At 39.2% G+C, this 72,089-nt stretch overlaps 3 protein-coding genes and 1 pseudogene across 4 annotated transcripts; 2 read left to right on the top strand and 2 right to left on the bottom strand.

Annotated features, from left to right (window-relative positions):
- Positions 1-16,058: 16,058 nt before the first annotated feature.
- Positions 16,059-17,231, bottom strand: LOC307110164 (upstream-binding factor 1-like protein 1; the record flags this gene model as incomplete). The annotated part of the gene is made up of 1 exon (XM_079789181.1): positions 16,059-17,231. The coding sequence occupies one exon, from the start codon at positions 17,229-17,231 to the stop codon at positions 16,059-16,061; it is 1,173 nt and encodes a 390-aa protein (XP_079645307.1).
- Positions 17,232-29,269: 12,038 nt separating this feature from the next.
- LOC307110163 (tripartite motif-containing protein 43-like) lies at positions 29,270-35,071 on the top strand (the record flags this gene model as incomplete). The annotated part of the gene is made up of 6 exons (XM_079789180.1): positions 29,270-29,596; positions 30,229-30,324; positions 31,208-31,438; positions 32,378-32,400; positions 32,912-33,009; positions 34,545-35,071. 6 exons carry the CDS (start codon positions 29,270-29,272, stop codon positions 35,069-35,071), a joined length of 1,302 nt encoding a protein of 433 aa, XP_079645306.1.
- Positions 35,072-38,496: 3,425 nt separating this feature from the next.
- On the top strand, positions 38,497-44,177 carry LOC307110162 (TSC22 domain family protein 3-like; annotated as a pseudogene). The gene is made up of 3 exons: positions 38,497-38,542; positions 39,440-39,664; positions 44,072-44,177. The product of its transcript is annotated as a TSC22 domain family protein 3-like (transcript).
- A 2,123-nt stretch (positions 44,178-46,300) lies between these two features.
- LOC307109643 (upstream-binding factor 1-like protein 1) lies at positions 46,301-47,515 on the bottom strand (the record flags this gene model as incomplete). The annotated part of the gene is made up of 1 exon (XM_079788465.1): positions 46,301-47,515. The coding sequence occupies one exon, from the start codon at positions 47,513-47,515 to the stop codon at positions 46,301-46,303; it is 1,215 nt and encodes a 404-aa protein (XP_079644591.1).
- Positions 47,516-72,089: the final 24,574 nt, after the last annotated feature.

Below are 72,089 nucleotides of genomic sequence, written 5' to 3'. Positions count from 1 at the left end.
TTATAAAATTGCTCATTGTTCTATTGGGTAATCTATTACTTTTATTATCTATATAAGTGTAGATTCTTCATTGCATTCTAAAAACAAATTACTTCTTTTCTAATGTGACAGATGATATTACACACATAGTAAATCCCATTCATGTTCTACAAAGTGGCACAAATACTTTACTAGCAAGTACTGAAGCATTATTTCCTGTGGAAATGCAGAGTTAGTCTCCTTCCAGCCTCTGGTCATAGCATGCTCATCCATCAGTTAGTACATAACCTCAGTTTATCTGTGTTTCTATTTAAAGACATCTTAGTTATTATATATTGTGTATATATTAATATTGAATTCATGGCCAACAGCACTAGAGCTCATTCTTTAAGGATGCTTATCTAACAGATACATTATCTTCATAAAGCATAGCCAGTGCGTTGGCACTAAGGCTGGGTGCTGTTTTAAATAGCGATGTCACCAACAAACAGCACCAAAATGCCCAAACCTGGCATAATATAATAAGAAAAAGACACTTACTGTATGAGCTTCTCCTGATTCAAACTCTGCTTGGAACATTCAATTGACATGACTCAAATTTCTCCTACTAAGTGAAAGTCCAAGAATGGCTAGGAAAACACCAGGAGTATTAGTTATAGGATTACAAATAAGTTTTAGTGAATAAGCAAATTTGCAACTACAAAACATGCAAATAAAGAGGAAGGACTGTCAGTATTTTTCTTGGTATGCTATATCTATGTGTTTTTATATGAAAATGAAATAAAGGAAGGAAATTTGGGGAGGGGCTATCTAATATTTTCTTTTTTAAAATATGTTTTTTATTGATTTTCAAAAAGAGAGGAAGGCAGAGAGGGAGAGAGAGAAACATCTATTGGCTGGCTCCTGCACACCCCCTACCTGATATTGAGCCAGAAATCCTGGCACATCTGTGAATCAAATCAGAAACCTTTTGGTGCATGAAAGATGTCCAACCATCTGAGCCACACTGGGCAGGGCCTAATATTTCCCAGAATAAGAATTCTTTGCCAATGGACCACAAGATTTATGGTCAAGACTGTCATAGCAGTGAAGAAGGATCTATCAGTGCTGTCAATCAAGGCTCAACCACAGAAGCAGAACCAGTAATATGGATCCATGTACAGATTTATTCCAAAGAAATGGCTTACAGGACCATAGGGGCTAGTTAAGCAAGTGTGAGATCTGTGGTAGAGTAAGTCAGGAAGAGAAATCACCAGCAGGCTGGAACCCAATGGTCATGGGACAAAGCATTTGTCACTGTCAGTGAGGCATTTCTGGAGCAATACAGGCCCATTTGATGTTTGGAGTGTTGTTCAGGATTGTCTATGCCTTTCCTTCGAGGACTTTCGCTGATGAAGTCAGGACTGAGAATTTCTTTAGCTCACAGTCAAAATAAGGGACTTCAGTTACACCTGCTATCTCCTCACAGCACCAAGTAGTTTAGCCTTTGATTGAATAACTAGGCAAGAGGTATGTGTGTAAAAAAAAAAAAAAGAAAAGGTTGCTGCTCTCATTTTTGTCCTTGTAGTTCTGCCTAACCATGTTGGCACATCAAAAAACTATCATAAGTTGATATGACCTTAAATTTAAGAAATATAAGAACAGGTCTCCTTGTTCCATTCTAGGTTTACCATGTCAGACCATCCACAGAGTAAATGCCCTGGATGTATGTATCTTTTCTAAAACAATGCATTCATAATGTTAATAAATATTTCTAATTATATTAGCAATAAATTGAAATTTTAGCCTCTAAGGTCACTCACTGTGATCTTGATTGATCACAGTGAGAGGTTTTTGTTTTTTGTGGGGTTTTTTTACTTTCATATCATTCAGTACTGTGAATTTTCTATGCATATGGAAGCAAACATTTGCTTTAGATGATTAATAAAACCCTTTAGTTAAAATCATACAAGATAACAGACTAAACAAATAACTATAGAATATTGTCAGTTGAATAAGACTAATAACATGTAGTATATGTCATTAAATGGCAACCCATATTTCAGAATATTCATTTCCTATTTATTTATTTATTAAGCTACTGAAAATACTACAAAATGCATCCTTAGTGCATATTCTTGATTGTGGGAAATTCTATTGGAATGATTGCTAAAGATGATATAGCTGGGTTAAGGTTTATGTGGGAAGACCACTGGACTATCCTGAATTTAACTTTAAGTCAGAAAACTCTGTTTCTTAAGAAGCATTTATTTCACTTCAAAGTGAAATATTGAAACACGTAACAATTTTTTCAAATCATTTAATGCTTATCTCGCTAAACATTATAGAATAGCATCTCTCTTGTGTACACAAGCATTCATCATGTTTCGAGTAGGTTGTAATGTGTACTACATATAGAATCAAATACTCCTAAATATTTTTAGAATCTACAACCATGTACAAAACTACAAGATATCTGGCCACTTTTCTGAGTCCTAGGAACTACTAAGGATTAATAAAATAAGAGAAGTAAAATTAGTCATCATATTAATTTCAAAACACCAAACAAATCATTAATGGAATAATTTTTACTAAGTTAGCAAACAATGTGATTTTTGTAGAAACAACCTCAATTTGCTGATAAATTAAACTCACCAATGCTTGCTCAAGAAGTGTTAATACAAAGAAGTCAGCTCAGGGGTCAAGCCTTCCAAACATGGTGGCAGTAGCTCTCAGAAGACTCCTGACCAGGTAAACCTCCAAGCACACTCCCTGTGTGCTGGAAAGAGTGAGTTTGGCTCCTTATATGGAGTCCCGGAAGACCACATTCATTTTTTCCAGGTGATGGGATTTGAGAGCTCTCCACAGAGCTGTTCTCTTGTAAATGGAAGATTAACAACACCTTTGCTAATCTCCCTAAATATACCACTACTAACATAATCTCATCAAGTCACCAATTTGCCAGCAAACCAACCCTTGCACACTGTCTTTATATCTACATTTATGGACATCAAGAACTTTTAATTTTAATTTACAAACAGAATGGATTATTTTACTAATTCGTGACTTAAGCAAATGTCCAAAAACTTGGAAATATTTTACTGTGTTTACTTCGAAACATTTTAACTATGTTCCGTTATGTAGATAGTGCTTTATTTGTTGGTATAATTTTATTATTATTAATTTAATTCTATCAATTGTTATTTTATTATTATTTTATTATTATTTCAATAGATTTTTAGAGAGAGTGGTAAGCAGGGTGGAGGGGGAGAGAGACCAAGAAAGATGGGAGAAAGAGAGAGAGAGAGAGAGAGAGAGAGAGAGAGAGAGAGAGAGAGAGAGAGAGAGAGAAACATCAACCTTAGGGAGAAACATAGATTGCTAGCCTCCCTTACAAATGGGACCAGGGCCAGGGATAAATCCTGCAAGCCAGATGTGTGACCTTGATTGGGAATGGAACCATGGGCTGATGCTCTAAATTCTGAGCCAAACCAGCTAGGGATGTTTTTATATTTTAATGTAGGAGTTTACTATAAGAACACCTTGGATACTACTCTTTTATTTTAATCCAAGAATATGTTTATTGATTTTAGAGAGAGAAGAAGGTAGAGAAAAGAGAGAGAGAAAAAAAAAAAAAAACTTCATTGTGAGAGAGCAACATTGATGGGTTGCCTCCCCGAGGCAGAATAGGACTTCCTATTCCTTTTGATCAGAAGTTAGTATTTTCCCTTCTGTGGCTGAGGGATGTGTGTATTTTCACGCTTAATACAGATCTTTCTGGAAGACCGGTCATTTATGGTTTAATATTTCACAATCAATAAGAACTGAAATGGCAAAGACTAGATTTTCCCAGAATTGGGTAATAGAAACAAGTATATCTGAGAAATGGGACTGGTAGCAGGCAAAGAAGAAAAGTAAGAGAGATTCCCTAAGAATGGCACAATTCTATGCCATGATTGTGAACAAAAAGATTTTGATGAAGAATGTTCAGTTGAATGATGATGCCACCAGCAGGATTAATTGCCTCTTCCTCCTGACAGGAGTGTGCAGGTGCAGCTGCACATGCCTCAGCCTCTGCAGCCACAACTCCCTGCACGTCCCATCACTGGACTGATGGGCAGGCTCAACCGCTTCCGAGGTGAGTGTCCTTCAGTTAGAATATGTTGTGGGTGACCTTTTCCTCTTTCTTAAGCTTTATCTTGCAGAGGAGAAAAGCCTGCCAACTGGCATGTACGATCCTACTTAGTCATGGAGTCACTAAAATATAGGAAAATGATAGATGTGATTCAGGTCTTATCATATACTTATATATTTGATAAGTGACTTATATAATAAGGAAAAACATGTGTGCAAAAGCGGCTTCCTGAGTCCTAGAAATATTACCTAAAATTTCAGTTGTTCACTGAGTCATAGAAAACTGGATATCAGTTCAAGATTTTCTGATTTCTAATAACTACAGTGAATTGATTTTTAAAATATTTGCTTTAAAATTTTTAGTAATTAGATTAATAATATGTCTTTCATTGGATGTAATCAGAAATAATCATAAATGTGAAAAAAAGCTAAATGCAGAAACAAAGAATTTATGAATAATAACAATAAAGTAATTTGGTGGTGGATGAGGCCATACATAAAGCTCCATGGTAACCCTAAACCTGGAGGGTTAGCCTATCCAGTTGATGCTTCTCCTCAAGGAACCTGTTACCTGATCCATGTTGGCCCTCAGCACTCAAAAGTGATTCTCTGTTTCTCTACCCAGATGGTCCAGATTCAGGAAGGGGTGGAGACAGAAAGAAAGAGGCTGCCCTTCCCATCTGTGCTGAGGTTCCTTTCTGAGAAGGGATCCTTTCAGAGATTAACATCCACACTGACTTCACCTAGACAGTGGTTGGTAAACTCATTAGTCAACAGAGCCAAATATCAACAGTACAACGATTGAAATTTCTTTTGAGAGCCAAATTTTTTAAACTTAAACTTCTTCTAACGCCACTTCTTCAAAATAGACTTGCCAAGGCCGTGGTATTTTGTGGAAGAGCCACACTCAAGGGGCCAAAGAGCCACATGTGGCTCACGAGCCGCAGTTTGCCGACCATGGGCCTAGCAGGTGCATCGGAATCACCTCCAGGTCTTGTTAGAACACAGGTGGCTGAGCCTCAACCACAGAGATTCATTTTTTTTCCTCTCTCTCTCTCTCTCCTTATTGATTAAGGTATTGCATATGTGTCCTTATCCCCCCATTGCCCCCCACCCCCCCATTCCTGCCCTCACCCCCCTGCTGTTTGTGTCCATTGGTTAGGCTTATATGCATGCATACATGTCCTTTGGTTGATCTCTCTCCCTTACCCCCACACTCCCCTACCTTCCCTCTGAGGTTTGAAGGTCTGATCGATGCTTCTCTGTCTCTGGATCTGTTTTTGTTAATCAATTTATGTAGTTCATTATATTCCACAAATGAGTGAGATCATGTGATATTTATCTTTCTTTGATTGGCTTATTTTGCTTAGTATAATGTTCTCCAGTTCCATCCATGCTGTTGGAAATGGTAAGAATTAAAAAAGCATTTATCTCTAGAAATGTTTCTCATTCTGCGTGTTTTCCAAATAGGTTAGTGCAACTGATTTTACTCCCTGGGAATTCTCTCTCTCTCTCTCTCTCTCTCTCTCTCTTATTAAGGTATTACATATGTGTCCTTATCCCCCCACAGTCCCCCATCCTTCCACTCATGCCCTCACCCCCCTGTTGCCTGTGTCCATTGGTTATGCTTATATGCATGCATAAAAGTCCTTTGGTTGATCTCTCCCCTTTACCCCCACCTTCCCCTACCTTCCCTCTGAGTTTTGAGCAACTGATGATGTTTCTCTGTCTCTGGATCTGTTTTTGTTCATCAGTTTATGTTGTTCATTATAATCCACAAATGAGTGAGATAATGTGATATTTATCTTTCTCCGACTGACTTATTTTGCTTAGCATAATGCTCCATCCATGCTGCTGCAAATGGTAGGAGATCCTTCCTTTTTACAGAAGCATAGTATTCCATTGTGTAGATGTACCACAGTTTTGTTCTTTTTAAAAATATATCTTACTGATTTTTTACAGAGAAGAAGGGAGAGGGATAGAAAGTTAGAAACATCCATGAGAGAGAAACATCGATCAGTTGCCTCCTGCACACCCTTCACTTGGGATGTGTCCGCAATCAAGGTACATGCCCTTGACCAGAATCGAACCTGGGACCCTTCAGTCCCCAGACAGATGCTCTATCTACTGAGCCAAACCGGTTAGGGCTGTACCACAGTTTTTTATCCACTCATCTGCTGATGGGTACTTAGGCTATTTCCAAATCTTAGCTATGGTAAATAGTGTTGCTGTCTTGCTCTCTTTTCCTCAATCTTTCTCTCAGTATGTATATGTATCCTTATTAGTCAATGTCATGTTTTTTCTCTTGTTTATACTTACCTGAGGATATTTTCCCATTGATTTTTAGAGAGTGAAAGACAGAAATATCAACGTGACAGAAACACATTGATTGGTTGCCTTCTGTATGCACCCTGACCAGGGCCCGGGTTGGGGAGGAGCCTGCAACCGAGGTATGTGCCCTTGACCAGAATGGAACCTGGGACCCTTCAGTCCACAGGCCCACACTCAATCCCCTGAGCAAAACCGGCTAGGGTAACCCCATGTTTTGTTTTTGCTAACTTTCTTTTAATATATATTTTATTGTTGTCAGAGAGGAAGGGAGAGAGAGAAAGAGAGAAACATTGACGAGAGAGAATCATTGATTGGCTGCCTCCTGTACACCCCCTACTGGGGATGGAGCCCACAATCCAGGCATATGCCTCCGACTGAAAACAAACCGAGGACCCTCAGTCTGCAGGCTGACGCTCTATCTACTGAGTCAAACTGGCCAGGACTTTGCTAACTTTCTTAATAACATTTCCCGCAGTGCAACATACAATTTTTTAAAAATTAAGAAATAGTAACAAACTTATTAACAAAACTCTGTATTATAGGTTAAAATCATTTCATAAAATTCGTTATTTTTTTGTTTTAAAAATTTTGCAAGTAGCAAAACTGTGTGTGTATGGCTGTGTTCGGAGAGTGGAGGTAGACTGCTGTTGCCGTGGTACCCACAGACCTTTGAATGAACACTAATGAAGCCTCTTTAATTAGCAGAAGTAAAGCCCAGAACCTGCCAGGCTGCTCCAGATACAGAGGGCTGTTCTTACTCCAGCTCTACTTTTTTGAAGCCTTTGTAAATAACCACTGTTACCATCGAGGTAACCTCAGGTAAGGCTGGTCCACATTAATATGCTTGTTGAACTCTGGTCCTGTTTCTTTTCAAACACGAGTCAAAAGATGAGGCTGGAACTCTGATTACAGGCTTTATTAAAGGCATCAGGAAAACTACAGGGAGAGAAAAGCAACACTAACCAGAAGCAAGGTAATCTTGTTTTATTTTTTTTTAATTTTTTAAAAATTTCTTTATTGGTTAAGGTATTACATATTTGTCCTCATTCCCCCATTCCCATCCCAAACCCCTCCCCACGCATCCCCCACACCCCTGTTGTCTGTGACCACTGGTTGGGCTTATATGCATGCATACAAGTCCTTTGGTTGATCTCTTCCCCTTTCCCCCACCCTCCCCTACCTTCCCTCTGAGCTTTGACAGTCTGATCGATGCTTCCCTGTCTCCGGGTCTGTTTTTGTTCATTAGTTTATGTTGTTCATTATTTCCCCTAGATGAGTGAGATCATGTGATACTAGAAATAAACAAATAAGAACAGAAAATGAGACAAGCAATAGTGGTTATGCTGAAAGGCAAATGAATCAGTCTGTAGTGAGTTTGTTTTTGGGCCAACAGTTCTTTTGAGTCCCAATTTCAATGTCAAACAGTTCCTTATGTGTACATGTCAGCAATGATATTTCAGTTCTGAATGGTGGACAAATGGTGGTAATGCAGGTCCAACCCTGTCTGGTTTGGTCCTGGGCAACCTGCAGCGACTCACAGCTGCTGACTGCTCGTATGGCAAGGCGTCGTCAGCATCTTCCATCTCTGGACTGTTTCTCCTCCATCTTCATGCCTAGAGCAGTCCTGTCAATTCCTCTCTGTTGCAGGAATCCACATGATCTTGGAGTTGTTTTCTGAAAATATACAAACATATTCTCGACCAAAAGTTAATAAAGGAATATTTTCTATAAACTTGACTTGGGATCCTTTTTCATTTTTTGCCCAAATGATTTTCCTTTGGCTTGTTTTGACACCGTGTGTGTCTTGCTGTTAGCATTACCAATGAAAGTTAATTTTCTAAAGTAAAAATTTTCTAGATGTAATTTACTTACAGGATATTTTTCCTTACATGATATTCTTCTACTATCCCCCCTTTTTTTATTTTCCCTGAACTTTCAGTTGATGCTTCTCCTCAAGGAACTTCAGTTACCTAATCTCGTTGGTCCTCAGCACCCAAAAGTGATTCTCTGTTTCTCTACCCAGATGGTCCAGATTCAGGAAGGGGTGGAGACGGAGAAAGAAAGAGGCTACCCTTCCCATCTGTGCTGAGTTTCCCTTCTGAGAAGGGATCCTTTCAGAGATTAACATCCACACTGCCTTCGCCTAGCAGGTGCATCAGAACCACCTGCAGGTCTTGTTAGAACACAGGTGGCTGCACCTCAACCATAGAAATTCTTGACTCAGTGCATCTGGGGCTGGAGAGCTGGCATAGCTAGCAAATTATAAGCTGCTGCTGCTGCTGGTCCCAGGACCATACTTTGAAAATCTCAAATTTAACTCAATGTTCATTAAAGATGATACTTTAGGTTGTACGGGAATGGACAGTTGAAAAAACAACATTCAACAGCACAAGGATGGAAGTCCAGGCCATGGACTTGCTGCTGTAGCTTCCTGCAGTCTGTATGGGGAGGAGGGAGTATAGCTTTGCAGCCCTTTGGCCCACCCAGCTATGTCCTGGGAGGGCAGCAGGATGGCCGCTATGCAGCGCCCTTGGATTTCAGAGCTCAGGACATCAAGCAACAGGGTACAGGCCTGGTGTCTGGGGTCCAGGCAGCCCCTCCTTTGGACCCTTCCCTTCCCTGTGCCGTCCCCACAGCCAGTTGATGATCAGAAAATGTATCTTCACTGCAAGGGTTCTCAAAGTGTGGTTCTGAGAACCCTGTGGGTCTGTGAAGTCAAAATTATTTTTACATTATTTGCCCTTTGTATTTCTAGGTGGTTTTATAAATGTTATTTTAAATTATTTAAAATATTTTTTCAGTTTAACTTCTAATGTGGCATAGGCTGACATAACCCCATAAACAAAAAGCTTTGGGGAACCAATAATGATTTTGCCATGTTTTGAGGTAAAATTTGCATACTATAAATTCACCCATTTAATATGTACAGTTTGATGACTTTAATAAATTTTTATTAAATTTGTTTTGTGCAACCATCATCACAGCCACTTTTAGAATACTTGCAGCCTTCAAAAAAGATCCATCATGTTCTTTTAAAGTCAATCCCTAATGCATTCCCCACCTCTAGGCAACTGATGATCAACTTTCTGTATCTACAATTTTGCCTTTTTAGAAATACCATTTCATTTAATCATACAATTCATAACCCTCATTGCAGTTTTAATTTGCATATGTATTCCAAAGGACATTGAGCATCTTTTCCTGTATGGTATAGACTGAATAATTGGGTCCCCACAAAATTCATGTTGAAATCTAATCATTAATGTAATGTCATTTGGATGTAGGGCCTTTGGGAGGTGATGAGCATATGAGGGTGGAACTCTCATGAGTAGGATTAGTGCCCTTATGAAAGAGACTCCCGAAAGCTCTCTCATCTCTTCTAATAGATGAAGACAGAGGGAGAAGACAGCTGTATATAAAACAGGAAATAGACCTTCCCCGAAAACTGAATCAGCCAACATATTGGCCTTGGACTTTTCAGCCCCCAGAACTGTGAGAAATACATTGATGTTGTTTTTATAAACCACCCAGTCTACAGTCTTTTTGTTATATAAGTACAAATAGGCTAAGACAATGTCCTTAGTAGCCATCCATATATCTTCTTGAGTGAAGTGCCTACTCAAGTCTTCTAAGTTGTACAATGATCACTGGATTTTTATCTTATTTTGAATTATAAGACTTCTTTGGATGCAAATCCTTTATCATATATATATATATATATATATATATATATATATATATATAATATTTTCTCCCTGTCTATGGGTTATCTTTTTGTTTTATTAAAACATTTAGGTGGCCCAGAAAGAAACTGACTACAGACTGATTCATTTGCCTGTCAGCATAACCATTATTGCTTGTCTCATTTTCGGTTCTTATAAGTGTATTTCTAATAGCACATGATCTCACTCATCTAGGGGAAATAATGAACAACATAGACTGATGGACAAGAACAGACCCAGAAACAAGGAGGCATGGATCAGACTGTCGGGCCTCAGAGGGAGGGTAGGGGAGGGTGGGGGTAAAGGGGAGAGATCAACCAAAGGACGTGTGTGCAAGCATATGAGCCTAACCAGCGGTTAAGGACAACAGGGGGGTGGGGGCATGTGTGGGGAGGGGTGTGGGCTGGGAATGGGGGGATGAGGACAAATATGTGATACCTTAATCAATAAAGAAATTTTAAAAAAAGACAAAGCTTTATTAAGAGATTTAGGCCTTGACTACAGCAGTCAACTGGTGACATGAAGTACAAGCATGAAGATGAATATCTACAAGCTAAGGATGGGAGAGGGGGGAAGAAAGATGAAATGAATCAGATCTCTAAAGGCACCACTGACTGACACACCACACCAGCTCAGACCACCAACTGCTAGGCTTCCTGTTGTATGAAACAAATAAATTCCTTGAAATTTAAGCCACAAAAAAAAAAACAAACAAAAAACATTTAGGAAAAAACAAACAAACAAACACCCTAGGTAGTGTGGGAGAGAGGGGGAGAGAAGGGATTCTAGCTCGTCTATCCCAGTATGTCCCCTTCCACACACACAACTATGTGCATGTACACACAGCAGCTCTGCTGTGGCTGAGATTCCATAGTCCTTTCCTGGTTGCTGCGGAATGGAGGAGCCAGGGGGTAAGCAACCGGCCAGGGCCATGACCTGATTTGTGGTCCAGAATTACAGCATTGTCTTCTGCCACTCATCTCATCTAAAGTTTAGGGTTCACCCAACCCAACCTGAGGACAGACCACCTGGAGATTACTGAGAAGAGGTTAGGGTGCTGGAACTATCTGTGGCTGGACAGTTATGGTTGTTATTTGCAAGTAGTATGTAAATAATATTCAGTTTAAAAATGCTGATCTGTATCATTCTATTATTTAGTTCTTGTGGAATAAAGTTAACTTCTTTTCTAGATATCTAAGAAGACTGATAATACTTCAAGTTGTTTTTTTTTTTCTTTTTACATAAAAACTACACTTCTCAAAAATTGATTAGAATTTATCGGTGAGAAAGATTGTTATTTAGCCCCTTAACAAGAATTGATTTCTGCATTCTTTTTATTTCATATTTTAATATGAATTTCCCTGTCACTATTTTTTGTTACCTTCGTAAAATGTAAATCATATTGTTTAATTTAGCTTTGTTTCTTTTTATTGGAAAAATCTTTGATTATATGTACAAGTCACTCTATTGGAAAATATCCAGTATATAAAGATGGAGTTAGACCTGGGTCCCTGCATCTCTGAAACCTGGCTCAAAGGAATGAGCCTGTGGTCCAAGGCAGGTGGCGGCCAAGTTCAAGAGGTTACACTGTCCCTGCTTCCAGTATCTACCTACTAGAGGGATCCTTGCTCCAACAAATCTAGTTCAGAGTCTAGATGGGGAACAGGGCCCTCTGGTGTCCTTGGAGCAAACCAGGTAAACCCCATTCCCTGACGCTGTCCTGCAGGGAAGTTACCTGTAGGTGAGGCCAGAGGAACAGAGAACCCAGCTCTTGCAGGGGCAACACCTGAGACACTAGTTTCTGGGACTTGTGAGAGGAAACAGCTCCCATTGCCCAAGGACTGGCTCTCAAGAGGGACTGAGCAAAACCCTTAGGCTCCACTAGCCCTGGAAAGTTTCAGGAGCAGCCATGGCCCAGGGACAAGGAGGGACTTTGGGGAGTAAATTGAGAGGTTGCCCAGGAGCTTACAAAAGGCCAGGTGCAGAAGGGACTGGCGGTGCCAAGGAATCCTGAGGCTCCTTAACAGACTGCACTCATTGCCAAAGGTTAAATACAAAGAGAGGATCTGAAAAGCAGCAAGGGAAAAGCAGTTACTTACCTGCCAGGGAGTGCCCACAGGGCTGTAAGCTGATTTCTCAACAGAAAATTTGCAGGCAAAAAAAAATATATTAAAAAATTGCAGGCCTGAAGGGAGTGGCAAGAAATATTCAAAATGATGAAAAACAAGGACCTGCTACCAAGATTGCTCTACCCAGCAAATCTATCATTTAGAATTGAAGGTCAGATAAATAGCTTCACAGAAAAGAAAAAGCTAAAGGAGTTCATCGCCATTGAATCAGAATTACATAAAATGTTGAAGGGTCTTCGAAGAAGAAGAGGGAGAACAAGAAGAAAAAAGATAAAAAATATGAAAAATAAGCACCTCAAGAGTGGTATAATTTATTGATGCTTGATATAGAAATGAAAATAAAATGGTAACAATTATAATACAATTTAATCTCTGTATATTAATTAGGAAGTTTGGAACTTAAAATTTTAAAATAAATATTACTGTGTATCAGCTTAAGGACACCATTACCCATACAGATGAATCCCAGTTGTATTCTAAGAGTTGTCCCTACACAGAAAAATTACTTAGTCTGAAAAAAAAGTATAAAACAACAATAAATACATATCTATCAACAATTGAATCAAAAAAAAAACACAAAAAAACACCAACACGGAATCTAATAATCAAAATGAAATAATGAATAGAATAGAACCACAAGCATGGAAACATGAAATAGACTGAGAAATCTCAGAGGGAGCGGGGAGCAGAGGTGGGTGGAGATTAAATAATGTATATGCATTACCTATGGACGCAGACAAAAGAGTGATGAAGGCCTGAGGCAGGGCAGGAACTGGGTAGAGGAGGGCAATGAGGGGATGGGGGAAAGGGGAGACATCTGTAACATTCTCAACAATCAAGATGCTATAAAAAGAAAGATTGCCTCAGAATGGAGGTGGTACAAGTGTCTGCATAGAAACCGGATCTGCTTTTGCAGAGTCTGTGGGGACCCCTGGAGGCTCAGGACTATTGGACTTGACTCAAGGATGCAAGGCCTACAGCGGGAGAGGAGCCCTGGGTCCAGACCAGAACTTCAGAGACTTCTGGGGCTCTAGTGGGGCCTCCTGGCTCTGCTGATACCCCATGTGACAGCCCTGCATGCTTTTCCCTGAGTTGGCTGCTGCTCATCAGTAAGGCCCCAGAGTCCTCCTTAAGTCAGGGGGTCTGGGGAGAGAGGCCCGAGCAGGCCAGAAGACCCAAGAGTGAGTAGGAAGGGAGTGGCAGGTGGCAGCAGGGTCCTTTCTTTCCCCCTAGGCTCTGATCCTGCACAGAGCAGGCTGTCAATGGAGAGGATGGGGCCAGGAAGAGCTAGTGACCCTCTGCCTTTGGTTGAAAGAGTAGCTGCAAGCAAAGAAGGGGAGAGTGAGAATGCCGTGAGGGGGAAAAGGTGGCATTCACATTTGGCAGAAAGGAAGAAATCAACCTAGTTTTTTGTTTGTTTGCTTCTGAATCAACTGTGAAATAGGCATTTTATAAGCACAAAATCCTGATTGTAATTTTATTCCAGTTCATCATTTACTATGAGGAAATGGATAAGTGAACAGATTCTTATTTTAACCAATGCCATCTTATTGTAATAGAAAATTCAGAATTTTAATATATATTTGTCCGATATTTGTACTTTCCTGCCTCTTTCTGATGACACTTCCTAGTCCTTCCTCCCTGCTAAGACTGAGTGTGGCCAAGATGTAACTTTCATTTCTGTATCCCGTGCAACTAGGACAAGGCTCACAGAGCAGTAGATGCTGAAAATGTATGCTTTAAAAGCATGATTCATGAGCAGAGGTGTGAAAAGTGTAAGTGTTGTTATTATTTTCTCATACTGTAATTGTACAATTATAAAACACATAATGAAATATTTTACTAAGACATCAAGAAATAAGATAAACTCTCAAGTCCTGACTGCTTCCATATATGAACACAAGTGCACCCTAGCCAGTTTGGCTCAGTGGATAGAATGTTGGCCTGTAGACCAAAGGGTCCCAGGTTCCATTCAGGTCAAGGGTTGTAGGCTCCTCCCTGGCCATGTCCTGGTTGAGGCTCCTGAAGGAGGCAACCAATCGATGTGCTTCTCTCACATAGATATTTCTCTCTGTCTTTCTCTCTCTCTTCCAGTCTTTCTAAAAAAATCAATGGGAAAAAAAAATATCCTCAGGTGAGGATTAAAAAAACAAAAGAATACAATTGTTTATGCAATGCTAATGTCCATAAGAACAAGAACAAAAAGTGAAAACAGCCAGAAATGTTTAGAAAAAAAAAGTATAACGAGGTGGCACTGGCTTTAAACAAACTTTAATGTCACTAAACCAAAATAATGAGGCAGTGTGGTACCAGTACATGAATTCTCAGACAGATTAGTGGAATAAAATAGTTATACATATGCACACATACACATACAGGTATGCAGTGTCATACATATAAATTTGCGGTAAAGCCTTAGCTGGTTTGGCTCAGTTGATAGAGTGTCGGCCCATGGACTGAAGGGTTGCAGGTTTAGTTCTGGTCAAGTGCACATACTTGATTGTAGGCTTGATCCCTGGCCTCCGATAGCACACATCGGGGAGGCAACCAATCTATGTGTCTCTTTTACATAAATGTTTCCCTCCCTTCTACTCTCTCTAAAAATCAATGGAAAAATATCCTTGAGTGACAATTAACCAAAAAAAAAAAAAAAGGGGGGGGGGGGGAGCGTGGAGGGTGGGTGTGATTCATTTGCACATAGAGCATTAGGAAGGGTTTGGGACAGAAACCAGAATAAAATCAGACAGTGCCTGGAAAATTGGTGCCAAGAGTCAAAGGGGACTGACTTTAATGAGCACCCAATTGAAATGAAAGGGGGGAGTTTACAAAATTTAATTTCCAATTTTTGAAACCAATAAGAAAAATCTAAGACATGACTATACATACAGAAATGGTGCTGCCCACAAGCCCCATCCCCTCACAAGACAGGGAAGACCAATACTTTACTTTAGAGAGAAGGGAGACAGATATCAGGGGCTTGACAATTTATTTTTTCCCCAACTTTATAAATTAATCTAAATAATAATTTTGTCCACAATAGCAACTGTGGTAAAAAACAAACAAACAAACAAACAAAAAACTTTCATATTTTTCTTTTTTTAAATATATTCTTATTGATTTCAGAGAGGAAGGGAGACAGGAGACAGAAACATCAAGGATGAGAGAGAATCCTTGATCAGATGCCTCCTGCCTGCCTCCTACTGGGGATCAAGCCCACAACCAAGCATGTGCCCTTGACTGGAATCCAACGCAGGACCCTTCAGTCTATAGGCCAACACTCTATCCACTTAGCCAAACCGGCTAAGGCCCCAAAATTTTTCTTAAAGGCAACTATCCTACCTCCAGCCAATCCAATCTTCCCCTCCCCAGTTCCAAGGGTCCTGAGAGACAGTTTCACAGAGCAAAAGCACAGGTCATTGGCTTAGGGGAGTCCCTATTGCCTCGATCAGATAGAAGTTGAGAGTAAAATTTCTCACCTCAGAAAACTCAGTCCAATCCAGTGTGCCCTCCAGAGCCTGGTCATCTCATTATTTATTTCAAGAGCATTAATTCCATGGAATTTCTCTGGAGGGTAGATTTGTGGTATAGAGGAGAGCCAGATGTTCCACACAAGATCTCTTCTTTCCAACTAGACCTAATTTCTTTTGTGGAGGGAAGGAGAGGGAGATGAAAATGAAAAGGGACAGAGAGAAAAGTCCCTTAATTTGGTGTCAGTGCCAAGGACTATGGTTGGGAAATTCTCTATCTCACCATTTAGAAGTGAACAAAGCTCAGTTGGAGAGAGTCAGAGGCTAGAGTTGCTGTCCTCGCATTCTACATCTATTTCTTCACTGCTGGAGTCTGAGGACGCACTGCTTTCTGCCTTTCCGCCATCTTCCTTATTTTCATCGGATCTCTGCGAAGTCTCTGATGACTCCATCCCTGGAGCCTGAAGCTCCTGCTCCTGTGCAAGCCCTTCTTGCCGAGTCCGTGCTGATGGAGACTGCACATGTGTCCTGATGATCTTGGGGTCCGGGCCTCCACGCATGTTCATGATCTTACGCTTCCCAGAGGCTCTCTCTCTGTAGGCAGCGTACTCTTCAGGAGACAGACTCTTGAGCCAGTGCTCCAGATCCACCTTGTACTGTTTCTGCAGCTCCTCAGCCTGCTGCTTATAACGCTCCCTCTGGCTCCTTGGGACGCGCTGCCAGCGTCTGCTAATCTCCACCATGCGCTCCCTCAGGGGCAGGCCTTGCAGCTCCCTACTGGACCACAAATCCTGGTGGAACTTCTGGTATTCGTTCATGGGGGGCTTCTCAGGCTCTCCACGGAATTTTATCTCCTCCCAAAAATCATTTTCTGGGGAAGACTTCAGTTCTTTCCCATGTCCCTGAAACTTCTTGGGGGCTCTGGTTGAGCTCCTTTTGAGGACAACAGAGGTCTTTGAGTTCTGCACTAGATCAGGGTGGTCTTTCCTGAACTGAGCCAATTTCCCCCCATATTCCTGTTTCTCTTTCTGGAAATCTTCAATATATTTCAGCTTCATCTCCTCTGGGAGCTTCTTGTATTTCTCAGACATTACCTTGGTCAGCTCCTGGTTGTTGAGTTTGGGGTGCATTTGGGAATACTTGAGCCGCTTCTCCTTGAAGAAGCGGAGGTAAGGAGTCAGGGGCTGCTTGGGCATGTCTGGATGTTTCTTGCACCTTTTGCTTTTTTTGGAATTTTTAACATGTTCCTTAGCTTCCAGGACTAATTCTTTCAGAGTGCGAATCTTTCTCAATTTATAAGAACTCTCTAACCATTTGAGTTTGCACATTTCTCCAGAAAAATCTTTAAAAGCTACTTTTCCCCAGTCCATATGTGACTGGGTTGTTTTGAATGTGTGATTGTCATTGGGTGGAAGGTTATTTTCCATTCTTTCCAGTAGCTGTGCAATGTCTTCTTCACACCAGTTATCTTGGCTATTAGACAATGCCATCTCTAAATCTTTGGGTCACTTGTATGGTCCTAGCTGTTTAAACACCTTAGCAGGATCTCAAACTTCTTTACTCTCAATACTCCCCTGGTGAATTATGTCCAAATGTGTGATTTTATGTTTCTGTGGAGATAGAAAAGTTACTCTTCAATGCAATAAATGAGATGATCACATGCCACTTAGGCTATGTTCCTTCTATAATTTAATTTATAAATGAAAACTGGCTCACCCTGGAAATGAAATTAAGATGAACTTTAAAATGCTTCATTTGCAATATTAAACATCCTCAAGCTCAAAAAAATTAAAAATTAAAGAAAGGCAGAAAAAGAAAAAGAAAGAAGAAAAAAATAACATTTCTCTCAAGTTCTATCCTAGCATGCCTTTTCATTTGTCTTACCACAGCTTGTCTTAATTACAAGTGAACCAAACAAATAACCAGCAATTCATTCAACAGGCATAGGATAAAAGAAAGGATGGGGGAGGTAAAAATATTATAATGAAAGAGAAATACCTAAAATGGAAAGGACTTTAAAACAACAGTAAAATAGGCTACAGATATATTAGAATGGCCAAAATTCACCTGTGTAACCTAACCACCCATTAGTCATTTAGATATCTAGGTTATGTTATCAGATAAATTGTCCTGGCATAACAGTGTTTGTGTTCAAGTAACCCTTATTTTTCTTTTATTTTTTAAATATGTTTTTATTGATTTATTAGAGGGAGGGAGGGAGGGAGAGAGAGAGAGAGAGAGAGAGAGAGAGAGAGAGAGAAACATCAATGTGAAAGAGAATCATTGATTAGCTGTCTTTTGCATGCCCCCTACTGAAGATTGATCCTGCAACCTGGGCATGTGCCCTTGACAGGAATCAAACCTAAGACCCTTCATTTTGCAGGCCAACAATCTATGCACTGAGCCAAACCAGCTAGGGCACCCTTATTTTTCTTAATAGTCCCAAAGCCCAAACCTAGCAATGCTGGCAATTCATATATGTCAAAAAGAAACTGTAGAGACCTTCCTTTACGTTAAAAGAAATATAACCGATGTCATTATAAATGGGGAATTCTTAGTAGAATTGTCTTTAAAGTCAGAGATAAGAACAAGGATAGTCATTAACACTGCTTCTGTATAATAGTCTTAGCTGTGACAATTTATAAAAATGATGGGTGTGGAGATGAGAAAAGAAAACAAATGAAATGATTGGAAATAAAAATATAATACTGTTCATGTTAGAATATCTGTAGGGGATGACTATATTATACAAAAAAAAACTATATACCAATAAATCTTTGGGATAAAAAACAGGAAAGAGGCAGAAAAAAATGTTTTTAACATTAAAAGACATTTTGAAAGCCCTGCCTGGTGTTTTCAGTGGTTAGAACATCAGCCCACCAACCAAGGGTCTCGAGTTTGATTCCCACTCAAGGACAGATAACTGAGTTTTCGTTATCTCCCCATCCCCGATCAGGAAGCATGAAGCAACCAGTCAATGTGTTCCTCTCACATCAGTGTTTCTCTCTTTCCCCTTCTCCTGACCTCCCTTCTACGATCTCTGAAAATTGATAGAAAGTTTTGTCTTCAAGTTAGGATTTAAAACAAAGAAGACTTTTTGAAAGCTACAAAGTCCTGAGTGTTCTGGCACCTGTATAACGCATTCCACTTTTGTTTCTTATTCCTTCCAGATTCAACGGCTCTTTTTAGTCACTTGAACTTGTTACACCCCGTACTTCAGGATCCATACCTAAAGACACCCTCATTTCCCCCAAGCTGTCTTCAAATGCCACTTCCTTATCCTAGCCTAAGTTTACATTTCACTGTACCCCTCCCCTTTTTTCCTTCATAGCATTAACCCAGATTGTAACTAAAATTCCTATAGCTATTTATGCAATGCTTTGCTCCATAACTATAGCCTTCATGAGGATAGGAATGAGGTCTGTCTTGATCATGGCTGCTTCTTGGTACCTAGCACAAGCTGTAAATAAATAAGCAATGAAATGCAGTCAAACCTCGTCTCCCATCTCAAACAGTTTGTTTCTTAACCAAGCTGTTCATAGAAAAAATGTCTTGGTTGTGGAACCAAAACTTCTGTTTTCAACGGGACAAATCTTTCATGCTGATACCCCAGAGTGACAAAGTGTCTCTCAGGCAACAAACAAAGGAGAGAATGCTTTTGTTGTTGGCCAAAATCTATAATTAGCACAATTTTAAAACATAAAGAGGCCATCCAAAGTGCTAATGTTGCCCTGGCTGGTTTGGCTCAATGGATAGAGCATCAGCCTTGGGACTGAAGGGTCTGGATTCCAAACCAGTTAAGGGCAAATGCCAGGGTTTGGGGCTCAATTTCTGGAGGGGGCATGCAGGAGGCAGCTAGTCAATGATTCTCTCTTATCATTGATGTTTCCATCTCTCCCTCTCTCTTCCTCTCTGAAATAAACAAAAATAAATGTTTTAAAAAAGAAAGAAAAAAGGAAAGAGTGCTAATGTTGCTAAGGGTGTGAAAGTACTCACAGAACCATCACAGGCAACCAAATAGATATAACAGCTGTTGTTGATTGGATAAACAAAAAGCACTTGGCTGTTGATAGCATTTCTAGGCAGTGAAACAGGGAAAATTCGTTTAAGGCTGGTCCAGGGTGGTTTGATAAATTTAAGAAAAGAAGTGCTTATTATTTTTTTTAATATATATCTTATTGATTTTTTATAGAGAGGAAGGGAGAGGAATAGAGTTAGAAACATCGATGAGAAACACCGATCAGTTACCTCCTGCACACCTCCACTGGGGATGTGCCTGCAACCAAGGTTCATGCCCTTGACCAGAATCGAACCTGGGATCTTTCAGTCCGCAGGCCGACGTTCTATCTACTGAGCCAAACCAGTCAGTGCTTATTTATAAGCAGTACATTAGACATGTGCTGCATGTAAGAAAGGTTAAAACAGGGAATCATTTGGGGTCTGAGACAGATTAATTTAATTTTGGCTCACTGGGAAAAATTCTTCCTTATGGGAAAAAGTGATATGGTTTTTTACCAAATTGTTTCTCAAACAGCCTTCTAGAATGAATTAAGTTTGAAAATAAAGTTCCACTGTAATGTAAGAATGCTTTCATATGTATCATTCACAGTATTGAATAACATTTAGAGAATAAAAGATATGTTTTAAATTACAGTGACAATAATCTCAAATCAAACTGTCATTCTCACCCTGACTTCATGGCTCAGTGGTTGAATGTTGATCTATGAACCAGGGGGACACGGTTTGATGCTAGGCACATGCACAGGTTGCCAGCTTGATCCCAGTAGAGGGTACATGAGAAGTAGCTAATCCATAATCCTCTCCTATCATTGATGTATTTATCTCTCTCTCCCTCTCCCTTCTGCTCTGAAATCAGTAAAAGTATATTTTATAAAAATATATATAATTCTCTAGTTGATATTAATTTAGACTATCTTTAATGTGATTTCAGGGAAGCATACAGTATATATATCTTAAACTAACAGTATTTTAGTCTCATATCTTTCATTTATGTATGACTTCTACTCATTGCCTGTTCTCAATAGTTACTGGCTAAATAAAAGTATTATTATTAATCCATGTTTAGATTCTCTAGTTCAAAGACCCAGAATAGCTGCAGCAATCCTGAAAAAAAGAGAATAAAGTTGGAGGGATCACAATACCAGATATCAAACTATATTATCAATCTACTGTTCTCAAAACTGCCTGGTACTGGCACAAAAACAGACATATAGACCAATGGAACTGAACAGAGAACCCAGAAATTGACCCAAGTCATTATGCTCAATTAATATTTGACAAAGGAAGCAAGAGCATACAATGGAGTCAAGATAGTCTTTTCAATAAATGGTGCTGGGGAAATTGGACAGATACATGCAAAAAAAAATGAAACTAGACCACCAACTTACACCATACACAAGAATAAACTCAAAATAGATAAAGGACTTAAACATAAGATGGGAAATGATAGATATCTTAGAAGAGTCCATAAGCAGCAAAATAGCAGATATATGTCATACCAATATCTTTACCAATACAGCTCCTAGGGCAATAGAGACTAAGGAGAAAATAAATAAATGGGAATACATCAAAATAAAAAGCTTTTACACAGCAAAAGAAACCATCAACAAAACAAGAGAACCCACTGCATGGGAGAACATATTTGCCAATATTATATCCGATAAGGGTTTAATCTCCAAAATTTATAGGGAACTCATACAACTTTAAAAAAGGAAGATAACCCAATCAAAAAAATTGGCAAAGGACCTAAATAGACACTTTTTGAAAGTGGACATACAGAAGGCCAAGAAACATATGATAAGTCAGTCACTAGTCATCTGAGAGATGCAAATCAAAATGACAATGAGGTAACATCTCACACATGTCAGAATGGCTATCATCAACAAACAAGTGGAGAAAAAAAAGGAACCCTGGTGCACTGCTGGTAGGAATGCAGACTGGTGCAGCCACTGTAGAAAACAGTATAGAGTTTCCTAAAAAAATTAAAAATGTCACTCCCATTTGACCCGGTAATCCCACTGCTAGGAATATAACCCAAGAAATCAGAAACACCAATGAGAAAGGACATATGCACCCCTATGTTCATAGCAGCACAATTTATAATAGCTAAGATTTGGAAACAGCAGATGAGTAGATTAAAAAACTGTGGTACATCTACACAATGGAATACGACACTGCTGTAAAAAAGAAAGAACTCTTATCATTCACAACAGCATGGATGGACCTGGAGAGCATTATGCAATTCGAAATAAGCCAGTCAGAGAAAGATAAATATCACATGATCTCACTCATTTGTGAAATATAATGAACAACATAAACTGATGAACAAAAATAGATCCAGAGACATAGAAGCATCTAAAAGATTGTCAAACCTCAGAGGGAAGGCAGGGGAGGGTGTGTTTGGGGGTGGGGGTTAGGAGATCAACCAAAGGACTTTGTATGCATGCATATAAGCATAATCAATGGACACAGACAGTAGGGAGTGAGGGCATATGCTGGGGGTGGGAGCAGCTGGGAAGATGTCAATGGGGGGAAAGGGAGACATATGTAATACTTTAAACAATAAATAAATTTTTTTTAAAGATTCTCTAGTTCATAATTTTTCAACATCATAAATATTGAGATACATCGGAAGATGGTGGCATAGATCAATGCTGGTACTCACCACCTCCCAAACACACCAAAATTACAACTAAAATACAAAACAACCATTATTCAGAACCACCTGAAAGCTGGCTAATTGTAAGTCTTACAACTAGAGAAGTGAAGAAGAAAGCAAATAAAGACTGGTAGGAGGGGTGGAGGTACAGAACAGGCTGGTCCAACACCCATTTGTGGCTTGTTTTTAATCGTGAGGGTTAAACGGGAGGCCTCCTTTGAGAAGCAAGGGGTCCCAACCACATACCAGACCCCTAGCCCAATTAAAAATGAAACTGCCTTATGAGCCAGTGATTCCATTTCTGGGAATATATCCGAAGAAACCCAAAACACTAATTCTAAAGACGTAGCCTATCAATGATTCTCTCTCATCACTGATGTTTCTGTCTCTCTCCCTTTCCCTTCCTATCTGAAATCAATAAAAATATATTTTTTAAGAAAAGTGTGGCTCAATTGGTTGGGCTTTGTCATGGGCACCAAGGGATTACAGGTCCTATTCCAGTCAGGGCACATGCCTAGGTTTATGTAGAGGCCATGTAGGATTCATGTGTCACTCTCATCTCTCTCTCTCTCTCTCTCTCTCTCTCTCTCTCTCTCTCTCTCTCTCTCCCCACATCCTCTTTCTTTAAAAATCAATTAAAAATACCTTTAAAAAAAACAAAAGCTGTGGTACATTTGGATGGACCTGAAGTGTATTATTTTGTGAAATAAACCAGTCAAAGAAAGACAAATACCACATGATTTCAATCACATGTGGACTCTAATGAACAATATAAACTAACAAAGTGGAGACAGACTCATGGATACAGAGAACAGACTGGCAGCTGTCGGATGGGAGGGGGGTTAGGGTGAGAAGGGTGAAGGTATTAAGCAAAGAAACAAAAGAAAGACTCCAGACACAGACAACAATATGGTGATTGCCAGAGTGAAGGGGGCTGGAGGTGGGTGGAGTTATAAGAAAGTAAAGGGTGGATAAATGGTACTGGAAGGAGACATGACTTGGGGTGCTTAACACATAACACAATATGCATACGATGAATTAAGAGAATTGCATACCTGACACCTACATAATTCTATTAGTCAATGTCACCCAAATAAATTCAATTAAAAAACAACAACACACACATGAAAACAAAATGTAAGCATAACATTGAATAAGGAATAATATAAAAGAAAAATACAAGCAAATTAGTTAGAGCCCAGCCACTCATTTCCTAGGAAAATATACACATTTTGATATATAATTACAGATAGGTGTTTAAAGAGCATGTCAGAGAAAAAGAATAGCCTCTATGGTATGTTCTTACCTGGTATTTGAAGAATGATGTTATTACAGATTTATTGAGAAAGGGTGGTCAGATTCTTCGGATCCTTTGATGAGGGGATGTTTCCTTCTCCACTGTAGCTCTCTTGGGACTGTGTTAATATTCCAACCACAAAATTTTCGTGATCCCCTTTTTTTTGATGCTAGAAGGCTGCTTCCTTTTCTTAAATGTGATTTTTCTTCTTAAGAGGATTAGGCTAACACCCTCGGTGTTAGTCGTGGGTGTTTCCCAGACCTCTTGGAGAGTAACTGAGTGAGCTGAATGTGAAGTGGTAGGGGAGCAAGAAACAGTGAATGAAGAATCTTTTTCCTAAGGCTGTCCTAAAGGAAACTATTGACAATTGCTACTGATTTTTCTACATCACAATCACATGCCCTTCCTTTCCAGCTTTCTCTAGACTTTCTGCGTATCTTGTTGTAAAGGTATTTCCTGATTTTCTTAACTACAAAAAATGATGACTTTAAGGTCCCTCTTTAAAACAAGGGCATACAGCCCTAACCAGTTTGGCTCAGTGGCTAGAGTGTCTCAAGGGTTCCAGGTTCGATTCCAGTCAAGGGCATGTATCTTGGTTTCAGGCACATCCCCAGTAGTAGGTGTGCAGGAGGCAGCTGATCGATGTTTCTAACTCTCTATCCCTCCCCCTTCCTCTCTGTAAAAAATAAATAAAATATATTTTAAAAAAACAACAAACAAACAAGGGCATACTTACAGATTTCAGAGCCACCCAAAGTTTAAAAGATTTAGAAGTCGAAAAGACCAATCTGTATCAGGTGACTGGAGTGATGAGCCAAAGTTCTTAAAAGTATTGCCTTCAAAATGACAAAAGCTGCCCTATCTGGTTTGGCTCAGTGAATAGAGCTTCTTCCTGGGGACCGAAGAATCCCGGGTTCGATTTCGGTCAAGGGCAGGCTTGGGTGCAGGCTCCTCCCTGGCCTAGGTCCTGGTTTGGCTCCTGCAGGAGGCAACCAATCGATGTGTTTCTTTCACACCAATATTTCTCTGTCTTTCTCACTTTTACTCTCTCTAAAAATCAATTGAAAAATATGCTCAGGTGAGGATTAAAAAAATAATAATAACAGCCTCCCATGTAAGACTCAGTGGTTAGACCATGGGTCCTCAAAGTGTCTACAGTTCAATTCCTGGTTAAGGGCACATACCTGGGTTCCAGGTTCAATCCTTGGACATGGTCTCTGTGGAAATATGCAGGAGGCAACAGATCTTGATCGATCGATTGATCTCTCTCTCTCTTTTCTTCCCTTCCTCCCTCCCTCTCCCCGCCCTTCCACGCTCTCTAAAAATCAATGAAAAAATACCCTTGGGTGAGGATTAACAACAACAACAAAAAGACAAAATCTAGTTAATCTGTCAAAGAAAGCACTCTTCCATGACAGATTAAGATTTAAAAAAAAAGACACCTCAGGGAACATAATTTCATGTTTTCAAAGACCTTTGTTAGAATCGCTAATTGATAAAACAATCTTTTCTATCTTTTATTAAGTTATAAATAAAAGTCAGCCCCAGCAGTATGGTTCAGTGGTTGAGTGTTGTCCCAGGAGGTCCCTAGTTTGACTCCTGTGTTGCAGGCTTAATTCCCAGGATGGGGCACGTAGGAGGCAAACGACTGATGTTTCTCATCAATGTTTCTATATCTCTCTCCCTCTCCCTCACTCTCTCTGAAATCAATAAAAACTTATTTAAATTTAAAAAATTAAATTAAATTAAACCCATGATGTATAGAAATTTAGATAAAAATGCAGCCTGTGAGAGCTGGTTTGTTGTAAAATCAGTGATTTATAGCATCAGCCCTCAGACTGAAGCGTCTCTAGTTCAATTCTGGTCAAGAGCATGTACCTCCCTTGCAGGCTCAATCCTCCAGACCTGTATATCTCACTGCGAAGTTTTTCTCTCCCCACTTCTTTCCATTCTCTCTAAAAATCAATGGAAATATGTCCTCGGGTAGGGATTAACAAAAACAAAATAATTCTTAGGTGATATGATTTTATACTAATTCTGATATATAGACATTTAGATAGAAAGGCAGGTCATTAGGGCTGGTTTGCTGTAAAATCAGTGACTCTTGATTAGATTATGTTTATAGAGGTTATTTAAAGAGATTAGCTAAGGTGTGAAATTAATCCTGTCTAAAGACCTCTGAAATATAATCCTTAGAAGAAATAGGTGTGGCCTTTAGAGACACACTACAAGGACACTCAGGGAGCCCAACACAGTCTTCTCCAGAACAGAGTGTCTTGAGAACTCACCTGGCTGGGGAGACTTCTGGAAGAGACTGCCAACACACATAAAGGCTTGATCCCTGAGCTGAACTCTTCCTATTTTTCCTGCTACAGAAAGCCCTGGAGACCCTGGATCTGCTCCTTAGGTGAGTGCACAATTGGCCATATTGGGGTTTCTACAACTTTCCTAAAGAAAAACAAAAGAATTCCTAATTTCAATTAATCACCAAACTGAGTTTGTTTCTATCAAGTAACGTTGTTTTCCACCTTAGTGAAAATTATTCCATGTTTGTTTGGGGATGAATATTAATTTTTGTTATCTTATATATTCCTTACTTATTCCTATAGTTTATAAGGATTTAGAAAGTAGTGCTCAGGTATCTTGTGGATTAATGCATGGCATAGATTTAAAAAACATGTTTAAGAAATGTTTGATTCTATATGCATTACACATTACAGTCTCCTTTGTATACATGTGAGAGGTATAAGTTACAATATATATAACTAGATAACACATTCAGTGATTTAAGGAGAATATTGTTTTAAAGTTAAATAAATGTCTGAAGAAACATGAGTTTTCTGACTTATATTTTAAAGAATGTAGGTAATGATTGGCCTGGCACTGGACATATAAGAAATATGAGGAGTTTGGGAAACATCTATTTAACTAATAAGAACATGAGGACCCAGTGTTAAGTGAAATGCATTTTTAAAAGCATGCTTTATTGTTTTGTGCTGATTATTATTATTTTAAATATGTTTTTATTGATTTCAGATAGGAAGGTAGAGTGAGAGAGAGATAGAAATATCAATGATGACAGGGAATCATTGATGGGCTGCCTCCTGTACACCCTATACTAGGGATCAAGTCCACAACCTGAGCATGTGCCCTTGACTATAATTGAACCTGGGACCCTTCAGTTAGCAGTCCAAGGCTCTTATCTACTGAGCCAAACAATCTAGGGCAGTGCTGATTATTATTATTAGTAGCAGGGAAAACGGCAGAGGTGCTAGCCTCCATTGAGCAACCTCAGTTCTTGAGTTCTGGCTAAGAGAAGAATTCGGAGGTAAGACTCAAACTATAAGAGAAAGTTTATTTAATAAGTCACAGCAGTAGACAAAATGAGCCATAAAAGAATTGTGCTCAGAAAACATGTTGCCGCAAAAAAAGAAAAGAAGGGTCCTTTGACATTAGTGGGGAGAGAGAGAGAGAGAGGGAGGCACCTTGGGAAATGAAAGAAGGTAGAGGTTTGGGCTTACTCCAGAGCGGGAAGGTGAAGAGAGGGTTACAGAGAGAGAAAGAAAAAGAAAGAGCAGTCTCTGGGGAATGAAGGGGGTGGAGAAAGGCCATTCTGTGCTCCATAAAGAGATCTATGCTGGTCCTCCATCTTGAGGGCTTTTATTATATTTTTTGTTAATCCTCCCTCAAGGATATTTTTTCCACTTGTTTTATTTATTTATTTATTTATTTATTTGAGGCCTGATGCACGAAACTGCGTGCAATACTACGCCTTCCTTCCCCCAGCATCCAGGACCCAGGCATCCCTCCGTTTGCTGGCAGGCACCTGAGACCTGGGCTTCCCTCTCAGCCCTGCTTCATCCAGAAGGAGAGAAGGATGTTTGGAAGGATGTCCAGGCTAATTAGCATATTAAGCTTTTATTATTGTAGATATTTATATTGAGTGGAAGTAAGGAAGAGAGATGGAGAGAGAGAAACATCAATGGGAGAGAGACACATAAGTTGGATGGTTGTCTCCAGCATGAGCCCTGACTGGCAGCCTGGATTAAGCCTGCAACCAAGACATGTGCCCTTGACCAGAATGGAACCTGAGACCTTTCAGCCTGAGGCTGAGGCCTGAACCACTGAACCAAACTGACTAGGTACTGAGGGCTTTTATATGAGATCAGGAGAGGTTCTCAATATAATATTTACCTACTTTCCCACTGTCTCCTCAGGGTCCTGGTCTCCACTGATTGGTTGGCACAGGGGAGGGGTCATTAGTCATTGCAGCTGGTCCTGGTGTTAGCCATGGCTTCACTCTGCTTGGTTTTGTTGCTTTTCTGAGACACAGCTGAGGCCTAGATGCCATCTCTAGGGCTTAATGCTTTAAGGAGTGGTAGAACAAGGGCTTGTAGTTTTTGCCCCATTACTGGGCACCCAGGGTTCTCACCCTGGTGACCCTATGCAACTGGTCCAACTCTTCTCATGCCTATCCACCTACCACAATTATGATTATATCCATAATCTTATCATAATCTTATCACAAGTAGTGCTAGATAATCATTATTGAAGACTTCAAATAAAACAATTCTCTTTAATTTTTTGTTTCTTTGATTAATTGATATTGCTAATAAAGAGAAGAGGGCTAATAAAGCACGTTGGAATAATCATGTGAGTAGAGTCTGAGATTCTGATGATTTTTGACAACGTTTAGTTTCCTCTTCATTACTCTTAAGGTATTCACATACTGTTTTGTATAAATCAAAAAAGTTGCCAGGCCAGTGTGGTTCAGTTGGTTAAATAGAGCAACATCCCATGCACTAGGAGATCTCCAATTTGATTCCTGGCCAGGACATATACCCAGGTTGTGGACTCAATCCCCATTGGGACATGTGCAGGAGGCAACCAGTCAATGTTTCTCTCTCATCAATGCTTCTCTCTCTCTCTCATTCTCTCTCAAAAATCATTTTTTAAGCACATGTAAAAAAAGAAAATATATTAGTTGGATTCCATCAAATGTTTTGGGATGTGGATTCTGATTGAGATGAAAAATCACATCCAAGGTGAAGTGCCTGACAATTACATAATAATGAAAACTGAAGTAAAATACCTTGAGCTAAGTCAATGACTGGCATTGAGTGTTAGATAAAATATTAGAGCATGCAGGACCCAGAACCTGGAATTGTAAATTATTCAAAATACCTGAAACTCAAGCTATTTGGAGAAAATAAGACCTCAGCAAATTGAGGTTCTTTCTTAAGCAGAAGAAAAGGGTGTAGGAGGTGGATAGTGTTGTTTAGAAAGCCAAGAATAGTGTCAACAGGTTGTTGGAGCTTTCCTGTGTCTGCTTTCTGTTTGTGTCACATGCCTATCAAGCTTACTTCTGCTCTGGACACACTGTTATTGAGTCACAACCTGAGTCACATTTTCCTTAGATCTTTGTATCCCCAGGGCAGAAGAATAAACTCCTGTTTTGTTCCCTCAGAAAAATGGACTCAGCCCTCCCACAAAACTTCCAGAAAGAGCTCACCTGTGCCATCTGCCTGAATTACTTTATAGACCCAGTCACCATGGGCTGTGGGCACAGCTTCTGTTGTTCGTGTCTCTATGTATCCTGGGAGAAAGCAGAAAGCCCTAGTTGTCCTGTGTGCAGGAAACCATCAGAGCAGAAAATCTTCAAAACCAATATTACCCTGCAAAATCTGGTGTCCATGGCCAGAAAAGCCAGTCTGCGGCAATTCCTGAGCTCTGTGGACAATAGGTGTGAGCTGCACCAGGAGACAAAGCAGATCTTCTGTGAAGATGACAGGAGCCTGCTCTGTTTGCACTGCTCCAGCTCTCAGGAGCACGAGGCCCACAGACACTGCTCCTTGGAAGAGGCTGCTGAGGAACACAGGGTGAGTGGTGCCCCTCAGAGCACCTTGAATGCTGGAGGAGAGTACAGCAAAGAGATGAGGATTCAATCTTCTCCTCCCTAAGTGCATTGATACATACTTAAGAACCATTAATTAAGCTGTGAGGAAATGCACTGGTTTACCTGTCTTCATGGACATTGCATTTAATGGGAGAGTAATTAAGTTAAGGATCATCATTACTTTGATGATGCAGCATTGTACTCAAGGCACTGGAAAGCTCTCATGGAAGAGTCAGTGGTGTGAAAACTACAAATACTGGAAGGATTTCCAATGGAGACCATATTTGCTAACACTGATAAAGATGTCAGAGAAAATACAGTGGAATTTGGAACAGACAAGTATCACTAGCTTCAAATTCTGACCAACTGAGAAGTAGTTGTGCTAAGTAAAATCTTTATCAGTTTCTCTAGACAAATTTCTATGTTGTATCAGGTGGTTCTTCAAGCTAAAACCTAAAATGTATCATTAGTGAGGGCAAATAGGGAAAAATCATGATCCTTCTCTACTTAAAGTACTTTTGTCTAATATCCCTTGATTAATGCCTTCATTTAGGATCTGAAACCTAAATGTATTTGCTTCTCTGGTGCTAAAATTCAATTTATTTTGTTTTACAGAGGAAGCTCTCCAACCAAATGAGATCTTTATGGGAAAAGATTCAAGAAATTCAAAAAACTCTCAATAAAGATGGCAGAATACCTGTCTATTGGATGGTAAGTATGAGACTGCATTTCCCTGTGAATCAGGCTGACATAGACATTACAGGGAGAGGACCTAAGAACAGCAATTTAAGGTGTGTGCCTACATGGTGAGAAGTGAGAGTGCATGAGCTAGAGAATAATATTGCTTTAAGTAGAAGAAAATATAACATGTTAAACTAAAAGAAAAATGAGGAAAAGAAGTAAAGAATAGAAAGAACTGAGACTGGAGAGAGAGTGTGAATCCATAACTTTTGGGAGAGAATGCACAATGGAATGATTATAGTTCTTTAGAACAAAAAAACAATACAGGAGCCTGTGGTCTTAGATGGAGGACAGTAGCCCATCCATAGAGAAAAGGGCGGCAGAGAAAAGGGCCTGGAGAATGGATGTTAGTTTGAGGGCAGGTGGTGAGGATTTCAGGGAGGTCTTTTCTGATGGCTTCAAATCCCTGGGGAAAGAAGAGCATGGGGAAAGGCAATGCTGTGCTCCATAAAGAGCTGTGCTGAGTTCTCAGGCAATGGAGTAGGGAGGTTTTGTCACCAGAGATGAATTTAGTGACGCAGAGACCAGAATGTTGCATATAATGACCATAAACGTCCATAGCTGGCTTGCAGTCTTGAGAAAAAGAATGTAAAAGAAATTATGAATGAGAAGCTTTTCTCCAGTTCCTTCAGGCACTCATGAAGTGGGAGGAGGTGTTTTGAGGAAAGGGAAGGATTAAGGCTGTTGGTATAGCTTATAAGAATGAAACATAAATGAAGGAAAGAAGAATAACCTGAATTTAGGGTGGTGAAACTTATTGGTAGAGAACAGCATCGGTGAATGAGATGCTGTTTAAGTGGTGGAGGGTAAGGTCAGCCCTTGTATGTGATCTAAGAAATCTATCTCTCTGCAGGCTTATCTCTATAAACGCCAAGATGAAACCAGGGCTTTTTATGAGACACTCCAACTGGTTCTCCGCGAGGAAGACAAAAAAAATTTAGAGAGACTTATTGATGAAGAGTCAAAGTTGTCTGAGCAACTGAAGAAATGTCAAGCCGAAATGATTGAAAAGAGGATAAGCCTAAGAGCAATGTATGATGAGCTCATGGACATGTGTCTGAAACCAGATGAAGAGATGCTCAAGGTAGGAACTGAGCATGTGCCTGGGAATTTTTTATATCATCAGAAGACTTTGATTCCCCTCATTTATTTGGTACCAAAGATTGATGTCTTCATCTCCTGCATCTATTGTAGAGAGGGTCTCCCCATTGGGAATGATATAGATAAGCTGCTATTCCTCGCCTAATTATAAACAATGAAGTTTTATGGAACTGTGATGTTGAAAATTCCCTATGGAACATATTCCTTCTTAAAATCTCCTTTTATTTCTTGCTTTACTAAACAGAAGATGAAAAACTTATTCAAGTACTTTTAATTTTGATCTGCAAGTGGGCGATATAGAGACATTTGGCAAAAGCTCCTATATATTTCTTCCTATTGTTGTGATACCATTGGTTTCCCTTGCCATTAATTTGGGTCATGTTACACTTTAAGAGCAAGCTTTAGGAAAGACCCTAATGCAGAAAGCTGAGAATAAGAGTAATGTAGTAACTATTCTTGTGTTCTCTTTTTTCATACTCAGTGTTCTGAATTCATCAAGAACACAAAAATCGACCAAAAGGATGGTTGTCAGAAGTGGGGGCTGAAAGAGGGAGAGGAAGACAGTACCAAATATTGTGATAAGTTCCCATGGTGACAGATAATTACTAGGATTAGTGGAAGTGATCACTCTATAAGATACAAAAATATTGACATGCTATATTGTACACCTGAAATTAATATAACCTATAAAAGAATACCAATTCTATTTGAATAAAAATTTTTTAAGTATTTGAAAAAGAATTTAGATTCTGACAACATGTTGTATCAGTATTATCTTTAGGGAAGAAAAGAAAAATGAATTTATAAGACAGTTTGCAGGTGGTGTGATTAGTATTTTTCTGAACTTCCCCAAAACCAAAGTCTGGTTGGTAAAATAGCCTATTTCTGAAGAAGTCTAAGCTTCTCTTTTCTTTCTTGACAGGAACTAGGAGACAAACTAAGAAGGTGAGTTTGGGTTTCAATGCTAACTGGGGCTCATTAGGGATGTGAAAGAGATTGCAACTACCTCTAAAATAGTGAAGACATAATTTCTCAGATTATTCTCAATTATTTGTGTGTGCATCTACGTATGCATGTTTTCCAGAATAGGACTTCCTGTTCCTTTTGACCAGAAGTTAGTATTTTCTCTTCTGTGGCTGAGGGAGTATGTGCTGTGAGGCTCAATGTAGACTTTTCTGGAACACTGGTCATTTATGGTTTAATATTTCACAGTCAATAGGAACTGAAATTGCAAAGACTAGATTTTCCCAGAATGAGGTAAGAGAGACAAGTACCTCTGAGAAATGGGACTGGTAGCTGGCAAAAAAAAAAAAAAAAAAAAAAAAAAAAAGTTAGAGAGATTCCCTAAGAATGGCACAATTCTATATCACCATTGTGAACAAAAGGATTTTGATGAAGAATGTTCAGCTGAATGATGATGCCACCAGCAGGATTAATTGCCTCTTCCTCCTGACAGGAGTGAGCAGGTGCAGGTGCACATGCCTCAGCCTCTGCAGCCAGAACTCACTGCACATCCCATCACTGGACTGATGGACAGGCTCAACCACTTCCGAGGTGAGTGTCACCCCAATGGGGGACCACGTGGCAGGGTCCTTCAGTTGGGATATGTTGTGGGTGACCTTTTCCTCTTTCTTAAACTTTATCTTACACAAGAAAATAGACTTCAATGTGGCATGTATAGTCCTATGTAGTTATGGGGTCACTATAATATAGGAAAATGATAGGTGTGACTCAGGCCTTATCAATAACTTGTAAATTTGATGTTGTTTATATGATGATAAAAAAAAATACATGCAGCCGAAACCGGTTTGGCTCAGTGGATAGAGCATCAGTCTGCGGACTGAAAGGTCCCAGGTTCGATTCCGGTCAAGGGCATGTACATTGGTTGCGGGTACATCCCCGGTAGGGAGTGTGCAGGAGGCAGCTGGTCGATGTTTCTCTCTCATCGATGTTTCTAGCTCTCTATCCCTCTCCCTTCCTCTCTGTAAAAAATCAATAAAATATATTTTTAAAAAAATACATGCACCAAAAGGATCCCACTGAACCCTATAAATATCATCACATAAAACATCAGTTGTTGACTGAGCCATAGAAAACTGGATATCAGTTCAAGGTATTCCAAATAACTGCAGTGAATTAGATTTCTAAACTATTTTTCCTTAAATAATTGTAGTAATTGGATATATAATGTGGGATTCAATTGATATTATGAAAAATAATCGCCATTCTTAAAAAAGCTAGTTGTAGAAACCCTGGTTTCTACATTGTTTATGAATATGACAATAAAATAATTTGGTGGTCAATAAGCCTATACGTAGAGCTCAACGGGAAACCTATACCTGGGAGTTTAATCTATGAGAAAGGAAGATTAAATTTTTAGGTGGAACCAGTTATGAAAGGCAGCCTATCCTTGCTTACTTAACTGGAGTATCATCAGCTGGTGTAGCACCATATCCTGAGCAAGTTATCTCCATTTATTTAGACTAAAATTATTTTTCTCCTCAAGAAGGAGTGGGAGAGATAAGATTTATTGCTATGGACTTGGCGGCACTGCCCAGGTGTCCAGCTTATAAAAAGTAACCAGCCAGAAGTAGACATGACCTTCTTCACTTTTATGATAGCCTATTTTTAGGAGGTCTTAAATATTTGTTTCTTTAGAAGATATGTTGGCATCATTTGAATCCAATATTTTCCATTCAAACCTAGTGTTGGAATTTTCTTTTTTCAGTGAGACACTAAGGTGTCCCTTTCTCTCATAGACAATTTTATTTTCAACATTGATTTGTTTGGGTTTTTTTAAAAATCCTCACCCAAGGATATTCTTTTCATTGATTTTCAGAGGAGCATGGATGGGAGGGAGGAGGGAGAGAGAGAGACCAAGAAAACCAGACAAGAGAGACACATATGGAATGATTGCCTCCCACATGCACCCCCACCATGCCAGAGATGAACCTGCAACCAGAGTACATGCCCGTGATCAGGAATCAAACACTACAAAATTTAGTCCATGGGCTGATGTTCTTATCACTGAGAAAAACTGCCTAGGGCTTAACATTGATTTTGACTGGAATATTCTCTTTTCTTCACAGTGGGAGTTTCCTTCACTGGTGAAATAACCCATGACAATATACAGTTGTTTAATGATGTGAGAAGTCTGAGGTTTATGGGTGATCTTCCACATGTGTCTCGGGATCCTGGAGCATCTAACTGTTTTGCTGCATGGGGAGCCCATGTCTTCAAATCTGGCAAACATTATTGGGAGGTGTATGTGGACAAGTCTTGGGACTGGGCTGTAGGGGTCTGTGAGGATCCCTGGATGAAAAAGAATGGCACATTGACTGAATGTAAGGACACATTTCTTCTTATACATGTGAAGGATGATAATCAAACGACTCTCTGGACCACTGCCCCGATGGCTCGTCAGTACATACAGAAACCTCTGGGGAGGGTTGGTGTGTTCCTTGATGTTGACAATAGAAGTGTAAGTTTCGTGGATGTTGCGAGGTGTTCTCTCATTAAGCATTCTTTCATTAGGCGTTCCCCATTTCAGGAGTATATAGGTGACCTGTGCAATAACAATTTCAGACCTTACATTTCACTGGCAACTCATGGGTAGGGCTAAGTTATGAACCTGCTTATGTGCCTGGGATCTCTGATGTGAGGGAGCCTTTTTAGTTGAAGCCTATTAATGATACATTATTGTCTTTTTGCTTCTTCTACTTTAATGTAACCTCTTTTTATTGTTATTCAATAGGAGGATAAGATGAAATGTAAAATTGTGTTAATTTTTTTTTTTTGGTCATTAAAATCATGCTTTATGGCTTTTTATCTAGAATATATGTACTGTGGTTTTTTGCCTCTTTTATGAGCTTGCTGGAGTAACCAAAATATATATCATTGTGCAAAATATATATCATTGAATCCAGGAATGCAGGTTTTGCACATGCTGGATATACCTGGTTATCTACATGCCATGTCAGTCTGCAACTTTTTCCCATTGGTCTGGTCACTCCTGCAAGTTTACTTACCCTCGGGGGGTGGGGAGGAAACTGAGCTGACAAGGAAGTTTCTCTGACTAGGATAGGCCTTCATTTTAGAGAACCTAGAATAGCTTGAATAACTTGTCCTTCCCCCCCCGCCCCCCCCCCCCCCCCCCCGCAACAGTAGAACGCATTGGCTAGGGCATCAGGGGCACTTAGCAAATCTTTGGAGGGGTACATTAGTAAATTACCTTACTTGAAAGGAGTTTTGCTATAAATTTTCAGGATTTGAAAGTTTATCTTAAAATTTTATGGAGTTTAAACTCCATTGATTATTCCCTTGTGTGATAAAATGGTATTTGTGTGTGTGAGACAACCACTATAGAATCTCTATTATGATAGGGACTAGGGGTGTGTGTGTGTATGTTACAACCTGGGCAGTCATACATCATTGTTAATTCAGTTAGCATCATCACCTGGGCCATGACTGATGAAATGGAAGACAGAAGACCAAAATGCATACATAAGCTCCCTTCTATCTCTCTCCACGCACTGGTTGTTGTTTGAATTGCTCTTGTCCCACAATAAATAGCAAATTCACCACTGCATTTCCTGAATATATTGTTAGAAATTAATCAACGATGATTAGCTAAATCAAGGTAATTTTTTAGACTAAAAAAAAAAAGACTCAAATTCAGCAAAGAGCTTACATTTATGGAACTCATGCCATGTGATTTTCCTGTAAATGTGCTTTCTGTATTTTATATATGGAGTCTTAATCCAATATTTATGATAAAGAAATGAAGTCAGATGGTGCTGCTATTGAGTAGTGATTTGAACTAAGGCAATAAGTAATCTCTAATGTCTGTGCTCCTACCATTGCTATGTGTTGCATCTCAAAAATACACATTTCTAAGGAGAAATAATGCAGAAAATGAACCAACCTTCCAATGACTGTTGGTTAGAGTCAGAATACCTAATGCAAGGAAAGAATTCATTCTAAGACCTAATATAGAATAAATCCTAAATAAATATGTACTGCCAATATTTACATTTTTTCATTCTTTTTATAAAAATATATTTTTATTGATTTCAGAGAGGAAGGGAGAGGGAAAGAGAGAAACATCATTGATTGGCTGTCTTCTGCATGTTCTATACTGGGGATCAAGCCCTAGCCCAGTGCCCTGACCAGGAATGGAACTGTGACCTCCTGGTTCATAGATTGACACTTAAGAACTGAGCCACACAAGCTGGGCAGGAGGTATATTGCTTTTTAAAAATATATATATTTTATTGATTTTTTTTTTTACAGAGACAAAGAGAGAGGGATAGAGAGTTAGAAACATCAATGAGAAAGAAACATCAATCAGCTGCCTCCTGCACACCCCGTACTGGGGATGGGCCCTCAACCAAGGTACATGTCCTTGACCAGAGTCAAAAGTGGAACCCTTGAGTCCAGAGGCCTATCCTCTATCCACTGAGCCAAACTGGTTAGGGTGGTATATTTCTTAAAGAGCAATCTTTTTTATTTACTTTTTCTTTAATTAATTTTTAAATATATTTTGAATTGATTTTAGAGAGAGAAGGGAGGGGAGAGAGAGCTGCACCCCACCAGGGATTGAACCCACAACCTGAGTATGTGCCCTAACCAGGAATTGAACCAGAGACCCTTTTGTTCAGAGGTCAATACTCTAACCAACTGAGCTACACTGGCCAGGCCCACCCTTCTGGGTTTTCAATACATGGTTTAGGGCTATTTTTAATGAAATTAAATTGTCGAATAGTATATTTTTAATGATTTAGATCCAGTTTATATTCAAGGCAAAACATATTTATATTTTAGTCAAATAAATATGAAATATTTATATTTTCATCAGATAATTGAAATTTAATGTATACTCAGTTCAAAATATATTCACTTGCAAAAACAAATGCCAGTTGAAATAAATAATTAAATGTAAAGAATACAAGTATGACATCAGAGGAATACAGGTGTGGTTTAATAAGTCTAGATGAATTGAGACCTATAAAACCTAAAAGTTGGAAAAATCACAAGTAAATGATCTGAAAACAGCATACTGGGAAAAATATTTCCAATATTTATAAGAAAGTGTTTTCATAATTATCTTAAAGGCACTTATAAATAAGTAAGTTTACATTAATAATTAATCTCCACATCCCTTTCTTAGGTGTGTGAAAGTGTATTCAGAAAAAATGAAAGTAAAGGAAAAAGAATAATGACATGAAACTAAGCCACAAAATGTATAGAATGAAAATACATACTGTTAAGAACTTTACTCTTCTCCTTTTTAAAAAAATATATATATTTTTATTGATTTCAGAAAGGAAGGTAGAGGTAGAAAGAGATAGAAACATCAAAGATATAAAATTCATTGATAGTTTGCCTCCTGCATGTTCCTTACTGGTGGTGATTGAGCATGCAACTAGGGTATGTGCCCTTTGGAATCAAACCTGGGACCCTTCGGCTTGCAGGCTGACACTATCCACTGAGCCAAACCAGCTAAGACCTTTACTCTTCTTAAAGTTCAGTCACAACCTTAAGATAAAAATAAATATATTGAGGAGAAAAAAATAATAGGGCAATATAGTGGCGAGCTTAGATACACAGTCAAGAGTATTATGGAATAAGAATAATGGAGGCGGATGTGAGAATGAGGTCACAGAAAGGGTTAATCTCCATAATGTATTGACCCAGAGTTGTAAGGACCCCTATACCATGTAAACACCTCTCAGTCTGATCCATTTCATAAAAAATGTATTGATTCTTTCTTGTTTTTTGTACTTAGAGGAGGTTAAGACAATGCTTCAGGGAAGTGAATTAGCCCCTTCCAAACTTTTGACCTATAAAGTCATTGTGCTTATTGGGGTGACATTGGTTAATGAAATTATATAGGTTACAAGTATAAATTCTATAATGTCATCTGTATATTGTATTGTGTGCTTACCGCACAAAGCCAAGTCTCCTTCCATCACCATTTATCCCCCTTCACTCTTCTATACAACTAATTTGTGCTTCAGAATACTGATCCAATGATCCGCAATGTTTTTACATTTTCATTCAAAATATAACTCAGTTCCTCCAGATGGTGCGGCTATTGAGTACTAAAGTAATCTTCAAAGTCAATCAAAATTTTTTTTTTTAGTTGAAACCGGTTTGGCTCAGTGGATAGAGCGTCAGCCTGCGGACTGAAAGGTCCCAGGTTTGATTCAGGTCAAGGGCATGTACCTTGGTTGCGGGCACATCCCCAGTAGGGGGTGTGCAAGAGGCAGCTGATCGATGTTTCTCTCTCATCGATGTTTCTAGCTCTCTATCCCTCTCTCTTCCTCTCTGTAAAAAACCAATAAAATATATATATTTTTAAAAAAATTCTTCTTGAAATGTTTTTAACTTTAAAAAGTCCATGGACAGCCCTAGCCGGTTTGGCTCAGTGGATAGATGGGTCCCACATTTGATTCCAATTCCGGTCAAGGGCACATTGCCCGGGTTGCAGGCTCGGTCCCGGTAGGGAGCATGCAGGAGGCAGATGATCAATGATTCTCTCTCATCATTGATGTCTCTATCTCTATCTCTCCCTTTCCCTTCCTCCCTGAAATCAATAAAAATAAAAATACCCCAAAATGTCCACGGACAGAAAAAAGCAGATCTTTATCTTAAAACATATACATACCAAGTGCTTATAAACCACTTCAAATTAAGGTCAAGTTTCTGACAGAACTCACAGGGTTTATGATTTGTATCAGAAAATATTTATTTTTAATTGCCTTATAAGGAAAATATTCTGGTGAGAATGAGCTGCTGCAGGCTCAGGCAGAGGCAGCTGGAGGCAGAGGTGTGGTGGGCAGAGCTGAGCAGGGCTGGCTGTGCACTGGGTGCCACCTGGGAGCAGGACTGAAGCTTCAGAGCCCAGAAGGAATTCCTAGCTAGCTTCGGAGCTCATACCTCCGGAACCAGCGTGGTGGCTTTAGACAACAAGATTGAGCAGGCCTGGTCAAGAATCACCTGCTGTATGCTGTGAGAGAGGAGGCAAAGATCCTGAAGGAGCAGATCCCAGAGCTGGTGGAGAAAAACTCCCAGCTGGAGCGTGAGAACCCCCTCTTGAAGACTCTGGCCAGCCAGGAGCAGCTGGAGAAGTTCCAGTCCCATCCGACCCTGAAAAGCCAGCTCCTGAAGCCCCACAATCATCTGAGGCCCCTGATGGATCTGCAGGGTAAGTGGCCCTGCCCTCAGAGTGGGCAGAGCCACTAAACTTGTTCTACCTGGTACTTCCCACTTTGTTTCTGGCTCTCCAACTCATCTCACCTGGAGAACTTTTCACCTAGCATAGCTGGTGCCAAGAGATGCCCCAAGGACATGGCCGCCTGGGTCTACTCCAGTGACGGACCCCTGGCAAAGAGCAGGTCTTTGGAGGCTGAGTTGCCTGGCACCTCATCACCCCAAGCTGGTGAGCCTCTAATGCCCCCGCTCCCTGGGGGCTCCCAGGGCCCCGGGGAATTTTGCTGTGACTGGCCAAGGAGAAAGCTAGTTTGACATGTGATGCCACTTTTCTCCTGAAAGTATAAGGGGGTCGGCTTTTCATTTCCATGGACATCTTTAACAGCTTCACCTGACAATGACTGTTCCTATGAAGAAGCCTCTTGTGTTTGAAGCAGAGGCAGCCTCTCTCTCATCCCCTGCCTCGCCAAAGCAGGGCCACAGATGGGAGAGAGTGAGCCCCGTCAGCCTTCTTTTGGTTAATATGGTACAATGCATGGATTGAGCACAGCTCTGTGTGGCATTATGGCTTTGGGATGACTGCCTACAAAGTTCTGATTGGTTAGTAATGACAGTTTTTCTAGATAGCCATACATGCGTATATATACCCATCGTCTAGATCTATATGTTAGTGTAGTGAGGCATACATATACACATACACCTACATTTTGAAGGGCCTTAACAGCTTTGGGGGTATTGAGCAGTCCCTCATCTTTTAAGGCTAACTTTTTAGCCTTAACTCTGACTGAGTTCATTTATCGAATTGATCCTGTGTGTCCTTCAGGTTAAGTAAGACTAAAAAGTAAAAGCAGGGAGAGGGCCAGCCTCTGAATGTGTCCACAGATGCCTTGCTCCTGCGATAATTGCCCGTCTGTCCTCTGAAGACATGTGAGGTCCTCTTTTGAATGCCAAACCCACCATTCATTGGTGCTGACTACATAGAATGTGGTTGAGAAATGTCAGCTGGGACTTCAGGTTGTCATTACAAACTTTTTTTAATGTTTGTGAAAAACTTTCAAGTAAAGAAATGATTGGCTTTCTGCTGTCCTTTTGTGGACAAGGGATGAACAAAGCAATGGCTTTGACCTGATGGTGCCTGGGAGACATGCTCAGGGAGCTTGTCTCTAGGAGTTTCTGTGGCTGTGAATACTTGCCACTCTCTGACACTTTATCCTCATGTATGTCTCCATTATTTTGATTTTGATTTCAAAAATGTAGCTTGAAATTTCAATTAACTTTGCTCTTTTTTCCTAAAAAAAAAAAAGAAAAGACAAAATATTCTCCATTATTAAAAAATAATTATAATAAAATAATAAACTCAGGTGGAGCATAGAGGGATTTTAGGGCAGTGAAACTATTCTGTATGATACTATTATGGTGATTACATTTCATTATTTATTGTCCAAACCCATAGAATGTACATCATCTAGAGTGAACCCTAATGTAAGCTATAAATTTAGGTAAAGGCACTCTGGGTGGTAATGATGTGACACTATAGTTTCCTGTGTGGGGGGAGGGGAAATATGAAAAATCTCTGTACCTTCCCCTCAATTTCGCTGTAAACCTAAAAGGTAAAATCTATTTTTAAAAAACATTCATGCAATGACCTAGTCTAGTTAATATATTTTAGGTTTAGAGTGAAGGGTATTGGAAGTCATATCTGAGGTCAACTTATATGGATGAAAAAACTGGAAGACCAAATAATGACATCAGACCCACTGATCTTATTATCAGTCACCTGAAGGTGTTTGTTATTGTTTTATTTAACAAATTAAGCAATTATTTAATCCAATCAGGATGATTTAAACTTGTGTTTATACCTACAATAACCTAATCTCCAGTTCAAAGTGTAGCACAGTGCTAGAATGTTAAGAAAACTGTCTAGTCTGTGGAAATTCTAAGAAAGAGCCTAGGAATGAAATCCAGTCCTCCATATTTACCAGAAAATAAAGAGCCTCACTGGTGGTCATTATGGTGCCAGGTTACATCCGCCAGTGGATCACGCTCAATAAAGCACCCAGCCTGGCTAACTGGAACAACTTTTCCTCTAAAACCATCATCATTAGGCCATTGATAGTGGCCATCTGTTGGACTTTAGAGAATGTGGGTCCTTACCCACCCTCTGGTTCTAAGACTATTTGAAATTGTTCTGTCAAGTAAGGATTTGAAAACAAGCTGTTTCCCATGTAGATGGGTGGTTTGTCTAATTTGGTTTTGTCTTTTTTGGTAGTCACCTGAAATGTGAATAGTCTTAACTGGGCTTTGTTGTAAGAATTAAACCCATGCATAATGTAGAATAAAAAAATTAGTGTAAAACATCTCATTAATATTTTGATATTATATGCTGGAATGAAGTTTTGGATATATTGGATTAAATATGTTATTAAAATTTATTTCAATTGTTTTTAATTACTTTTTGTAAGGTGTGCACTAGAAAATTTGTATTATTAAATGACTATATTATGAAAGAAAAAAAGCCTATCTTAACAAGATAGCTTAAGAAAAGAAAATCCATATCAGATATTTAGAAGTAAAATTTATAATAATAATGCATAAAATACTGAAATTAAAGAAAATACAATGAAAAACTCAATAGCATACAAAATTAGCTCTTTGAATAGATGAATTAAATCGATAAACCCATAAGAAGACTAATCCTTCTAAAAGGGGTGAGAGATGTTCAAATATACAGTCCTGGCCACGTGGCTCGGTTGATTGGAGCATCATCCCATACACCAAAAGGTTACAGGTTCAATTCCTGGTGAGGGCACATATAGGAGGCAATGGATCCCTGCCTCTCTCTCTCTCTCTCTCTCTCTCTCTCTCCTTTCCTCTCCTCCAAAGGAAATAAATAAACAAACAAACATAACTGGAGGTGTGGATTTTTTAAAAAAGAGCAAACATGCAAATTATTTAGATGTTAATGGATAATAAGAGAATTTTATGAATAATGTTATGCATATGTATTTGACTATTTAGATTCAATATAAAATCACTCAATGTAATTCAATGACCATTCATTATTTTAAATACTTATTAACAAACAAAAAGGGGAATTAAATTTTATAAGCTTATAAAAATGATCTAGAAGCAATTATGGCAAATGTCATATTTAATGGAGAATTTGAAAGCTTTCCTGTAAGAATAAGAAATGAAATCAGAATGTCTAAGAATGTCCCGTACTGCCCATCTAATATGACTCTGTGGTTGATCATCGAACTATGAACTAAGAGGCCACGGTTCCATGCCAGTTAAGGGCACATGCCCAGGATGCTGGCTTGAGCTCAGCAGGAGGCTTGTAAGAGACAGCTGATTGGTGATTCTCTTTCATCATTGATGTTTCTATCTCTCTCCCTCTCTCTTTCTTCCTGTCTCTGAAATCAAGAAGAAAACATATTTATAAAAATAAATATATATAGTAACTAAGCCACCATAGAATCTCAAAAAAGGAAGGAATCTCAGGTTCCATCACTTGCTCTTAGTTTTCTTCTTCATTTGTACACCGAAAATTCGTCTTCCCTATTTGAGATGTTATGAATTTTTTATTTCCCTGTGGATGAATTTCTATACATATGGACTTAGATATCAATGTGGAACTCCTTGATATAAGAATGATAATTGACACCCTAACCGGTTTGGCTCAGTGGCTAGAGCGTTGGCCTGCGGATTCAAGGGTCCCAGGTTCGATTCCGGTCAAGAGCATGTACTTGGTTGCAGGCACATACCCAGTAGGGATTGTGCAGGAGGCAGCTGATCGATGTTTCTAACTCTCTGTCCTTCTCCACTGCTCTTTGTAAAAAATCAATAAAATATGTTTTTTTTTAAATGATAATTGAAAACATGGGGTACAGTGAGGTCATGCCTGAAAAGCATGTAGACTAAAATAAGAATATGTAGATCCCACAACAGGGAAAGCAGTGGAGCAGACTGAGAGGCCAAGTTGGGAAACCAGGAGTTTACAGTCCTTGAAGGAAAGGAATGCCTAATGAATGAGAGCCAATCTGTTAAGAGGATAAATGTAGAAGCCAAATCACTCTGCAACTTCATTTTCCCTCCTGAACTTCAAGTAGCACAGACATGAGGGATAGCTTCCTTCCTCTGGACTGTCAGACACCATGCACATCGTGACACCCAGATGGTTCCGTGATACTTACCATTCACTTTCTCTCCGATTTTATGCAAAGTGAAAGAGACTAGGTGCTAAGGAGCCCAGGCTAGGTGTCTGGAACTGTTCTGAGAGACTTCCCTCCCTGGATCCTCTCCCATAAATACATTTTCTTTTCAATTTCTAGGGAAGAGAGAGGAGAAATCCTTCAGCTTTATGAACCAGTTTTATTGTAATAATGTGTCTTGTTTTCCTCAGCCTGCTGCCCCCAAGCAGCTTTCATTACTGTGGGGACAACAACTCAAATCTAGCTTATGAAAAAGAGTTAGTAAATGTAGTAAATATACCCAGAAGCTTTGTGTAAATATCACATTCCCAGCATAGGAATGGCTGGAAAATCTGCCTAACCTCTAGTCACCTTTTCAATATGGAATAAAAAAACAGGTTTATTTCTGGAATATGATGATTGTTTAATATTAGGGCATACAATAACCCAATTTCTGATATGAATATAGCTAATGAAAATATTATTGAGCTTATAGAAGTGATGTATTAAATAATAATACATATTATGTAGTAAAAATAATATAAATACATAAGCATTTTATGAATAGGTTATATAGTTTATTCTAAATGTAATATTAATCAGCATAATTTCAATAGTTGCAAATCCTTTAAAGTTTAAATCTTAGTCTGAAAGTCAGAAGCAAGATAAGCACATATCATTGTTATTACTTAACATTGTTCTGAATATTCCAACCAACACTTTTAGAAAGAGAAAGGATTAGAGGGATAAAATATGTAAATGTTGACATTATTTTCTAAAATGTACTCTTTATCTAGAAAAACACTTAATAAAAATTCACTAAGATAATTGGTTATCTAAATGATTTTCATATAAAAATGATACAATTACTTTTATTATGATTATATTCATGAGAACACAATATGGAAATAGCCAGAAATATAGAGGGGAAAAGAATCTAATGATAGGGCCTTAAATAGATTTTCAAACGTATCAGTAAACCAAATAATCAAAGCAATGTGGTACTACCACAATAATTCACAGATAGACCAGTGGAACAGAATAGTGCATATTTATATGTCTATGTCTTTCTATGTATATATCTATGTATCTATCCATATATCTTTTTTTGTTGTTGATAATCCTCTCCCAAGGGTATTTTTCCCCCATTTATTTTTAGAGAAAGAGAGAGAAACCTATGAGAGACAAATCCATTGGTTGCCTCTCCCACACACCCCAACTGAGGGCAGGGATCAAACATGCAACCAAGGTATTTGCCCTTGATCGGGAATTGAACTTGAGCCCCTTAGGTGTGCAGCCAATGCTCTAACCACTGAAAGACAGCAGCCAGGGCTACCCATGTATCTTTTTATTTCTGTCTATCATCTCTCTATCTACTATCTATCTATCTAATTATCATTCTATTCATCCATCTATTCATATATGCATCAACCATGAACACTAAATAGGAGATTCACTTGAACCTGGAGCAACAGGAAGAAATTTAGGTTTTTGCCAAGAACAAATGCAGACACTACTTAGAGAAGCAGTGCCCCAAATTATAATGCATTTATTCTATGGAGGCACTCATTCACATGAAATAGCTAACATTCAAAAATATAATTCTATTTGAAATTAGTAAGAAACACTCATAGAAATGTCAGAGTTAAATATCCATGTATAAATATTGCCTGCTACATGATGCTGCCCACTCTCACATTAAGAATGGCCAACTCCTTTCTCACACCAGATGTGGTGTAAGAGTCCAGATGTGCTGTTCTTGCAGAGAATGTAGGAGTCACAGGCTCATGGTGGCCCCAGACGACCTCTGGCAGACAGAAAATGAGGAAAGCAAAACTTCTTTCTTCAGAAATGCACAGACTAGTGCAGTGTGCCCCCCACAGCTGCCTAATCACCTCACCATTTGTTTCAAGATCCTTCATTGCTTGGGGCTCCTAGAGGGAGTGGTACTGATGGTGTAGGGGGCGGACCCAATACAGGCTCACACATATTTCTTCTCCCAGCAGGAACCTCTCTTCCCAGGTGTGTGGATCTGATATTGAGAGTACTGTCCCAATTCCCTGCTTCCCAACCTGTCCTACTCTGTATTGAGGAGGAGTAGGAAAAAGGAAGGAAGAAGCAAAGCAATAAGGGGACAGGGAGATCAAACCCTCAAACCACAGAGGGAATGTAGGGGAGAGTGAGGGTAAGGGAAGAGACCAACCAAAGGACTTGTGTGCATGCATATAAGCCTACCAATGGACACAGACACCAGGGGAGTGGGGGCATGAGTGGGGGAAGGGGGACAATGGGGGAATAAGGATACAATAAAAAATTAAAATAAAATAAAAGCAGTTTTATATATATAAAGAGGGACAGGGAGAAGAGCCCTTCAGTTTACACAGATGCCAAAGACTTCTGTTGGGAAGTTCTCTGTCCCACCATCTAGGAATGAACAAAGCTCAGTTGGAGTCTGAGTCAGAGGTGTCCCCTGAGGAAGATGAGCTGCAGCTGCTGTCATCTTCATCGCTACTGCTGGAGTCTGAGGAGCTGCTGCTTTCTGCTTCTTTCTCATGCTCCTTCTTTTCTTCAGAACCCTGTGACGCATGAGAATGGTCCCCATTAGTCTCTGAAGATGCCATCCCGGGAGCCTGCCCCTGGTTCTGTGCAAGCCCTTCTTGCCGAGTCCTTGTTGATGGAGACTGCACATGTGTCCTGATGATCTTGGGGTCCGGGCCTCCACGCATGTTCATGATCTTACGCTTCCCAGAGGCTCTCTCTCTGTAGGCAGCATACTCTTCAGGAGACAGACTCTTGAGCCAGTGCTCCAGGTCCACCTTGTACTGTTTCTGCAGCTCCTCAGCCTGCTGCTTATAACGCTCCCTCTGGCTCCTTGGGACACGCTGCCAGAGTCTGCTAATCTCCACCATGCGCTCCCTCAGGGGCAGGCCTTGCAGCTCCATACTGGACCACAAATCCTGGTGGAACTTCTGGTATTCGTTCATGGGGGGCTTCTTGGGCTCTCCACGGAATTTTATCTTTTTTGGAAAATCATTTTCTGGGGAAGACTTCAGTTCTTTTCCATTTCCCCGAAACTTCCTGGGGGCTCTGCTTGGGCTCCTTTTGAGGACAACAGATGTCTTGGAGTTCTGCTCGGGCTCAGGGTGGTCTTTTCTGAACTGAGCCAGTTTCCCCCCATATTCCTGTTTCTCTTTCTGGAAATCTTCAATATATTTCAGCTTCCTCTCCTTTGGGAGCTCCTTGTATTTCTCAGACATGACTTTGGTCAGTTCCTGGTTCTTGAGTTTGGGGTGCATTTGGGAATACTCAAGCCGATTCTCCTTGAAGAAGCGAAGGTAAGGAGTCAGGGGCTGCTTGGGCATGTCTGGATGTTTCTTGAGTTTTTTGCTTTTGTTAGAATTTTTAACATGTTCCTTAGCTTCCAGGACTAATTCTGTCAAAGTCCGATACTTTCTTGTCTTCCTAGAAATCTCTAACCACTTGAGTTTGCACATTTCTCCAGAATAATCTTTAAAAGCTACTTTTCCCCAGTCCATATGTGACTGGGTTGTTTTGAATGTGTGGTTGTCATTGGATGGCAGATTATTCTTCAGGAGGTCCAGTAACATCACAATGTCTTCCTTAGGCCATTGGTCTTGGCCGTTAGTCAATGCCATTTCTAGGACTTTGGGCCACTTATGAGGACCCAGTTATGCAAACACCACAGCAGAAACTCAAAAGTCTTCAAGCTTAAGTCTTAGCAGCTGAGCTATTTTGGAAGTTTTGCAGTGTGTGTTCTGTGTATCTGAGGAGAAATAGAAGAATGAATGAGAAAATCACAACTCACTTGGGATATGTCCCTCATACATTTAAATTGCCTTAACAAAATAAGTAAAAAATATGGCCTGCCTACCTCTGAAGCAAATTTTTGTTTACCTTTCATATGCTACATTTGCAGTTTTTAAAACAGTAACATCACCTATCATTCTAGCCTGCCTTTTCCCGATCTCACCAGGGCCTGTCTTAAATAGAACAACTGGCTACTCAAGGCTCAGTGTAAGAAAAAAGCCCTGGGAAGAAGCAAAAGAAAAAGCAAAGAGAAAGGACTGTTGCTCTCTAGTGCCTTGAGTGTGGCCACTTCCAAGTGCAGCTCAGGTGTCTGTGACCGAAGGTACAGGCTTTACATAAAATGAAACAGGCTAAGAAGACTTGCATTTCAGTGTGGCTTTTTTCTATGAGTGAATCTTGAACCTGGAGTAAATGGTGAATTTATAGATTATCTGGAGTGCAGGGGAATGAATGCTTTCTAAAGAACAATATTGATTCTCCCTTCAACTGCCAAGGAGTGAATAAGAATTATGGAATATTTACAACTGTATTTGGTTAACTTTTCTTCATCCTTAAGCATCTGTCACGTTTGCTGTTCTACAAGTTTTTCCAATTAAGCTTTAGGTTTCAGGCCAACTATAAAAAACTGGAAATATAGGACTTTCCCTCTAGGTATCACAATTTGTATGTACAATGAATATAATATAAAAAATAATTATGTAAATGTCAAAGCAATAAGAGATTAAAATTCTATAGCTCAAGAGTAAACTATAAGTAATTACATAATTTAATTAACTAGGCAAATTACATTTTCTTAAGAGAACTTTAAGCCTACTGACAAATTAAATTACTATATATGCATTTATTTATGTATATTAAGGAAGGAAGTGAGAACTCACTTAATTACAAGTGTGTGCTCACCCTAAGATTGTATCATTGATCTCATAGGAACACCCATCCAGTCGGGTCAGGAGTTCTGTGTTCTCTGGGCTGTTGTACCCAAAACCAGCTGTAACCTTCTGAGTTTTCCAGCCAACTTCAAATGCCTCCAAACAGAAAGAATCTGGATGTTGGGACACATTGATATGGGGATCCCTGATGCTCCACCCTAATTAGGTTGCTGTAGTGAGGAAGACAGACAGTCACTTCATTGATTAGATTAATTTCCGTTGGAATTTCCAGCAATTATCTATTTACTTCTCTCACCCTTGGCATAGATTTTAAACAACATCCACTTGGAAAATATTTCCACATTCTACTCCCATTACTGCTCCTACATCTGATTTTATTTCTAATGTTACTGTATTTGAATATAGGACCTTCCCTTCAGTGCCCATTTAGTCTTTCCCTCCTACCTAGAAATCCTCTCATCTCTGGGATGGCTGTTTAAATTGTCTCAGTCCTGCTCAGCAAGGCAACAGGAATAAGAGTCAGGACCAAAAGGGCCTAAGAGATTTGGTTTGGGATTTGCTTGCTGGTTGTTTTGGTTGATTGGTTGGTTTCCCCACTGGGATTATTTCCCCCTTTCCTTTTGAAACACTAATTAGCCAGGCCTGCATGGCTCAGTGGATGAGCATTAACCTCTGATCAAGGAGGTCAGGGCACATGCCTGGCTGGGGGCTTGATTCCCAGTGGGGGGCATACAGGAGGCAGCTAACCAATGTTTCTCTCTCATCGTTGATATTCTATTTCTCTCTCCCTCTCTCTTCTTCTCTGAAATCAATAAAAATGTACTTAAAAATAAAAATATGCCTGTTAAGGGGAAAAAAAATCAGAAACTGGACACATGAGCCTTAAAAAACAGAAAATAGCATATAGAACCTTTACATGGTTTCCTAACTAATTGAACACTTTTTAGGTTAAGGTGTATGAAGACACTAACATGCATATATTATGATGAATATTTTAGGTGTTTATGATTTTCATAATTGTATAAAAACTAGAGAAATCTCTTTTAAGAACTAAAAAACCTAGTAGCAATATGGTACTAAAATAAAAAATATTCAGATAGTTTACTACAATAAATATCCATATATTACAATTGCTCTAATCACAGATATTGATTTCATTTCAATTAACAAGGAAATGTACTTGTCTACTTAGAGAAGATGCAAGCACTCCAACAGGTAAACTGAAAGTGTTTGTAATAAGAGAAAGTAGGCATGAATATATTTACTCTAAATTCCATACTCACCAGTGTGTCCTAAGAATGATCCCACCTGTGGAAGTTCTGTCGCTATCAGTGTCAATAGGAAATCTCTGTGCTCAACTGGCAGCTCCAACTTCAGTCAGTCTACCCTGGAGAAGGAATGAATTGGCATCTGCACAGATGTGCCTTTTATATGATTCCACCCAGGTAAGGCCACACCCACTTGCTGACATTGGATTATGTCTTCAAAAGGAAGTAACCAGCCTTAACCTGAATAGATTACAGATAGTAGTAGGATGGCTGATTGGTTTACAACACACAGAAAACAACATTTGGGGGCTTTCATCCTAACAGAATGTAAATGTATTTTGCAGTAAGGGGCATGAAACTTTCAAGTACAATATTATTAGCTATCGTCACCATCTTATAGATGCTGTAGAAAATTATGTTTAACAGAGGTGCCATGAGAGCTGTATTTTGTTGGCACCTATCACAGTTTAACAAATCACTGATTCCCCCGCCATGTAAGTTGTTTCCCTAAATTATAAAATGTTTGGGAATTTAGGTCTGATTTTTATAAATATGTGAAACGAAAATAATCTAACTTTCCTGGAAAGTTGAAACGTGAAAATCTAAATAAAACTCACTTTTTAAAATTTATTGAAAAATGAATGATAAATCCACCAAAACCCACATTTTCTAGAAAGAGGTAAAGTACTTGCCCTCTTACTCAATGAATAGGATTGTAAATTAAGGTAAGGGTCATTGACCAGCAATGATCCCAAAATTAATTCTGGAAAAATTTATGTCAGACATTCCTCAGCATGTTGCCAGTCCTCTATGTAAACATATAGAGGAAGAAGTTTCATTTTTCAGCAAAAAATCAAATAATTCTGTGGGCAGGCTGCCCATGGTCACAGTTAGAATCCTGGTCAGACCACATACCTGAGATGCTGGCTCGGTCCTCAGTGGGGGCTTGTAAGACCCAGCCTATTCATGATTCTCTCTCATTATTGATGTTTCTATCTCTTTCACCCTTTTCCTTCCTCTCTCTGAAATCAGTAAAAAATAAATTTATAAAAATAAATAATAAATCAATAAATATAGTAACTAAACCAATATAACTAAGTTTTGCTAGGTACCATAGTAACTTCTCAATTCTCCTTCCCCAAACCCAGTCTTCAATGGTAAGACAAATCTCCTAGAATCTGGAGATTATAGGTCAGTAGAAAAAAATGAATGCATGCAGAGAAATAAAAAAATCTTAACAGCTCAAATAAGGAAGAGGAATCTGCTGTGCACAACTGAAAAAGAAAACAAAGAGCAGATGACTGAACCTGAGATTCCTTTCTTATTTGGTATTCTATGATGGCTTACTTACTATATTTATTTATGTAAATATGTTTTCTTATTGATTTCAGAGAAAGGAAGAAAGAGAAACACACACACATCAATGATGAGAGATAATCATCGATCAGCTGTTTCTTATAATCCCTCTACCTGGATCAAACCTTAATGCCAGGCATGTGCCCTGACCTGGAATCAAACTTGACCTCTTGGTTCATGGGTCAAAGCTCAACCAGTGAGTCACACCAGCCAGGCTAGTTACTATACTTATTATTTAGGTAGTAATGAGATTGCAGGATTATAGAATTTTAAAATTCTGTGTCACATAATCAATAATCCAGGAAACAGTAGTGCAAGTGATTGTTGGACTAGTCCCTGTAAGGGACAGCACCATGTAACAGCACTACAGCAGTGCAGCCTCTCTCAGAATTATTTGATTTTTGCTGAAAAGTAAAATTTCTTCCTCTATATGCTTCCATAGGTGACATGCAACATGTTGAGGAATGTCTGAGAAAATTATGCCAGAATTAATTTTGGGATCATTTGCTGGCCAATGACCCTTACATTCCTTTACAATCCTATATATATATAGAAAGAGGGCAGGTACTTCACCTCTTTCTAGTGTATGTGGCTTTGATGGATTTGTTTTCAATAATTTTTAAAAAGTGAGATTTATTTTGCATGGCTCAGTGGTTGAGCATCAACCTATGAAGCAAGAGATCAGGGTTCAATTACTGGTCAGGCCCATGATGAGATTGTGAGCTGGATCCCCATTGTGGGACTTGCAGGAGGTAGCCAATCAATGACCCTCTCATCATTGATGTTTCTCTCTCCCACTCCCTCTCCATTTATATTCTGTTAGGGTGTATGCCCCAACTGTTTCTTCCTTCTTCCCTTCCCTTTCCTTCCTTCCTTCCTTCCTTCCTTCCTTCCTTCCTTCCTTCCTTCCTTCCTTCCTTCCTTCCTTCCTTCCTTCCTTTCTTCCTTCCTTCCTTCCTTCCTTTCTTCCTTCTGAACACTGTGTCATAATTTCATCAGGCTTGTGTGTGAGTACTGATAAGTAATGGTACCCATGTTCTGAGGACTTTTGCTTCTCTTTCTTTTCTTTGTTTCCTTATTCTTCACTCGAGGATATGTTTAGAGAGAGGGGAGAGAGAGAGAGAGAGAGAGAGAGAGAGAGAGAGAGAGAGAGAGAGAGAGAGAGAATAAAACATTGATGTGATACATAATTTAGTTTCCTCCTGGATGTGCCCTGACCAGGGATTGAACCTGCAACCTAGGTATGTATCCTGACCACGGATCAAACCTGCAACCTTTTGTTGTACAACACTTCAACCAGCTGAGCCACCCAGCCAAGGCTCTTTTTCTTCTTCTTCTTTTCTCTCTTGTATTGAATTTTTTGGCGTGACACTGGTTAACAAAATTATATAGGATTCAGGTACACTATTCTACATCACATTATCTGTACACTGTACTGTGCTTCTCTCTGAATTTGTCTGCAGAATATGTAGTTTTCAGTCTGAGCATAATGTACTTAGCTCACCAAGTTGTCTCAGAAATCTCTTTTCAGCCTGCTAATGACCAACTCTCCTTCTCTAGCCTTCTCCCTCAGAATTAACATCTACCAAATGAGAGTGAAGCTCAACAGTTTACAGGTGGCCTGTGATCATGAATCTTTTTTTTACCTTTTGGTAGTCATTTCAGAAAGCATCATGGAAAATGTATCTAGAGTCCTCAGAAAGAATGCACAGCTATTGCAGGGGTTGAGGTTAGAGAGTTTAGACTGATGAAACTGGGGGTCAGATCATTAGGCAGATTGTAAATAAGGTCATGATGGCACTTGACTTTACTTATATCCTATGTACATATTCAGGAAAAATGTCACTTTAAATGAGTGCATGACATACAATATTGCAAAAATTAAAGCTAGTAATTTTAAAAATCTTATGGCTGTTTAAAATGAAGTCTGGAGTAATGCTTCAAAATCGTGCCATAATGACCCGTATGCGCCAAAAATCAAGCTTCCACATTCTCACAGGCAGTCAAAAAGGGAGAAACCTGTACAGGCATAAAGTCCACAGTGTCTATAAGATATAAACAAAGTGATTGCTCAAAAAATTATTATTTTTTAAATATTTTTATTGATTTCAGTGAGGAAGGGAGAGGGAGAGATAGAAACATCAATGATGAGAGAAAATCATTGACCGGCTGCCTCCTACAACGACCCCACTGGGGATCAAGCCCACAACCCGGGCATGTGCCCTGATTGGGAATCAAACTGTGACCTCCTGGTTCATAGTCTGATATTCAGCCACTGAGCCACTGCGGGCAGGCTAAAAAATATTCTCATTTGTTGTTGCAACTGGAGGGAATTTATCCTAGTGGCCTAACAAAATGTGTTGCAAGTAAGAAAATCAAATATGAGATGTGGAGGATGGCACCTGTAGTTAGCAGCAGGAGAGGAGTGATGGTCACCAGCAAGGGAATGGCATGCACTGTTCCAGGCCTCAAGCTAGGCAGCACCCCCTGGTTGTCACCTCCTGCAAAACACAAGTCAGCACCCCCTGGTTGTCACCTCCTGCAAAACACTCCTGTCTCCAGCAAATCCCAGAGAAGAGCTGGCATCTGGCACCTCCTCCCCTTATATCCCATATAGTGCCATGTCTTGTGCAGGTAGAGTTAGCTGACTGCCTCCCCTTGCGCCCTCCCTGTTGGCATTGCCAAAGCCAAAGGGTAACCATAGAGGTTTCCCCAGATGCTGGCTCTGCTACCAGACACGCCCAGGCTTTGGGTTTTTCCGTAAGCTTGGAGAGGGGGGCAATAAGGAGGGGACCCTTAAAAAAAGAGATAGATTCCTACTCTCCCCCCCCCCAGAAATCCACAACATATTTAAGTACTAATATAATGATAACATTTATTTTTATTATCATTTTTACAATTTTTAGAGAGAGGAAAGAAGAGGGAGAGAGAAATATTGATGTGAAAGCGTAACATCGATTGGCTACCTCCTGCATGCCCCTCCTGGGGACCAAGCCCACAACCTGGGCATGTGTCCTGACCTGGAATCGAACAGGCAACCTTTCAGTACTTGGGATAATGTCAAACCATCTGAGCCACACTGGGAAAGGTTCTTATTCTGACCTCCAGTCTGAGCTAGTGCCATAACATCAAAGTGAAATTAACGTAAGTAATGCTGGACAGAATGCCCGTCTTACCCTTGTGCTGATCTGAAAAAGTAAAACATAAAATGTTTTTAAGACATTCACTTTAAAGGCAGTTTCTCTCTACTGAGTCTTGAATAAGATGTGATGACTGACTGGAGTTGTTCATGAAAGCTGGAGGCCAGCAAAGGCTTGTGCTGAATAGAAGACCATGCTTATGCAGAGGTAAAAAGAATAGGGTTAGTATTCCCCTTAAGTAATATGCTAGCGTCTGCTTAAATGTACACATGAATTTATGATAAAAGTTATAAAATTCTATGTCATATAACACATGGACAGGAGTACTTTCAATTTGAACAAAAAACATTGAGGTTGTTTTAGCCATACATCTACCTCAGTTAAGTTCCCAAAGAGGCCTATCGAACTTCCAGTCCTAACAGATAAATTGTATGCAAAGTCCACACCATGATAAGAGCACCATCAAAATTAAATTAATATTAATACTTAATATTAGGAGGAATCTATTAGAAATAATTTAATTTTGGAATAGTTTTTGGTGTTCTTTCTTTATGAAATAATTATCTGGTAGAACTGTCAATCTTGTTTAAGAAAATAACACCCTATTATCTCCTAATAGATAAATGTTTATATTCTTTTCTTTTGAAAATGGGGTGGACAATTTATACCCAGGTTATCTAAAATGGTCTATTAAATTATCAAGAGACAAGATAAAATGTATGTAGACACATTAATGAGATTTAGGAGCATTGAAAGCAACTCAAAATCCTTTTTAAAAGCTCATTTAATGCAAATATAGTTACTACTTTCTATAAAAGGAATAGATAAACACTGTACCTTGCTGGAAAATGCTTATTAGACATCAGGATTTAGTACCATAACTATTTGGTTCCTTTGATGGGCATAAAAATCTTAGTGGAACTTATTTTTTATTTAAAGTATTGTTGGTTTAGTCAGCTTTCTCAATTCAGAGTTCATAGACCTAAAGATCTTGAATGCTTTTTTTTAAAAAATATATTTTATTGATTTTTCACAGAGAAGAAGAGAGAGGGATAGAGAGTTAGAAACATTGATGAGAGAGAAACATCCACCAGCTGCCTCCTGCACACCCCCTACTGGGGATGTGCCCACAACCAAGGCACATGCCCTTGACCGGAATCGAACTTGGGACCTTTGAGTCCGCAGGCCGACGCTCTATCCACTGAGCCAAACCGGCTTCAGCATGCTTTTTGACTCAATCCAACTAATATTTATCAAGTTTCCAGATTCAGAGTTCTGTGACGGGTGCTGAATAAGATGAGCAAGTCATTATCTTAAGTGTGTTTTCCTTCTTAGCAAACAAAACAAATCCATAGAGCTTGGTGACTCAGTAAAGCCCTTGTCAGTCAAACTGCCTGGTTTTCACCTCTGACCTCTCTCATTTAGCTGTTTGACTTTGGCAAATTAGTTTATATCTTTTTGGTTTCAATGTCCTCATCAGAAAGAAAAATGAGAATAAAACAACAACAACAACAATAAGACTCTCCTCATAAGACTGTCAGGAGATTAAAATGAAATAATTCCAGTAAAACCCTTAGTAAATATTCAACTCCTGGTTATTATTACTATTATTGTTATTACTGACATTTTTGCAGCTAGATTTCCACACTTGAGACATCATTGTTTCACAGTGTAGCACTTTAAAAACAAATAATTGACAAGCAATCATTCAGTTAATGTGGATATCTTGGGTCTCCTGAGAAAGAGCAGTGACTGTCCCATAACTGAGTGTACCATCATATTGGTTCTGACTCAAAACATGTTTATCCATAAACTGAGAACAGCATTTTTCCAGAGGTCCACTCACCTTAACCAAGGACTCAAGAGTTCTGAAGAAAAGCGTATGTCTCTTAAGAATATACAGTGGGAAATGTAGCTCTCATAAAGTCTAGAATATCAGTGTTTGCCTGACTAGCTAGGGGCTTAATCACAAGGAACAACAACAGCCTGTAATTATTGGAATTGAGAGTCAGATCATGGGAAGTGAGGATATAATTAAGTTCTAAGCATGGTGAAAACTATTTGAAAATATAGAAATTTTATGATTACAAATTTGCAGCTCCTGGCTAAGAAAGCAATCATTTCACCAGTGAGATGGGAACAATCAACATCCATTATCTAAAGTCTCTTTTATTCTAGATTGTGATTAAGTAGACACTGCTACTAGTTGCTTCCTAAATTCCTTAGCCAGTCATCTCTCTCCCTACTTTCCATCCAAAAGAATGCAGACTTTTCTAGACATGTTAATGCATACAGAAAGGTTTAATAGAAACTTTCAGGCCTGTCCCTTTAATATGACTTGGGATTTGTCACTGAAGTTATTTGGTGTGGTTTTTAAAGCTTAATAACATTTCAGAGGGAGTCTTATTCTTGCTGTCACTTAGTAGTTTGCAGGCAGAAACAACATTGGTTATAGGTGGTAAGTACATAAAGGGTAAAAACCAGTAAGGACCTCCATTTACTTTGCTTTTTCTCTTTGTAGATGAAGAAAATATTTTTAACAGAATATAAGGAAAAAGTGGACTCTCTGAAATGATTAGAAATGCAGCCTAAACTTTCATTATTTTATTTTATCTTTAGTGTTGAGAGTATTAAAGATCTCCTCCTTTTTTCCCCCCCATTGCTCCCCTTCACCGAGTTCCCACCCTGTCCAGGCCTTCACCACACTATTGTCTGTGTCCATGGATTTATCACACAGTTGTTTCCCTACTGCCTTCAGAGACGATGAGAATATTTCTGAAAAAGAATTTCAATGAAAGAGCGATTAAAATATAAACATTATGAACTTTCATATTGTTATACCTAGAAAAATAAATATGTTTTAAAGTTAACTCCCCAGAATGAATTAGCTCTGTTACTTTTCCTTGTGCATGTGTTTGACTATACATGAAAATAATGTGTTTGACTACACACACACACACAGACACACGTACACTTATGAAAATAAACAAAGTATACAAAAGGACTTTTGTACCCCCAATTGTACCCCCAATTAAGAATATTTTTTATTTTATAAACCTGTTAGTTTAATCATATTGAATATCATTTTTATAATCTAGAGATTGGTCAAATATTGTTATATTTGGGTAGAAGTCCTGTATCAGAATCTTCAGTTTAAATTGTTAATTGTCTACTTATAATAGTTTTACTTGAAAATGGAAAAAGCAAGATCCTAACTTATATCAAAATATAGATTTATTGATTCTACACAGTATCCTGTATTTCTCTATACATTTCTGTAACTATAAATAATTAAAATAAATCTTAAAATGAAAACTGTATCTTGCAGGTGAAATATATTAAACCATTAGCAACTGTAAATATTAGATTAATTTATTTATCACAACATCTTCAGGTTTTTATTGCAACTTGACAACTTAGATTATGTCTTTGGTATGTATTGCTAAGAAGGAACTGATAAATATCCTTAACATTTATTTCAGTGTGAGAAACAGGCCACAAAAAAGGGTACTGGACACTGTATAAATAGGTAAATATCAAGGTGGTATCCTACCTAATAAAAGAGTAATGTGCAAATTGACCCTAACTCCACTACACCCACAAGCCATGCCCACAAGCCACACCCACCAGCCAATCAGGAGCAGATATGCAAATTAGGGGTAAACCAACTGGCCCCCACCCGTGCACCCAACCAAGATGGCTACAGCCACAGAGAGCAAGGTTTCCCAGGCAACGGAGGAAGCCAAGCTTTCCGCCTGCCCTTGCCAGGCCTAAGCCTCCACTCAAGCTACAAAGTTTCAATTATAGAAGGTAAACAAACCCAAATAGAAATGGTGGCAGCCACGGAGCTGGAGAGACCAGGCCAGGGTTGCCCCCGGCAACGGAGGAAGCAAAGCTTTCCACACACCCTGGCTGGGCCCAAGCCTTTGCTTAAGGCTACAAAGTTTCAATTATAGAAGGTGAATTAACACCAACAGAAATGGCTGCTGGCCACGGAGTGAGCAGGGGGCTTGGCTCCGCTCCAGGCTACAAAGTTTCAATTGTAGAAGGTAAATAAATTCCAGATACCAGGGCCTCCGCTTGGGTCGCCAGGGGGCGTGGCTGGCCTGCAAAAAACCACCACAGGCCCCTCACTCAGACCGCCCCATGCCCCAAGGGAACCCCCATCCTGATCTGGGACACCCTTCAGGGCAAACCAGCTGGCCCCCACCCATGCACCAGGCCTCTATCCTATCTAATAAAAGAGTAATATGCAGATTCACCATCACTCCAACACACAAGATGGCTGCCCCCATGTGGTCAAAGATCCTGCCCCCATGTGGACACAAGATGGCTACCACAAGATGGCCAGCAGGGGAGGGCAGTTGGGACGCACCCGGCCTGCAAGGGAGGGCAGTTTACAGGGACCAGACCTGCAAGGGAGGGCAGTTGGAGGTGATCAACCCTGCAGGGGAGGGCAGTTAGGGGTGACCAGGCTGGCAGAGGTGGGAAGTTGGGGGCAAACAGGCTGGCAGGGGAGCAGTTAGGCATCAATCAGGCTGGCAGCAGAGTGGTTAGGGGGTGATCAGGCTGGCAGGCAGAAGCGGTTAGGGGCAATCAGGAAGGCTGGCAGGCGAGCAGTCAGGAGCCAGCAGTCCTGGATTGTGAGAGGGATGTCCGACTGCCCGTTTAGGCCCGATCTCATCAGAATCGGGCCTAAACGGGCAGTCAGACATCCCTCGAGGGGTCCCAGATTGGAGAGGGTACAGGCTGGGCTGAGGGACAGCCCCTCCTCCGTGCACAAATTTCGTGCACCGGGCCTCTAGTATCATAATAATAATAATAATAATTATTATTATATTAATAGGTAAACTTCATTAGCATGTTCTATGTGTCAGGTATTCGTCTAAGCATGTTTGCGTTTATTAACTTAATTTTCCCAGTAACACTATGATGGAAGTCATGTTTCAATACTTATTTACACATGAGGAATCCGAGGCACCTACAGGTTTCCCTTCTCTTGGGTGACAGAACACTAATTACATTCCCAGGAATTCCGGCTTGTGAAATCCCACCCTTCTTAGTCACTGTGTTACAATGCCCTTCACAGCAGTGAACAGGTGAAGGGAAGGAATAAGAGAATGAAAGTGTTTTGGAGGCCTACACTGTGCCAAGACCTAAGCTAGGTATTACAACTGTTTTTACATTTGACACTAATTTCAAGGCCTTAAAATGTTGCTCTTTTATTTCTGCTCCTATGCCCTTGGGGATATTCTTACTTTTCCTTGTCCTCAGTGTTCTTACCTGTAAATTGAGGATGGTATTGCATTCTTTCTAAGAATCCTTACAGTCTGATCTTCTGCTTCTATGCATACTGATGAAATAAAAGGATCTTTTATTTTTCCATGACTTTACCCTATGTTTTACTTTGTCAACTTTTTTTCAAAGCCTTCAGAGATTATAATCTTTATATTTTGGTTTTGGAGAATTGTACTCTATGTTTTATTTTTCCTGATATCATACCACCCCTCACCTTAGTTTTGTGCCGTTTAGAATAAGTCGCTTGGCAATAGTAAAATCTTTGTAAAAAAATATCAAAGCAATTACTAGACTTCATCCTCCACAACTCGGTTTTGAAATTTAAGGGTCACCTCTATGTTTGGACCTGGCAAAATGTCATTTTTTAACTGCAAAATGTGATATACAACAGGCATCTTAAAGAGTATAATGCTTTTCATGCTCCATGTAAATTTACAATAGCTGCTAAATCTAAATATAGTCAGAGGACTTAGTGAAGTTTATCCAGAGAAAGTCTGGGGAGATTTTGACCTCAATATTTCAGTGAAGATTTAATACACAAGCTGTTTCTTACCAGCAATTTAGTCAATAACTCCCACCAGAAACAAACAACTCTCTCTGTAAACTTTATCTCATATACACCTTCATTAGAAGAAAACATTCCTACATTTCTTAAGTAACCAAAGCAAATAAGGAGAAAACAATTTTAATCCTTTATTTCCATGTATATGTATGTGTATATATACAGACAGTTCATGACTTACAGTTTTTTAACATATATAGATCCCCAGTGCACAAATTCGTGCATGGGTGGGGTCAGACCAGCATGGCCAGGGAGAGGGGACATGGGCGGTTGGTCGACCTGCCAACTCCTGGTTGAGGGGACAATTTGCATATTAGCCTTTTATTATATAGGATATACACTGAGTGGCCAGATTATTATGCATTCAGAGATCATAATAATCTGGCCACTCAGTGTATATATATTATTGATTTCAGAGAGGAAGGGAGAAGGAAAGGGAGATAGAAATATCAATGATGAGAATCATTTATTGGCTGCCTCCTGCACGCCCCCTACTGGGGATCAAACCCACAACCTGGGCATGTACCCTTGACTGGAATCGAACCCAAGATCCTTAAGTCCACAGGCTGACACTCTATTCACTGAGCCAAACCAGCTAGGGCATGACTTACAATTTTAAGAGATAATTTTTTAACTTTACTATAGTATGAAAGCAATTTCATGGAAACCATACTCCAAATTTTGAATTTTGACCTTTTCCTGGGCTGGCAATCTATGGTATGATACTCTGTGGTGATGCATGTGATCAGAAGGGTAAACGACTGATACTATAGCTTATAGTATTCAATGTTTTTTTAATATAACTTTTTTCAACTTGGTTTGTGATCCTATTGTAAGTCAGGAAGCACGTGTGTGTGTGTGTGTGTGTGTGTGTGTGTGTGTGTGTGTGTATTCATATTTTTAAGAGAGTTAAGTTTTTGTAGAAATGCTTTCTTTTCAAATAGTTTTGTTTGATTTTTCTGGATGCTAAATTTATAGTCCATTTATATAAATGAATAACAGGAACAATTATTGAGTTCTGGGTAAAGCATTGGGCACAGCCTGTGGGCAAGTGGGACTTTTTCTTAGAGAGAAGCCAAGTTCATCAGGCTGGTGTGCTCAGTGGTAGAGCATCTACCCATGAACTAGAATGTCACAGTTTGATTTCTGATCAGGGTCCATGCCTGGGTGAGGGCTTGATCCCTAGTGTGGGGTGTGCAGGAGGCAGCCGATGGAAGATTCTCTCTCATCATTGATGTTTCTATCTCTTTCTTCTTCTCTCTTCCTCTCTCTAAAATCAATAAAATAAAGAGAGAGAGAAGCCAAGTCATTCTAGGATATCAAAATTTAGTTGGTAAAGAAATGAGAAAGAGACTTTTTTTAAAGCATTTCATGAAGGAGATAATACTATGAAAAAATACATGGTATGCCATAAAGCAGTGGAACAAATAAAGAATGTTTTATAATAGATGATACATTAAACCGATAGTGAAAAATTTGAATGCTATGCAGGAAAATCTGTTTGATGGATAGTTCTTAAGAAGTCACTTTCAGTTACTATTCATTCAGAAAGTTAAGAGTCTTTGCAATCAGAAAACCAATTATGTGGTTTTGAAAATCTTGGATCTTCACTATTTATTTGTCAGGTCATAACACAGCAAAATGTATTATTCACTTTTCTCCCTGCTCATTGCACAAGCATTTCATAGAGATTGCTAGGTGCAGAGGTGCTCTCAAGGAGCACAGAACAACAAGCTGGCAAACAACCCGAATAATGCAGCAAGTACAGAACTCTGTACTTATTGTTCTGGAAGTACAGATGGAGGATGCAAGGAAAAAAAGGTCCCAGAAATCTTCACTAAGGAGGTAACATTTGTCTTTTAGGATGAAAATAAGTTTGTCTGGCAGTCCATGGCGGGGGGGTGGGGGTGGGTGGGGAGGGAGTAGTATCTGTTTTAAACACACTTGACTCAGTTTGCTCTGCCACTAGGAAATATATCATATATAGCAATAATGAGACAAATGAAAGGGCTCAATTCATAATTTGTGTTAAACCCTTCCAATAAGTTACAGATGTAGTTCATAAACCAAATTATGAGTTGAATTGTAACTTCTCGGTATGTCAATATAATATTTGTTCTCAGTTTGTGAAATTCAATTGTTCATTTCACATTGTTCATATAGATGTAAACCCTTTATAATATTCATTGAAAAACCTTTGAATTATAGATCTATATGTTTGAAACAAGAAAATAAGTTCTAAGTTGTAGACTTCTCTGCATGAGTAATATAAAATATTCCACCACTTTCTGAAATGGGTTATTCTTTGGGAAAATGTTGAAGTTTAATTTTTTGATCTCCATAAGTCTTTTTTATAAAAAGAACTAGAGGCCCAGTGCATGATTAAATCATGCACGTGTAGGCTGTCTGTCCGCTGGTAGGGACCTGGTGTGGCCGGCAGCTCCGAAGTCCCTGGGCCCCTAGGGCGAGGGCGTGGTCCTCCGGCGGCCGGAGCCCAGGCTGGGGTCTTGCCTTCGCCTCCCACCCAGGAAGGCTGGGGCCGCCGCCGCCTCCTCTGCCTTCCGGCTCCCTCATGAGCCCTCCCTCTGCCGGCCAGGGCTGGGCGGAAACCCGTGTCCTCTGCGGACACCGCCGCGCACTCCTGCGGCCCAACTGCCGCCGGACTCCTCCCCAGGGAGCTGCGCTGCCCACCCGCCCGCCCGCACCGCCTCGTCAGCCGGGGCCTCCAAACGCCCGGCTCGCTGTCCCAGAGGCCCCTTCTGTGCCGCAGCACAGCCATGGCGCAGAGGCTGAGCTCGCGCTGCCGCTGGTGACGCGAGCTCAGCGTCCTGCCGGCCCAATCACCACCCCGGCCACCCCGAGTCCCACCCCCTGTGCCTCCCACTGGCCCAATTGTGGGCGTAGCAGAGTGCTGGTAATTTACATATTACCTTTTTATTATGTAGGATTGCGTAGTGAAATTCAAGTGAGACATTTTAATTGTTTTGTTTTTTTATTAATTGCCAGCATTGTTCTTAATGAACCATGGAGATGTTAGAAATCTTCTCACTCAGGTTGTTAAAAAAATAATTCTCACTTTGGAGACAACTTGATGGTTTCTCACGAAACTAAACATACTCTTACCAATAATCATACTCCGTGGTGTTTACCAAAGGAGTTGAAAACTTATGTTCACACAAAAACCCTGAACATGGATGTTTATAGCAGCTTTATTTATAATTGCCAAAACTTGGAAGCAAACAAGACGTCCTTCTGTCAGTGAATGGCCAAATAAACCCTTGACATTGAAATATACAGCACTAAAAAGAAATGAGCTATTGTTATGAAAAGACATGAAGAAAACAAATGCCTATTACTAAGTGAAAGAAGTCCATCTGAAAAGGCTACACCCTGTTTAATTTCAAATATATGACATTCTGGAAAAGGCAAATTATGGCAACAGTAAAAATATCAATGATTTCCAGGGGATAGAGGAGGGAAGGGATGAATAAGCAGAGCACAGAGGGTTTTTAGAACAGTAAAACTACTCCATACGACACTATCATGTTGGATACATGTCATATATTTGTCCAAACCCATGACATACACAATATCAAGAGTGAACCCAAGGTTAAACTATGGACTCTGGATGACTAAGAGGCATCAGTGTACAGTCATCATTTCTAAGAAATGTACTACTCTGATGGAGGACGTATATCATGGTGGAGACTATGCAAGTGTGGAGATGGGATATATGAGAAATCTCTGTACCTTCCATTTAATTTTGCTGTAAACCTGAAGCTACTCTAAAACATAAAGCCTATTAAATCATTTTTTAATAAAAAGAGTTCTAATTTGATTGCACAAACCACCTTTATCTTTGAGCACAGATAGTCAGAATTTTTATTATATATTATCATTAATTCACCTAATCTGAATACATATTTCATACTATTCTCTTTTGCCCATTAAGTGGTAAAATTAATGTCAAATGTTTAACATTTTATTTAGCATTATCATATTAATTTAGAGTTTTTTATTTCATTTTAATTTGTTTTTATATAAATTCTTTACATTGATTGAGACACAGAAGTTTTTGTCAAGTTGAATTACATATATTAGCCTTCAAGTGTTCCTTATTCAAAGACAACACTAAAAAATAATAATATTAAGAATACTATTATCCTGATCTGTTACGTTTATGTGTTCTTTTCCATCTTATTTAAGTTTATAGATTTATATATGTGATATATTGGACATTATCATTTCTTTTCATTCATTTTTCTTCTACATATAGTATTTTTAATTCAATTCTCACCAATTTCAGTTTAGAACACATTACTTATACTTTTGATATTTCATTAGTTTTAATAATTACAATTTACCCATTACATGGAAACTTAGTTTAAGGCTACTTAAAAACAATTATTCTGGCCTACTGTGGTACTTCAAAATTGGTTCTCTTTGTCTTTTCCTCTACTAGCTTATGTCATTCCAGTAAGGTGCTCCTGCCTGTTTCACAGAAACATAGTCTCCTTTTGGTTTGTTTTTAAGGTCATTCATAATTTACACTTTTATTAAAAACTACCATTAGTGACATCATGGGTGGGCCTTAAGAATATCATGCTTAAGCAAAATAAGACAGAAAAAGTTAAGAGCCACATGACTTTACACAAATTGGGATATAAAACTTAAAGCAACAAATAAGCAAATAAGAAAAACAAAAACTCACAGATACAGACAACAGTATGGTGCTTACCAGAGGGAAGGGAAGTAGGAGAGGGGGTAGAAAAGGGTAAAGGGGGTCAAGTATATGGTGACAGATTATTTCAGTTTGGGTGTTGGGCATACAATGATCATGTATTATAGAAATGTACACTTGAAACCTCTATGATCTTTTTAACCAATGCCACCCCGATACATTTCAAAATAATAAAATCTTATCTAACAGCCATCTCATTTTGTTATGTATAGGTGCATATCTTTTTTATTTTTAATGCTCACCTGATTATATTTTTTCCATTGCTTTTTACAGAAAGTGGAAGGAAAGGAGGGAACCCACAACCCAGACACATGCTCCTGACTGGTAATCCAACCGATTACCCTTGGGTGGGTGTGCCAATACTCTAATCCTGTGGTCAGCAAACTGCGGCTCTCGAGCCACATGTGGCTCTTTGGCTGCTTGAGTGTGGCTCTTCCACAAAATACCACATGCGGGCGCACACGTATAGTACAATTGAAACTTCGTGGCCCATGCGCAGAAGTCAGTTTTCGGCTCTCAAAAGAAATTTCAATTGTTGTACTGTTGATATTTGACTCTGTTGACTAATGAGTTTGCCGACCACTGCTCTAATCACTGAACACATCAGCCAAGGCTGTTGGGTGCATATCTTAATCTTTGTGGCTGGCAGAGAAATCCCCTTTTCTTACCAAAGGCCAAGGTTGCTCAGACTTCTAGGTTTTAAATTTAAAATAGATGTATTATTTGTATCTCCCTCAATTTCTTTAGTATATTATAATTTTCCAAATACAGGTCTTTTACCTCCTTAGTTAAATTTATTCCTAGGTACATTATTATTATTTGCAATTGTAAATGGGATTGTTTCTTAATTTCTCTTTCTGATAGTTCATTACTGGTGTATAAAAATGCCAAAATTTCTGAATATTAATTTTGTAGCCTGCTACTTTATTGAATTCATTTATCACTTCTAGTAGTTTTTTGGTGGTGTCTATGGTTTTCAGAATATAGTATCATGTCATCTACAAATAATAGCTTTACTTCTTCTTTCCAATTTGGATGCTTTTTATTTCTTTTACTAGTCTGATTGCTGTGGCTAGAACTTCCAGGGCTGTGCTAATTAAGAGTATTAAAAGCAGACATCACTCTCTTATTCCTGATATTCAGGGAAACACTTAGTTTTTGCACATTGAGTAGGATGTGAGCTGTCATATATGGTCATTATTATATTGATGTATGTTCCCTCTATTCCCACTCCCTTGAGCATTCTACCTTATGACCCAGCAATTCCACTTCTGGTAATATATCCAAGGAAACCTGAAACACTGATTCAAAAGAATATATGCACCCCCATCTTCATTGCAGTATTATTAACAATAGCCAAGATTTGGAAGCAGCCCAAGTGCCCTTCAGTAGATGGTTAGATAAAAAACCTTTGGTACATTTACACAATGAGATACCACTCAGGCATATAAAAGAAGAAAATCTTACCTTTTGCAACGACATGGATGGAAATGGAGATTATTACACTAAGTGAAATAAGTCCATCAGAGAAAAACAAATGCCATATGATCTCACTTAGATGTAGAATCTAATGAACAGAACATTTAACAAACAAAATAGAAACAGAAGCACAGCTACATAGATCAGATTGACAGCTGGGTGGTTGGGGGCCAGATAAAATAAGGAGGTGGATGGAATAAGGGGGAGATTAAAGGTAGTAAGGAAGGAATAAATGGTGACAAAAAGTGACTTTAGTTTGGGTGATCAATATGCAGATGATGTTTTATTGAGTTATAGAACACTTGACACCTGTATTGTTTTATTAACCAATGTCAACCCAAAATATTCAATAAAAATATTAAAAATTACAAAAAAATAACTCATTTCTGCCTGGCATGTGTGGCTTAGTCTTTGAGTGTTGACCTATGAACAGGAGGTCACTGTTCCATTCCTGATCAGGGCACATGACCTGGTTGCAGGCTCCATCCCCAGGGAGGGAAAGAGGTGCAGCAGGCAGCTGATCTAGGATTCTCTCTGATCTTTGACATTTCTATCTCTTCCTCTCCCTTCCGCTCTGAAATCAATAAAAATATTTTTTTAAAAGTAATAAAAAATAGCAAACTCTTTCCACGTCACTCTATCTTCATCTATCTCTCCCTCTCCCTTCCTCTCTGAGATCAATAAAAATATAATTTTTAAAAATTAATAAAAATAGTAAACTCTTTCTAAGTCACTATCTTCAAGAGAAAACTTTCAAAACATTACTATGCTATGAATAAATAAAAATATACAATATAAAATTACTATGAATTTAAAACAAAGGCACAACTCAATAATAAGGGAAAATGTTTTTTTCAGTGTCCTCAATTTTTAACTTGTAGAAAATTAAAAGCTATCCTTATTATACAAAACATAGTTTTAGATACTGGAATAATTCTTGGGTAGACTCTAGAAAGTACTAGACTTTTTAAGACGTATTTTATAGTGTACTTAGTATTAGGTATACCTGAATGAGGCAGAAAAGGATGACAAGCATAGAGAGGATTTTGAATCTCAACAGGATATATACATGCTTTTTTTTTTTTAGAAAATGGGGGAAATAACTTAGTGTAACATATAGAGATAATAGACTTATTAGCCATCATATAGAAAATAAGGACAAATAGTGAATGCCAAAAATGGAATTGGTAGCATGTAAGAAATTTTATTTGCTTTACTCATTTAACAAAATTCCCTATGGAACAGATCAATATATGTTACTTTTCAAATATATTCTAGGCTCCAGTACATGCTATCTTAACAAAACACTTTCATAGAAATATGAGGGCTGAGTAGAGGGGAGGGACATTACAATCTGTATTATTAAATTTCTAAGGTGCTTACAGTCTTTTGCATCTAGCTGGTATTCATGGATGGCATATGTAGGGGGTATAATAAAGTTGGATAGAGGGTAGGACAGTATATAGAATGTGTGGTCTGCCTTCTTCCTCAGGAAAGTGCTAGGTGGTATTAAAAGGGGCCCTCTGCTCATATTGCTGGGATGGTTGTAGAGATTGTGGTGGTAGATGTGCATAAAAATGTTGGCTACTATGCTAAATGCACTTTCCTAATTAATCAAGGACATACTATATGTGCTGGCTACCAGTATATCCCTTAGTGTTTCAATATGAAGTCAGAGGAATATAATGTCTTCCTCCTTTCTAGGTTATGTCATTTCAGCTATTCAAATGGAAGAAATTATTATGTTAAAACTAATTAATTAAAGAACATGTTACAAACAACAGGCAATGGCTTAGGCTAATTGAGAAAAAAAAACAAAAAACACCAAGAACTTATTGAAGAGTTAGTGCTGAGGCTTAATGACTTCAAGTCACAGTTTAAACAGCCCGATCTTTCAAAAGAGAGGAATTGAAGAGTGGAAAAACTTTTTTTTTTAAGAGTGGATAAACTTTAAATTGTAAACAAAGGATAACTCACCACCACCACTACCACCACCACCACCACCACCCCAATCTCTCTCTCTCTCCTGTTTTACCTTCCAAGTTATCAGTACAGATTGGTCAGGGATAGATGTTTACTTGGGATAACTGGGTCGGATGATGACAGGAAGGCAGAGAAGTAATGACTTCACTTGACTAGTCTGAATTGCCCACATATTTGGCAGAAAACAGAGCCTCTTTTCAAAGGAAGAAGTAAAAAATACTCAGATGAAAACAACAGCAACTGTAATCCATCTTTTAGCTTCTATGTACTTGTGGACACATGGGTGCATATATAGTTCTTATACATGTGTTTTTATGGGGAAGGATGCAGCACAAAATCTAATATGAATACATAAAGGTATCCAAAATATCATAGTACAGGTTTAAGCTTTAATAATTTCAAAAGGGTAAAAGCTACAAATTTTAAAGATCATTTAAAAGTAGATCTATTTTAATTTTCATTCTCCCTTATAGTTTTGGGAATTAGAAATAATACTTTTTGAATTTTCATTTTTTCTTACCCTCTGAAGATAGCAGAGAAAAATTAACATTGACAGTTAAAAATGTACAAAGTCAAGTAAGTATAAATGACATGCATGTAAATAAAAATGGAAAGTGTTTTTCAAGTTGGTAGCTCTCACCCTTCTAAAGTTATTAACCTTAAATATGCACTATGACATTTTAGCAACCTGTATATATACACATATATTAATATAAATATTAAAGTATCTTCTAATTTTTCATTGTGTGCTCCATCCTTCCCTATGGATATGTATGTATAAGAAGTGTATATGCACCTGTGTTTCCACAAGTTCATAGACGGTTAGAGGTGGATTATAGTTGCTTTTGCTTTCATCCATGCAGTACCTTTTTATACCTCCATAATGTCTGTCTTCCAGCCAAATAATTGTGAGGGTGAATACATCAGAGGGAGATATTGGAAAAAGGTATATCTTCATTTAAAGAAAGGGATATAGAAAAATATGTAAAAATTTTTAACAAAGACCAATTTCATGGAAAAGTGGGGGTGGGTACAGGGGAGGGGAATTACAATCTATACTATCAAAATTTTATAGTGTTTACAGTCTTTTGCATCAAACATGCATCAAGGATGGTATATAATAAACTTGGATAGAGGAAAGGCAGTATCTGGGATGGTGTGGTCTGCCTTCTTGTCCCTCAGGAAAGTGGTGGATGGTATTACAAGGGGCTGTCTGCTGGCACAGCTGGTAGGGGTGTGGAGATGGTGGTGGTAGATATGAGTAAAAAGGTTGGATACTATGTCTGCTCGAAGGGAATGAAGCCTCCTCAGTGGAGTCTAACCTTCACTTCCTCTCTTTTAGGAGCTGAAAAACAGTCTACTTAGTTGTACAAGTTTGTCTTCATGCCAAAATGTTTTTCCTTCTGGAATCTAAACGTTGCTTTTTTTTTTCTCCTTCTTCTTCCTCATACGCTCTTTGTACTTTAGATGAGCCATGGCCCTGTGGAAAACATGGCAGCTGAAGCCCTCCCTGACCCCGCACTCCACATGCTCCTGGAGGACTTCTAAGCTGGGGAAGACCCTGCAGCAGGCCATGCACCTGAACCCACTGTCCAGGGCCACCAGCCACTCAGGCGTCTTAGCACTGGGATACCCGTCCAGAGCTGGTGGCTGTGCTGGACTGTCAGCTTCCCCCCTTTTCTCCTGGGCTCTGCTGTCTAACATTGGCTCACAGGAAATTAGGTGTTTCTTCTCAGACATGTGAGAGAAAGGGACATCTTTATGGACCTTTCCAAGATAGGTCATTTCTTCCATTTTGACCTTTTTTGAGGGAGGCACCAACCCTTCCTTTGTCTGGAATAAGACGGCCACACCCCTTTTCAATTGTACACGCATATAGTAAATTTTCATGAGCCTTACATCTGTCCCATGTGCTGGGGACAGAAAGGGCTCGTTATTTTTAACCACACGGGAAGGAATGTAGGTATGTAAATAGTCAGAAGAGTCCTTCGTTTGCTCCAAGTGCTGAGATACAGGCATTTCCTTGATTTCTAGGAAAGAAAATTTGAAACATAAAAAAATTAGAAAATATATGTAAGGACTGTAGGAGTGAAGGTACAAATGCAATATGTGACCATGTGAAGTGAAAATAGATATACATGTGATACTTCAGAATTCTATGTGTGGTGTGCTATATTTGAGGTACTTACATGGTATAACAGTAAGAATGAGGATGATTAGTATGTTCATGGAGAGTTGTATGTTTATTCTTGGACTTATCTGGGAAGTGTTCCACGTTGCTAAAAGAGGATGGCAAATGGGTGAGTGCATGTTTGTTATGTGGTGTGAAAGCGCATGTGAACAGTGCAGGAGGGGTACATGTTTTTACTGTGAGACAGTGAGATTGAGAGTGTTAGGGGAGGTGTGTATGTGCTCTCAGAGTGTTCACCTCTATGAAGGTCTCAGGCCTGGTGGATGAAGTGATATGGTTAGTTAGGGGCACAGAGATGAAAGTTCCTATCCTTTAGGGTACGTGAGTTTGACCTAAACAGATTATCTATGTGAGTTTGACCTAAAGAGATTGAGTTCTGAAGGGATTAAGATAAAATATGGGAAGGAAGGCCTAGCAGTCTAACTCTTAAGCATTCACCAAATAGAAATGTGTCCATAGTGAAAAATACATGCAATAGAATGCCCACAACATCACTTCTTCAAGCAGTTCAGACTGAAAGCAACCCTAATGATCAGATAATTATAGTCAATGAAAATATAATATTCATGCAATGATATACATGAACCAAAAAGGAACAAAATTAATGCCATACACAACATGGATAAATTAAACAAATATAGTGGATGTAGATTATTTATGGAATTAGTGTGTAAATGGGTGAGTATGAAAGTGATTGTGTGAAGGAATAGAGGTAAGAGTGCACCTGGTAAAGCTGCTAGACAATGGGAAAGACAGATGAGGAGGGAAGGCCTGAGTATATGGGAGAACAGGGAAAAGCAGCAGAAATGGGGCCTTACCTGCTATGAAGGAGGACACATGTGTCAGAGTGTGAAGACCTGAGTTTGTGCTCATCTGAGGGGCAGGTTCTGAGTAAACTCCCATGCACATGTCAGCACTGTGCTCTACCTCAGCCACAGCTGTCCCAGTGCTGCATGGGATTTGTGCTGAAGGACTTAGCCCAGTTCTGGAAGGCACACTCCCTACTTGTCCCTCTGCAGAAGCCTTAGTACTGGTCCTTCTGCCCTAAAGCCCCTTTCCTGTTTTTGAGGGGAAAGTGAACTAATAGAGACTAGACTGAGGAACTGAGCTAAATCCCTTGACCAAACTCAGATCCCACCTGTGTATTCCTTACCATCCTCATCAGGACGGAGACGCTTGGATGGGGTGGACACACCGACAAGATGTTCTGAGAAGGCAGACTTTTCTCCTGTTGCCTGACTACATGCTGGGGCCTCCACGGGTGACTCAGGCTGAGGCACGTTGTCTTGGCTGATGCAGTGACCTTGGCAATGAAATAAAATAGAACATTGAGATGAGGCATTTGCCAAGGTCTGTGTCAATTCAAAAATTACATGTTGAGTGGACATGACATGTGAGGCATCATTACTACATGACAACTCTTCTCATAGAAATTAGTACGGGTTTTCCGTTTCAAATTCCATTCACTCCAAACTATAAGTAAACTTGCTAAAT

Source organism: Cnephaeus nilssonii (genome assembly GCF_951640355.1).
Source record: "Cnephaeus nilssonii genome assembly, chromosome: 13".
Lineage (NCBI taxonomy): Eukaryota > Metazoa > Chordata > Mammalia > Chiroptera > Vespertilionidae > Cnephaeus > Cnephaeus nilssonii.
The sequence above is the reverse complement of the archived record's forward strand: the minus strand, read 5'-3'. Positions and strand labels throughout refer to the sequence as shown.